Genomic DNA, 72,089 nt, shown 5'->3' with positions numbered 1-72,089 from the left:
CCACTAAATTTAATGTTTAGTGTTGATACATGCTCCAAGCTTCGGGTGGATTGCAAAAGGTGTTTCCTGCAATAAAAGATATTTTTTATAATAACGAAGGCGATGTATTTCTGAGAGACAGAGGATTCGTTTTTAAAAGAAACAATCGAAGCACATATGAGGGCTGCTTATACATAGGACCAAAGGTTCCATGCTGAGTTGGAAATGCCGGATGAGGAGCGTGGACAAAGAAGAAAGTGAAATACGCGGCTGCGGTGCTAACACGGCTGCTGCTACATCTTTAGCTGACACGACAATAACACGAGGAAGCTAAGACAGAGAATAGAAGTAGCTTGAAAAGCAAAGAAAAAAAAAGGAAATGAACTACCAATCACTGTAACGGTTTCTTCGCGAGCGCACCCTGCTTCGTAGAACAAGCAGGAACGATTTATTTCGTGAGGAATAAAAAACAAGGCGCAATACAAGTGTTCGATCACCTGTATTTTCACAGAAATGTGCATTTTGACTGCAGCAGTAGATCCAATATAGGTGGTGTCAACTCTCTGAAGCGACGTTCTCGCGATGCGGAAAAATAAATTTTATAGAACTCAATATAATCCCCAGAAATGTGTTGTCATTCTTTGCGACGTGCAACATCATCTAATGTTCATGTTTATGCACAGTAGTGCTCAGAAGTTATGATGCAGTGAATACCAAAGTACGTGCAGATGACCAGCGTCAGTCGTCGACGAAGTTGCGTCCCAAAGACGATGGCTTTGTTTACATTCTTCGAGGGAGAAATGGCAAGCACCGTTACGTAAAACTACAAGTACCAAAGATACCAAAATACGTGCATTTAGCACTTCAATTTCCATTCCATTTTTGGCGCATTCTCGTTTTGCGTCAGTGGCAAACATTGATGCAATGTCAGTGACACACACCAAGTGGCCTAAGAAGGTTGTACGCCAACTATATGGGAAATATAAGAAAACCTGTAAAAGGGCAGGCTACATTATCTGAGCTTGGAAACTATGTAAAGCCGAAACGACCTAATTGAACGTGTCCATCAGGTCCACGTGTAAGGCGGCCCGGGTACTGCCAAAAAAGGCGAGCACGGAGAGACTGGAGGCACTTGGCATTGATAAAAAATGCACAGAGACAATGGCTCAATTCGACAGAGTCAATGAGGGCCCTGCTGCAAAAAGGGGAGTACTCCCGAGAGCGCAGTACGGTAGGGAAGAAATGTTTTTGCTGTCGAGATACAAAAGAGACAAAATTCCAGTTTCACCAGTGGGAAGTAACATGAGCTGGGAAACCACCAAGCCTGACGAAAAGCGCGCTCAAACGCACCGCAAAACTTATGTCTGAAAAATCGCGACACATACTTTATGGACGCGCTTAAAGCAGCAGCGGACAAACTCACAATTGTGGCGCTCAATCAGTCCACAGTGAGGACGGCCTATCATTTGGACCCCTTTGTCTTGCACCGCAGTTGTAGCAACTAAAGCATTGGCGGCGCGAGATGGAGAGGCGAAAGAAGAATCTTCATTGGTCATGACGGACTCCCAAGCAGCACGCTGTTGGTACATGACGGCTGCCGTCCAAAACAAAATCAACAGAATACTAGGCACCGTCCTAGAATAGCTTGAATGATGGGGTGATAATCTTATTATAATCCATAGTATATGTTAGACGAGTTCTGCAACGATTCTTATTGCGATAGCAATTATTTGCCTACTGCCGGCGTTTTGAGGCTATCTATCTATCTATCTATCTATCTATCTATCTATCTATCTATCTATCTATCTCTCTCTCTCTCTCTCTCTCTCTCTATATATATATATATATATATATATATATATATATATATATATATATATATATATATATAGATAGATAGATGGCTATGTCTATCTATCCGCTTACGCTTACCAACTTACTCTCTCGTCTACCACCTAGGGTCACTAAGTATGTGCGAGTAGTCGTGCTGCCGTCGCAGTCACTTCATTGTCACTCTTGCAACTTCGTCATCAAACTGTCATCATGATGTCGTCTTAATGCATTCGTTGCTGTACCGTCGCTGTCATGCCGTCATAACCATTCCATTGTCCTCACCTAAGTTTGGCTACTCGACACTCATGCCATCTTCATCATGCTATTAACATCAGGAGTATTTTAATAGATTCGCCTTCATGCAATTGTCGTCATGCCATTGCACTCAAACCATTAGCATGTCACGGTCGTCATTGTGCCGTGGTTATGCCGTCATCGTCATTGTGTCGTCATTTTATGCGTTCGTCCTGATATCGTCGCCGTGATGTCGGCGTGGTCGTTCAGTCATCATCATTCTAACTTTGTCGTCGGTACGCGTTTGTCATTGGTCATTTTAACTTTGCCCTTGATAAGCGAGTGTGGTAAGGAAGTAGGCGAATACGGGAAGTTGACTATGTGGCATATAGCGGAAGCAGTGGAAATCTCGAAATGAGCAGCACAGAATTTAAATAAGCGTCACTTCAACAATGCGGTGCGTTGCTACACTGCTTGAGAGACAATAGACCGATTTAGCAGTGCCGTATTACGCTACGGTAAGTGCGGTATACAGTACGGTATTACCGTTCCGTATTAACCTACAGCAATAGGGTCTTTTAGCGGTGCTACGGAAAGTACGGTATACCTTACGGTAATTGCGTAATACCGTACCTGTCGAGGGCTGCGCATGCACGAACTTTACCGTACGGAATGACTTTCTGTACGGCATACTAGACGTAAGGAGTCGGTAAGGCTCTGATGGCACCATGTGTCTCGAGCCGAGCTGCACCAAGCCAAAACAGTGAGAAGCTGATGTAGGCCACAGAGTCCACGCCGTGCATGTTCAAGTCTGGCGTGCGTTTTTCACGATGATGTGACGAACGCTCGAGTTGACATTAATTTACCTGCTGCTACACAACGAAGTAGCAGCAAAACAGCCCTTCTAACCGGGAGGAAATTTCGGATGAACTGAACTAGTGGCTTTACCCTTCTGACAAGCGTTTGGTATACTCTGGCCGAATGAGAAAATAAAGAATATTAAGAAAACCAAAAAGCATCTCAAAGAAAAACTGAAAATAAAAAGTGGCATAAAAAAGCACTTCAGGCTGGTGGCGCCATCTAGTGACGCAGAGTTCACTTAGAGGGAACGCCGACTTCTTATAGCGGTAACTAACTATGTTCTACTTGTCTATGGGTGTAAAGTGCCGGCAGCGATGCAACTGACAACAAACACCCCTGTTTTTGTATGTTGCTTAGGCAAAAACACCTATGTAACAAAAATGTGTTTCACGTGTTGCACGTGTTGCAGAAAGAGGTCGCTACCGGCCTTGTGACTGGCGTCTACGCTTGCCATAACCCGGCACTTCTGTAAATAATAATGTGTGTGTGGACAAGCTAAACCTTTCTAGTATTTGCCAAAATGAATATTTCGCGCTCAGCACATAGTTATTGTATTCTGCAAGGCCCCAATGTTAGCCACTATGATCACTATCGCATTACCGTACGCATCGAGAGCCACACGCAGCTAAAACGTTTTCGGTCATCGCGGTAGGTTGGTACGGAACGGCAATACCGTACCGTATACCTCACTTACCGTACCGTAATACAGCATTGCTAAAGCTCTCTATTGACCAAAGACGTTTTAGCTCGTTGCGAACGGTAATGTGATAATTGTGATAGTGGCTAACATTGGGGCCTTGCAGAATACAGTAACTATGTGCTTAGCGCGCAATATTCATTTTGGCGAATACTACAAAGGTTTAGCTTGTCAACACGTGCATTATTCTTTACGGAAGTGCTTGGTTACGGCAAATGTAGACACCAGTCACAAGGCAAGTAGCGACCTCTTCTGACACAACACGTGAAACATTTTTGTTGCATAAGTGTTCTCAGCTCAGCAATATATAAAAATAAGAGTGTCAATAGTATCGCTGCCAGCACTTTGCACAAGCAGACACTAGACTATAGTTAGTGCAATCGAAAGTCTGCGTCCCTTCTAAGTAAACTCTGCATCACTAAAAGGCGCCACCAAATTGAAGTAGTTCCTTATGCCACTTTTTATTTTGTTTATCTTTTAGCTGATTTTCACTTTTTTAGTATCCTTTTTTCTCATTCGGCTTCAGTATATTACTAGCCTGCTAGGAGTGTACGGCCGCAAGTTGAATTCACTTAAGCCCAAGTTTACCCCCCCCCCGCTAGAAAGGCGGTCTTTCTTTACGGAAGTGCCCGGCTGCGGCAAACGTAGACACCAGCCACAAGGCCGGTAGCAACATTAGGTGACACTTTGTTCTACAACACGGGAAACCTTTTTTGTTGTTGTTGTTATTGTTGGATAGGTGTTCTTGTCTAAGCAATACAAAAAAAGGATTGTTTGTTGTAAGTTGCATCGCTGCCTACACTTTATACCAGCAGATAAGTAGAATATAGTTAGTTACTTGAATAAAAATTGCGCGTCATCTCTAAGCAAATGCTACGTCACTAGATGGCGTCTGCAACCTGTAGTGTTTTTATGCTATTTTTTATTTTCTGCTTGGCTTTTAGATGATTTTCTTTTCTTCTAACATATTTTTTCTTCCTTCAGCGAGAGTATACTAATCGCTTCTTACGAAGGGTACGGCCACAAGTTCACTTCAGTTCAGCCCAAGTTTAACTTCCGGTTGGATGGGCTGTCATATTTGTTGTGACTTCGTCGCGCGGCAGAAGGTGAATTAACGTTTACTTGGGCCACGGTCCTATCACGGCAAAAAACGCACGCTAGACGTGGCCATGCACGGCGTGGCCTTTATAGCTGACGCTAGTTTCTCCCTATTTTGACTTGGTGCGGCTGGGCTCGCAAAACACGGTGCCAGCCGTGCATTACAGACTCCTCACCGTCTAGTATGCCGTACGGGAAAACATCCCGCGCGGTATAGTGCGCGCATGCGCAGTCCTCGACCGGTACGGTATTACCACACTTGCCAAAACGCTCCAATGTCACTAACATTGACAGTCATCGTGAGATGCATTCTGGCATAATTTTCCACCTCTGTTCTACTCGTAGCATCTTGGTGGATGCTACGTCCTCTTGATAATGCAAGCTGGAATCACAAAGAGCGCAGTCCTTCGTTGCATTTGCAATGCCAGCTTACGATGAGAATGCTTCGGAAGCGTCGCCGGACGTGCTCAGCACACGGTCGACTACATACCGTATTTAGGACTGCGTACTGGTTGTGTAACCTTGGCACACCCATTATAGAAGTATTCAACAAGGATGGGCATATAAAAGTGACAGATGAAGTGTTAAAGTTTTTTGTTGGCGGAAATACGTAGCGGTAGTTACAGAATGATTCATGTTGTCTACTAGTCCAAATATCATCAGCAGCAGCAGCAGCCTGGTTACGCCCACTGCAGGGCAAAGGCCTCTCCCATACTTCGCCAACAACCACGGTCATGTACTAATTGTGGCCATGACGTCCCTGCTAACTTCTTAATCTCATCCGCCCACCTAACTTTCTGCCGCCCCCTGCTACGCTTCCCTTCCCTTGGGATCCAGTCCGTAACCCTTAATGACCATCGGTTATCTTCCCTCCTCATTACATGCCCTGCCCATGCCCATTCCTTTTCTTGATTTCAACTAAGATGTCATTAACTCGCGTTTGCTCCCTCACCCAATCTGCTCTTTTCTTATCCCTTAACGTTACACCCATCATTCTTCTTTCCATAGCTCGTTGCGTCGTCCTCAATTTGAGTAGAACCCTTTTCGTAAGCCTACAGGTTTCTGCCCCGTACGTGAGTACTGGTAAGACACAGCTATTATACACTTTTCTCTTGGGGGATAATGGCTACCTGCTGTTGATGATCTGAGAATGCCTGCCAAACGCCGCCCAGCCCATTCTTATTCTCATTATTTCCGTCTCATGATCCGGATCCGCCGTCACTACTTGCCCTAAGCAGAAGTAGATTCAGTGCCTCGCTACTTATTGTATATTGCTGTTCTCTTCCGAGACTGTTAAACACTACTTTAGTTTTCTGCAGATTAATTTTTAGACCCACTCTTCTGCTTTGCCTCTCCAGGTCAGTGAGCATGCATTGCAATTGGTCCCCTGAGTTTTTGAGCAAGGCAATATCATCAGCGAATCGCAAGTTACTGAGGTATTCTCCATTAATTTTATCCCCAATTCTTTCCAATCCAGGTCTCTGAATACCTCCTGTAAACACGCTGTGAATAGCATGGGAGAGATCGTATCTCCCTGCCTGACGCCTTTCATTATTGGGATTTTGTTGCTTTCTTTATGGAGGACTACGGTGGCTGTGGAGCCGCTATAGATATCTTTTAGTATTTTTACATACCGCTCGTCTACACCCTGGTTCCGTAATTCCTCCATGACTGCTGAGGTTTTGACAGAATCAAACGCTTTCTCGTAATCAATGAAAGCTATATATAAGGGTTGGTTATATTCCGCACATTTCTCTATCACCTGATTTATAGCGTGAATATGGCCTATTGTTGAGTAGCCTTTACGGAATCCTACCTGGTCCTTTGCTTGACAGAAGTCTAAGGTGTTCCTGATTCTATTTGCGATTACCTTAGTAAACAGTTTGTAGGCAACTGACAGTAAGCTGATCGGTCTATAATTTTTCAAGTCTTTGGCGTCCCCTTTCTTATGGATTAGGATTATGTTAGAATTCTTCCAAGATTGGGGTACGCTCGAGGTCATGAGGCATTGCGTAAACAGGGTGGCCAGATTCTCTAGAACAATCTGTCCAACATCCTTCAACAAATCTGCTGTTACCTGATCCTCCCCAGCTGCCTTCTCCCTTTGCGTATCTCCCAAGGCTTTCTTTACTTCTTCCGGCGTTACCTGTGGAATTTCGAATTCCTCTAGACTATTTTCTCTTCCATTATCATCGTGGGTGCTAATGGTACTGTATAAATCTCTATTGAACTCCTTAGCCACTTGAACTATCTTATCCATATTTGTAATGATATTGGCGGCTTTGTGTCTTAACGCATACATCTGATTCTTGCCAATTCCTAGTTTCTTCTTCACTGCTTTTAGGCTTCCTCCGTTCCTGAGTCCAAATATGAGTCTGCACATACCTAGTCACCTAAGCTAGCTGACAAATTGGGTCAATGGGTACTTGCCACTGCTAATTGTGTAAGATTGTTCAACAATCGAACGTCGCCGAAGAAATAGAAGAATTGTACAGCTCACAATTAAAAGCGTGCTACGCTATGGTTCTTCCACCAAACGTATGTGGCACTCTGTGAGCGTCAACCATACCCGTGAATCACTTCAGTGTTTATATGTTTTATATTGTGATTTGTTGTTGAAGAACAGAAGATGTGCGCTAAGTCGCACAAACATGTTGGTGAAAATTCCGTCCTATATAAGATCGCTGACACACATATTGTCACTCACAAATGACTACGTCAATGAGAAAATGAAACGCTCGTATTCGATTAGTTGTCTTTTTTGTGTGCTGCTGGTAACTAAAACCATACAATACATTGGACCCAAGTTCAGCATCTGCAATTTTTCCAAAGTATTCCCTCGTCCACCCCCCATGATTTCGAGAGTATTGTTTTTACCAGGTGTACAATTTGTGTCCAGGCATGTATTAATTGTTTCACGCACGTGCTGGCTCTGATCTCTTGGTCTTACGCTAGCTGATGATTTGGGGACGTTGACCTACCGGTATAATTGTTCAGCTGTGGGAAGCACAACGTGGAATTTGAGGTAGTTCTTGATTCATCCTATTTCCAACGTCGATGTAAGCTGACTTACCAGAAAGTGAGAGGCCAGACTGGCTGAGAAAGACTGCGATGTTGTCGACAGCTTGTTGAATCATTCTTTATTTCTGTGTGGTATGCCTTTCTCATATACAGTAGTAATTTTTGTAGTATGCCTGTGTTGTTGGCGTGGGTGGGCCAAACGAACCTCCAAGTCTCAACTGGAATTTTCTGTCTTCCAAAAATTTACGGGCGAACTTTAGGGCTCTACCACAAATTTTCTTGCTCATCGTGCCTCCTATTAGAGTATCATACGTTACTGCATTAAAAGCCTCTAAACTTTCTTTATTATTTCGTAAGCAGTATTACGCAATGACCTCTAATAAAATTTCTGCTGGTCGCCCCCCTCTCATATCTACGAGAAGGGACAACTTTTCATAAAGATTTTCTTTCTGATAAGTCCATGTTGTAGTGTGAGCATTTATGTCTTTGGACATGTATGCTTCTGTGGAACCAGCTACCTGATAAGAATGCTTCCAATGCCTGATCATGCCTATCTGTGCAGTGCTGTTCAACAATACGTAATAATGCAATGTAATGAATGAATGAATGAATTGTTTTTTCTTAAGGAAACAGAGGACCGAAGGTCACTGGTGGGGGAGGAGGGACATACTAAGGAGAGGTAGACACCTACTAAATCACGCGAACCGGCGCGCTAGCAACGCCAAAGTGAGCTAACTTTACTAGGTGATGGGGGTTTTGGAGAATGTGGTTCTGTAAAGATTCAATGTGGCAATGTAGAAAAATAGTGCTGTCGTGTCGATAATTATTGAATGTGGGACAGCGTGAACTTTGATCCTGCAAGCTGGCTTCGCATACGGAGCGACAGAAGGTACATATTAGAGGAGCACAGGCGTCAATGCCCTTCTTACGGCCAGCCAACATCTGCCATTTGTGAATTATGTCAGCGGTAATGGCTGTGTTGGCAAGTACCTGATTTATGAAAATTTCCTGGGATCGGCTGAGGGCGAGGTCCCTGAAGATCTGGGGAGGAGTGACATATTTGAGTCTTTCCCTGTTAGTGTACTTGAGGAAGCGGCGCATTCGGGCCATTTTGAAGTGACAGTTCAGCGGTAAATCTGCATAGCTGTGGCCACCAAGGTTGGGGGGCCCACGTAAGAGAGGTTGGAGACGATAAAGTAACAATTAATCTTTTCCACATTCAAAGTATCGGAATGATGCTTGTTTTGCTGTTGTGCCCTTTCCTTTCGGTTGGTGTTAGTATTGCTCGTTAGACTTTGCATATACATGCCCCCTCATGCAATGACCTTTTGGTTCAATAAAGGATGATGACGTGCAAGGCATGGCATGGCAACAACTTTATTTTAGTCCAGAGAAACTAGGGTCCGAGGGCACAAGCCCCCAGGCTAAGTCGGTGGCGCCGCCCACGTAGGCACAGGTAGGCGGAAGGCTTTCCCGATGTTGTGAGCTCTCCGGACGGCCAGGAGTTGATCTTGGAGGACTTAGCTGAATATGCGCCGACTGCAGTCCTCCTCACAGTTGAGATCCGAAGCCCTTTTGTTGGGGCACAGCCAGAACATATGATCAAATAGACACGGACTGTGTCCCCAACTTTTACATTTCGCGGGAAAATCTTGGTCAATTTTGTTAGGCACAAAAGGTGTGGGATAACAGTTAGTTTGAATCATTCTTAATGTGACTGCCTGAGCTCGGTTAAGCTTCTGATGGGGGGAGGAAAAAAACCTTCTGCCGTCTCTATAGTGTGAGGTGATCTCGTGAAAAGTAGTAAGTGGGTCTTTGTAGGAGCTGCAGTCATCCTGGAGCAGTTCCTGATCTGATGCATGGCATGTGAGATCTCGCACAGCAGAGTGAGCTTGCTCGTTAGGATTGCAGCCATTGGGGCTGACCGAGCGGCCCTGATGAGCCGGAAACCAGACTAGGTGTGAGCTATCCAGTTGGTCGTAATTATGAGTATTAATACTGTGTATAAGTAACTTGTGTGCTTCCATTGAGACGAAGTCGGCCGAGTAATTCCTAATAGCTGTACGGGAATCGGAGAAAATCGTGGAGCCTCTCCTCATTGTAATTGCAAGTGCTATGCTTGCTTCTTCGGCGGCATGAATAGAGCTCGTTCTTAGTGACGCCTCGCTTATTAATCTACCGCTCTCATCGACCACGGCAATATCGTAGCGGTTGCCCTATCCATAACTAGTTGCGTCGATAAAAAGTGCTGAGCTGTGTTGTTGGTGCAGTTTACCCACAATGCATTTGGCCCTGGCGTCCCTTCTGCCCTTGTTGTGGACAGGATAAATATTTCTAGGTATAGGGTCTACAACTAATTGTCTCCACCTCCTTGAGTATTTCGAATTTAGAGACATCTCTTCCTCGAGGCAGTATTCCGACTTCATCTAGAATTTTCATCTGGACTTCATCTAGACTTCATCTAGTCTTGCAATTTGACATCGAATGTGCCTCAATGAGCTCATCTATAGTATTATGAAGTCTTAACTTGTTGAGGAGTTCGGTACTCCTTCCGTGCGAGAGTCCCAGAGCCCTTTTGAGTCCGGAGCGTATAAGTGCGTTTAGCTTAGCCTTCTCTCCTTTCCCCCAGTTCAGGTATGATGCAATGTACGTCACATAACTGATGTAAAATGCATGATATGCTCTGATGAGATTGTCCTCCTTGAGGCCTGCATTTCGATTTGAGACCCTGCCCAGGAGCTTTAATGTACTGTTGGCCTGAGCTGTGAGATGGTTCAGGGCAAAGAGCTCTTTTTTTATCTGTGACTCGCATCGAAACGCTACTGCCACAGATGGCAGTTCAACCTCTCAGCATGTGTTAGTACCAGTGCCATAACCATAGTGCCAGGCGATCAAATTAAAGAACAATTTCGTTGTCGAGAGACTTGTGTTGTTTTAATCTGTATTTTGGTGAAAGTTGCAATATATGTGCGTCATTGCAAAAAATGCTATTTGTAGCCCTTCGTTGTAAAAACGGCATATTCGGAAAAGTCAAAATGTAGGAATTTCTTTTGAATTTCAGGGTGATATGTTCTTGCAAGTAGAATGGTACTTCATTACTTATAAAGGTGGTAATAACAGATGATTTCGTTATATGAGCTTACACCCTAATAAACGAGATCACATACTTCTAAGAAACTATTATTGGATCCATGTTAGGCAAGGACATTTCTGCTCACTTGATTAGATGTGGACGGGCAGGAAACGTTTATACTTACAACATGCAATTGTTCCTAGGAAGGGATGCAACTGGCAGACTTCAATGTACAGCTTTGATTTTTTTTATTACACCTCCATAACTACAAGCAGTTGGCCTGCTTTACGTGTTGCACGAACTTAGCATGACGGTGTAGGGCGGTGAATTCTGACTGTGTCCCTATAGCAAGTCAATAATGGTATGTAACGGTGTAATTAATTACCGTTCAAAGCAAGGGGTAATACCATGCAGTAAGGATACAAATACCACAACATATTCAAGCTTTATAGGTTTCTGCGCACGAAAAAAACATTCTCCATCAAAGAATAGATACAAGTTAACGTGTATGAAATAATAAAAAAAATTACGACGCTGTTTATTCAAGCCATGGAGTTAAATATGCTATCATAGAAAATTAATTACGATAGCCTTCATTTAATAAGCAACGGAGGTAAGGTAACCTTTCGAAATACATCGGAAATATACACATGGAAATTGACAGGAAAAGAATGCAACTAAAAGGTCGCGCGTTCTGTTCAACGTTAAAACTTCGGGTACTTTGCTGTCTGATCATTTCCCCTTGCCGAGGTTGCAATTATTTAAACTGTTCTGTACGCGCGATTTTTTTATGCTACTCAACGAAAGCAAATTGTTACGACCCCCAAAGGTCATGTGGTCTCGTGGGGATCGAGCGCCCTGGCAACTCGTAAAGGTGTGTGTACCATACGAAGTTAACCTGAAAATGCAAATCGTTCCAAAGTAGCATGTCAGCGATCGAAGAGGATTGGGAGAATGGAATCAGCGGGACAAGTTCTCCCTGCGCGTATGCACCGTATTCGGCAATCCACGTCTCCGCACATGACACTTACTGAGGGAGACGCCTTTCCCCAAAATAAGCTACCAAATAGTTCTCGGCGCAATTTCTAGGGAAAATCGCAGTCATCGCTGCGATGGTGTAACTCCGACTAACAGGTCGGTCGCAGCCGAAGAAAGGGGAGTGGCCATGGCGACGGCGATTTTCGTCGCAGGCGACGGAAATCGCCCGTCATTTGCGACAATACTTGGCATCATGTGAAACAGGTTTCAGGTGCCCGTTCCTGCGGCGAGCGTCAGCGTCGACATCACGGAGCGAAGGAGCGCGGCGGATGAAAGAGCGACCACGGAGCGCAGCGGCGGATGAAAGAAAGCGGTGATAGCGAAAAGAGCGGGAGTAGAAAAGCGGAGGAGAAGGAACGTTCAGCGGAAGCATGAGGCGGAAAGCAGAAGAGTATGGCGATAGCGTAAGAAACGTAGTGCTGCGCTAGATGCGAACTCGGGTCATGATAGCTACGAGATGGCGCCCAAATGGACGTCAGACCCCGGAGTTTTGCAAGACATGTAGCGCCACCTGCCGGTGCGAAGAGGCAGTAATTGAGTAGTGCGAAGCCCGACTACCTTGCTGAGTTGGCTATGCAGCTAGCGACTGCGAAACAACGATTTAACAAGATTTTGGTCCATATTGCGAGTATTTTGCGCATTTAACACCCAGACAGGGAGCTATGAATTTCTACGCTAGTCGGACGTGCCGCCGAACTGCCATAAAGCGCTTGCTGGCTCACTTTTCAGACTGATGGCAGAAACGAGGGCAACCGAGATAGCTCCGCCTGCTACAAAGAAACTCCGCAATTGACGCTACTTTTGTGTTGTAAATTGCCATGAACGTGAAGGACGGAATAACAACGTTCAGTTTTACCGATTTCCATCGCGATCGTATGAAGAGGAAAGGCGAGAACGCTTGAGACGGGCCGTTCAAGCTGTTGGGTAATCGGATTACTTGCATTCCCCACAAGACAGCGGCTCGCATGAGAAAGTGCGACATTTTTGTTCTTCTGTAATTGTGTTGCGTAGCCCTGACGGAGGACCGTGGTAACGAAGCGAAAACTCAAGAATTTGCAGCCGCCACATTGTTGGTAACAGAAAAAACAACGTTGCGAACCATCCTGCTTATGTGCCATCGATATCTCCAGCTTTTAACAGACATCCGCCTTCCGCTTTACTCAACAAGTAGAACAGAGAGATTTGGCAGGTCAGCTTAACCAAACATTTTGGTTCGTTTATGAATTAAAAACCCTGTTCTAGAGCATCGTTGTATCGCGAGCTCATTTCTACTTTCGGTATTTTGTATGTCCTGCGCCGATACAACAAGCACGCTTCGCAATGTGCTAAGCCTACTCGACGCGCGTTTTTCAAATGTGAGCAATGAAGTTGCTGTAGGAGCACTGTACGAGTAATTGCGAAGTAACGGACGTGTGTAAAGAAAAAAAAATGCCGCGCTTATTTACATTTATTTGTGCGCGCTTGTTGCTCGAAGCGTCTGCGAAAAGTTCAAATTAAGGTACGAGCGATGCTGTAGCTCGTGCGAGAAAGAAAGATGTAGCGCGTAGGCACTGTAGGAAGCTTCCTTCGTTATGATCGCACGCTGTTTGCTGCCTTGGAAAACGTTTTCTGTTTGCTGCCCTGGAAAAGCCTATGAAAGGATTTACTCTCTGTAAATAATTGCGAGACAAAACATTACGATAAAATACATAAATATATAGGAAATACTTGAGTCTTGTGTTCAGGACGTATTCAATATGAACCAATTTAAAATGTTTAGATTTTTATGCTGATATGCCTATAGACAAACCTGATGCTCTCTGTACATGCGAGTTACAGCACGCCGAAATAACACTTGAGACTTTATTTTATGTTGTACACGTACTTCGCCCTGCCCAGCTTCCTTTCCGAAGCGTGGGTGGGCGGAAGACGCTTTCCAGGTCCTTGCTTTTTAGGAAACCGTACATCAACACAAACGAAAGAGAAGGGTCCATTGTGACCTATGCACCTTCGCTTGCGGACAGGTCTCCTTGCTCTACTAAGTTCGGGCCATGGCTCCGATGGGGGCGCTGGTGACAGGTTTTTCCACAGCGCCACCTGGGCAGAGTCTGAGGTCTATAGCGCACGTCGTTTCTGAAGTCTGTCTGTGGCGACTGCTGTGAATCATACCCACACGTTCTCCACGCGCTGGTTCTCGTGATCTCCCAATTAGTAAGGCAGTCCCGCCGCACTTCCCTACATTTCCAACGTGCCACACGACAGATTCTCCGCGGCAGCCAACATATTGCGAAATCAAAACACATATAGATCTGCGCTCAAATTTCGCATTCGGAAGTATTGTGATTGTGGGTGGATATTTTTCCTTCCTCCACGGCGCATTCTCTTTTGAACAACAAATGCTACAAGAACTTGAAACTGACCGACTCCATGTTTGACCGTGCACTGGAAAATATGCGGTGTAGTTTCTCTAATTATTGGCTTGCTCAAAAGCATAATTCTAATGCCAGTGTCACATGGCCACTTTCGATGGCGATCAAGCCCAATTCGAATTGAACTTCTTAACTGCAATTCGCATCCTCCCGCAGCTTGCTCAAATGACCCATTCGCGACCTAGAATTTCGATCCAGATCTAGCTCGATCGAAATTTCACCGTGGGCCACCAGAGCAGTATTTTCTTCATGAATCCCGGTTATATCTCAGACATTCCATTTTTCTCTTCATCCAAAACTGCGGCCGAAAATTTCACGAGAAACGCAAAACTCCCCGCACAGAACAAACAGCACTAGAGCCGCACGCACATCGCGGCGTTTATGCTCGTTGAGCAATTTGACGCTGTAGCGCCGCTTCGCGTTACTTCTTTGCACTCGTAAACTGCTTCTTAGCTGTAGCGTTCTTAGGTGGCGCCACTATGTCGTAAACGTGTTGGGCGCTGGTTCGGCGTTAGAAACGAGAGGCGTACGAGAACGTCCTTGTAACTCGGCAATTCAAGAACTGTAGTCTTTGCTCCTACCTAATACTATTTAATAAATCGCTTTGTTGGGCTACTGGGTGCATATTGCTACAGGCGAGCGACGCTCGGAACGAAAGTCTGTCGTTGTTGTTGATCCGATTGGTCAGCCGTATCTGAGACCTGGTTTTTCGTACTCAGTGGCGCTTAACCCTTGACTTTGGTCGTCTTCTCAGACAGCGCTGGCTGTTGCTTTGCTCTGTGCGGCGTATCTCCTTTAAAATGTAAGCTACAGTCTACCTCTTTCAACGTAACGTTTTTGGTGGCTGTCCGGGTTCGACATTCTATTGCAGTACAAATGGACGAGGCGATCGACAAGTGTTCATATTGTTCGAGGCCGTCGAGAATGAGAGCCTCCAAAATTTTCTCTGCGGCTAATACTGCTGGTGTCTGACGACCGGCAATCAGACACATAATGATGTTGACAAGCATCTTAAGACGGTTTATAAGCTGGGCCTCGTCGTTGACTGAGACTGCTTTGGGCACCCTATTTACAGTGTTTTCTGCTGAAGACGGAGCCCTAGGCGGAAGTTGGATTGGACAATTTCGGAGGCGTGGTGTCAGTAGAGACAGGTTCTGATGTTTTTGTTGGTAGCGCTGGCCATGATGTTACTCAGAGGCAGAAGTTCCGCCTCCCTCTTTGCCTCAGACGCACGGTGTCTGCGCTATTCTTCTAACGTGCGGGTACATATTCAGTTGTGAATTTGCTGCTGCTACTATAGCTATGTGTCTTCTCTCCTGATGCCTTCTTTACCATTCTTTTTCAGAGCTTTTAGTTTTTCATTCAATGTGGGACAGCCTTTGCCTATTGCCAAGTGTTCACTTTCGCAGTTAGGGCCGCGAGATGTGGGACTGCCGGAAAGATGTGGGACTGTCGCAAAAGGGTCTCTCAGCAAAGCAGGAGTCTTGAGGGCCAGTACAAACAGCACTGAGTGTTGCTGATACCCAAGATGAAGCATAAAACAAGAAACACTTCAGCATCGAAAGAAACCATCAACCGAACGCTAGAACGTCGTCGTCGTTTCTCGCCTATTGCTCGCTAGTTCCACGCACCGCTTACGACAGCAAAGCGTGGCTAATAGGCTGTCTGCAGCGCATGAAACCCCCGGATATGTTATTTCACCAAGCCTGAGAGGCGGTTCGGGCCCCTTTAAAGATTCAGTAATTGAACACTATGCAAACGGCCAAATTTTATAGACATAAAAAATTGACCGATGATTACAGCAACGCCTAATGCAATATTTGGGCGCAGCTCAATACGAGTTTTCATTTCACGATATATTGGCTAGCGCGGACAGTCTATCTCGTACGGCACGTTTCAAACAAATCGAAGTGTGGCGCTGCTTTCTCGATTGTGAAGAACGCCAGAGACCGCGTGCGGGAGGCCTGTTGGCGCGACCTGCAGCAGCCGCCGCCGAGAGAACCACCAGACGAAGCGTGCTACTATGCCGCCATCTCATAGAGATCGTCACCTCAACCCGCTTTTCTTCTCACGCATTCACCATGCCCATCTCCGCTTGTCTATTCGCTTCTTTCATCCCCGCTGCGATCCCCGTTTGCTTTCATCTTTCACTGTGCTCGTTCGCTCGGTTACGCCGCCGCCGCCGCCGCAGCCATCAGCGCCGACGCCTGCCGCAGGGACGGGTGCCTAAGTGCTGCCCTCTAAAGCCATCACTGTGAGAAAACTATTCTATCTATTGTAATAGTCGGTGCATGGTATGCAGTCCGAAGACAGATTTCGATTGGCGACTGTTTCGGCTCTCCACAAACGGTGTAACACTGTTCCCAAAAGATATTTTTGAAACAGAGTCTTGTAATTTCCCGTGGTACTTTGATAAACGTAAGCATATCATCGCTGAATCGTCGGAAACAGCGGCGGAGTTGCTTATTCGAACGCATCTTCCCCAGCATTGCGGAAATCCGCAGAACAGAGCATACTGCGCCCACACCAAACTGTTGAGCAGGGGTAGTTGACTAGCCAATGTGTTGAATGGGCAGGATGTACAGTATTTGGCCGTTGCGAATGCATTTCTATGGTAATTCGCACTATTACCAGCTGTAGAACTCTGAGAGTGTCTTTTTCTTGCATGCCCCTCATTGATGGAAACCATTTATAAGTGTAACATTCGTCCTTGCGTACACTTTGTTAAAAATGAAGTACAGGTTGCGCTGTGCTGTTCGCGCTTGAGAGCCAACGACACTAGTTTGTAATAAAAGCATATGATCAGTCTCGCTACATAAAGAGAAGCCAGCATCATGACGAAGCGACGAGAATTGCTGAGATGCTCCGCCTGGATCACGCACGTTTCTACACGATGCCCGCGCTATTCAGGCGAATATATCGCGCGCTTTGCTTTCGCTCATCATGATACTAACATCATTAAACTGTGAAGCTGCAGAAGCTGGACACGGCAGTGGGTTGGTTACACGCAAGCAAACACGTACGTGCTTCAACCAGCGTAAGCGCCTCCGAGTTGTTGAACGGGCAGCTACATAGTGCTCCACATAGGCAAGCGTATCGCCTTTAGAGTGCACTGGCGAAACCTTCATTGCAGCCCTTTCACTCTGGGCAAGTGACCTTAGAAAGCCAAATAAATAATCTGATCAATGGAGTAGACATAACCCGAGAAGCGGGTGGATCCGTGCATACTGCGACAGTGTTTTCGCCCACGAGGACAATGCGTGGCCGTGGACGACATAACACTGAAATGAAGCTTTGGCATGTATACATAGATCGTGCACATTACGTATACATTTTTGCCTAGAGATATAATTCTGATTTTTGTGCTTGTACTCGACACTAAAAGAAATTTGTCCCCGAAACTCACCTCAAATGCATTCTAAGTGGAAGCAGGCAGCCAACTCGAAGCAACAAAACAAGCGTGCAGTTACGCACCGAAAAAGCGCAGCAAACATCTGCTTCTGCCAGTTTCATAGCGTTCCATATTCGCTCTTAGAACACCACTCAATTACCAAGCCTTGAATGCGGTAAATATTCAGACGCAATCCACCCAACAGCAATTTTCAATATCTCGCCTCGTGTAACTCTATGGGCGGCTTCCGAGCGAACGGCCAAACTGTGAGGGCGAGCTACGAGAAGGCCAGGAGAAGGAGAGACCTGGAGATGAGGAATGTCGCTACCTTTTAGTTTTATTCTGGGATCTTAGGACTGCGGTATTGCGCAATTAATGTCGGGAGAGACGGCGCTCCTAGCGAGAAGCATACATATCTTGGGAAAGAGGCGTCGGTGGTGGAGAGGAACAAGTATTGTTCATCTACGTCCACAGCGACGAGATCCACCAGAGCCTAGCCATAAGCAGCATCGCTGCAAAAAGGTGGCTGGATTCATTTCTATGTGGACCATCGTCGTCTCAGCAACATTAGGCGGAATGATGTCTACCCTCTACGGCGCATAGATGACGCCCTCAATTGTCTACAAGATGCTCACTTGTTTTATGTTGTTGACTTGCGAACGGGCTATTGGCAAGTCTCGATGTGTGAGTCCGATCCCTCAAAGAGAGCTTTAGGTACTCCTGACGGCATGTATGAATTTACGCTGATGCCATCCAGCCTATGCAATGTGCCCGTGACATTCCAAAGTATGATGGAAAATATTTTGCGAGACCTCAAATAGAAGATGTTTCTGTGTTATTGAGACGACGTGGTAACTTCGTACCCTAATTTCACCACTCACCTAACGCGTGTATGTAAAGTGGTCACTTGCCTTGCCACAGGCGGTCTTCAACTTAACCTGAAAAAGTGCCGCTTCGGAGCGCTCCAGCCGACCATACTTTGCTACGTCTTTCGCCAAAACGGCGCCAATCACCATCCTGGAAAGATTCGTGCTGTCGCAGAATTTCTGCGGCCGACTACTGTGAAAGAGCTCCGAAGTTTTGTTGGTCTCTGCTCTTATTTCTGTCGCTTTGTGCGAAATTCTGTCTGCATAGTAGCACCCCTGAAAAAGCACCTGGCTGCCGCTGGTTACCTCCCCGGATGGACTCTGGTATGTAACAGAGCCTTCACCACTTTGCATAGTCAGCTTACCTCACCGCCCCTTCTACTTCACTATGACTCGATTGCTCTGACCGAGGTACACACGGACGCCACCGGCATTGGCCTTGGAGCCGTACTTGCGTTGCAGAAGCCTGGCTTCCTGGTTTATCTGGTTGCTTGCGTGATTCGTGCTCCCACAAAGGCAGAAACAGGTTATCCTTTCACAGAAAACGAGTGCATGGCTATAGCTTGGGTTTTAAGCAAATTTGGCTCCTACATGTAGGGTCATGCCTTCGACGTTGTGACAGACCACCATGCGCTCTTCTGTCATGCGTTACTGAAACACCCGTTGGGGCGCCTTGGACGTTGGGCTCCTTGACTCCAAGAATTTGACATTCGCGTCATCGATCGCTCCCGGCGTCTACATTCTCACACAGATGGGCTCGCCCGATTGGCCATGCGTCCGACGAAGCGCCAACCTTATTGCAATTATATGCTCACTATTACTCCCATGCCTTCTGAACAGAGAAAAGATCCGTACATTGCGTCTCTCACTGACCTTCTCAACACTTCGTTAACGGCCCTCGAGCTCTTCGTCGCCAAGCCACTCATGTCGTGCTAGGAGACGCCCTCTTGTAGCGCCAAAACTATCAGCCATACGGTCGCAAATGGCTGTTAGTCATCCCTCACCATGTACGTTCCGACATAAGCACGTATTTCGTTGCCAGCCTGTAAAAAGCACATGCGGGCGTCCTCGATACCTACGAGCGGATCCGTGAGCGGTACTACTGGCGCGGCATGCATTCTTATGGCAGCAAATACATTTTGTCATTTTAAGCCTATCACCGACGCAAGACAGCTCCTCATACGACAGAGCCACTGTAAGCTTTACCATGGCCTGCACGTCCTTTTTACTAAGTTGGCATCGTCCACTGTGGATCCCTTCCAATCACTGCTAACTGAAATCGTTCGATAATTGTCGCAGTAGACTGTCAAAAGAGATACGCCAAAGCTGCTTCACTAGCTTCAGCTGCTGCTGGCGATGTCCTTGCATTCATCTTATGACATGTCACCTTACGACACGGAGCATCAAAAGCGCTGCTCGGCAACGGATGCCATGTCTTCATGTCTGACGTTATGAATGAAATGAGTTGCTCGCAACGCGCCGCACTTATTCACCTCACGTCTAAGATTCAAACGAATTGGTTCAACCGCTCTCTTGTGGATAAGCTCGCAATGTACATTGCGTCTGACCATCCGACGTTCTTCCTTTTGTGATGAGCGCGTATAACACCTCAACTCGGATGACCACAGGCTTCCCACCAATTTTTTTCTTCTCTGTGGACGTTGACCAACCTCCAACTTCGACACCATACTTCTGTATCACCCGTACGCGTCTGAGTTCAGCCCTCTTTTAGAAGTTGGTCGGCATGCTGAAGAGTGCCGTCAGCTGGCTCGGCCATTCACGTCGGATACTCAAAGCACCCGAATATATCTCCGCGACCACCATCAGTCTACACAGTCCTTTGCCGTGGATTCTCGCATCTGGCTTCGGCTTGCATTGCACTTCCCATGCCTTAGACCAAAGCTCGCTCCAAAATATCAGGGTCCATACCCTATCGTCCAGTGTACATTGCCTGTGAGCGATGTAGTCGAACCGGTGACGCCATCTTCAGATAAGCGCTGCCGTGGCGGCGAGAGGGTGCACATCAGCCGAATAAAGCCGTAGCACGATCCCCTCGAGGTGCCATCCCTTTAGGTATCCAGGATGGCTCATGTTCGCCACGGGTGCAATCATGGCAAAATATGCATGCACTGCTGTAGGCAATGTATCGCTTCGGTGTGAGACCCGAGCTCGTGCTGCTGATGCCAGGACCTAAGACTGTTTATAGAGAGCCCTTTACGATCTCTTTGACGAGCTTTATTAATTCCCCTTTTTCACCCCATACTCAGTGATTAAGGTTTGTTGGGTGATTGGTTTCGCAGAATGTTCCATCAAGCCACAAGCTCTAACCATTTGACCATGGACTACACAGTAACCAAGGTTGCCGGTATAACGGTTAGATACATACATACGTATAGTAATAGATAGATAGAGAGTGATAGGCCTCGGATGGTTCATCGAAGACCGTAAGAATGCTAACACTTTAAAATATTCTTGATATTTATTGTGCACTGGACGGAATCGAGCCCACGTAACATGGGTCCCTAAGGAACAGTAGCCCGACGCTTTAGAAGATAGTGACACACAATCACCGGGTATCTGCTCTTTACAATGAATGTCATTCGCGTCAACGCTTTATCGAGTTGCGCCACAAATGCACTGGGTATGTGCCGTTCTTCAATGAACCTCTCGCCAACTCGGGTCATGGAGTTTGTGCAACTGGTTTTGTGCCAAGCGACGTCACAATTCTGAGGGTCCGCACGCAGCGGCACGCATCGCTTCTCGTCTGGGAGCCTACGCGCAAACTTCTCGGCAGTGCCGCTAGATGGTGCAGCCTGTTCCAAAAGAAGCACGAAAGAGAAGCCTGGCTGTCGCCTGGCCCGTTTATAAGCGTTCGGACGCACTCGAGCGTCATCCATTTGATAGGCCACGCGCAAAGTTTGTGGCAGCGCTTTGAGATGACACTGAAGATTCTGAGGGAAGCGAGAAAGAGGAGTCCCACTGTAGTTACATATTACATAAATGGGTTTGATAGCGCTAATATATAGTGTCGCAACATTCACTGAATGCTAAACGTATAACCATTGAAAGTCTTCATGAGATCCGTTATGCCGATCTTTTTTTTAAATTTTAATAAAGGCGTTATAATTTAAATCAAGCACAGCAATTTCACTTCTCTGTGCAGCATTGTGCAAATGCTTCGAATATTCCTTGTTGTTTCTCAGATTTTAGCAAGAAATTGGGTTATCTGTGGTATCACTCTTCGACGCCACGGCACCCTACACAAGATAAAAACTCAGTCTCGTCGCTGCAGGGCTTTAATCCAACAGCACGCTAACAATACCGGACATTACCACTACTCCACAACAGCGATTACGTCTTACTATACAACTTTACAAAGTCATTTAACAAAATAATATGAAGGTATTCGTAATCGAAAATGAATCGCAAATGTACTAAAGAAGGCACTGAGCAAAGTAAATGGTACGTTGTCGTATTAGTTTATGCATTCATTGTTCCCGTGACTATTCTTACCTTGTTCAGAAGGATGCGGTCTGTCGTATGATTGATTGTGTAGGTTATTTAAAAAAATGCTGCGCATTCAAACGTTTGATCCTCTGGCCTAATCACCTCTGTTTGGAATCTGCGTCGTTCTTATTTCATGACCGTTTTCCCATTTCATTTCTACATCTTCCCGGAGAGCGTTTGGCCTGTTCCGTCGTAATTTAAAATATGTGTCAAACTTATATTGCAATCTCATCGGGCAACGTACTGTCTGTATTTTGGTGGCTAATCCTTCTTGCATATGAACTGTGCATTAGTACCGCTGCAAGCCTGATAGGCTGGTAGTACTATGTAAATAAATGTACTAAATTTCCTTGTCTGCGACCAATATTTCACAAATGACCACGTAGTTAAACAGCCTGAGGCAGCACCCTCTAAAAATTAAATCGTGTAATGTATACGTTGTCTGTGGGCACGTTACCACTAATGCTTTCCGACAATAAGGTCTTCCGTGCCACTGATAGCTTCCCTTATCGGTCATACAATGTCAGGCTTACCGCACCCTTACGACTGTCTTGTCTGCATAACTACTGCTGCTGTCATGGCTGTGTTGCCATGCCGACGTTGCCGCCATGTTGCACCGCTGGCCGGCGCATGCTCTTAGGGCAGGACATCCAACTCGTCCACGTTGGAGAAGCGCGGTGTAAATTTAGAGCCTATATGCGTTTAATGTGCTACCACGACACCAGCGAGAAATAATTCGACGCTCTGTCAGACGAGCAAACGCAGTACGCAGGAACCGTGTTGAACAGATTAATATTATGCTGCGTATCAGTTATTCTTTTTCCCAGTTTCTTTATTCCTCTAACGTAGTGTATCCAGTTGAAAAAGTACAGTTTCTTGTCAAGAAACTCAAGAGCAGTATTGTTAGGTTCCCAGCGTTGTCGAAGCCCTCTGCTACTTGACGGCCACGCAGCACTTCTTCAATAATCTTGTGCATTTGACGTAACGATTCGGAACTTCATATTGACGGCATTTTTTTCGGCATTCTCCTCCGATTTTGATGCATGATCTAGTTTTACCTGCAATGTAGAAATACTCATTTAGTTAAAATCACACTTAACTATTTAGGATACAGATGCGTGGGTGTAACTCAGAGTCTGCAAGTCACTCGTAGTGTATAAAGGCTATCACGAATTTGCCGAAAGCGGCGTGGAACTGCGGATTTTTCAAGATGTGTCAGGTAAGGCAGTGACATATCGTGTAAGCTTGCGGCACAGGAACGTTCCACAATTGTATCTTGGTTTCATTATTTGCTTAAATGAGTGACCCGTAGATGACATCAGCAAATTTCGAATGGTTTGTGTACCTCTGACGACCTTCAAAAACTGTGCGCTTAGAGCTGACTGCGGCTGCAGTTTAAAGGTAAGACAATTTCTCATACGCAGTAAGAGAGCGCCACGGTTTGATCTGCAGAAGTCTTAGGGAAGAAGTAAATGATACGAAATTGTACTAACGCTAATCGCATATTAGGCAGCATAGAATCCTCAATACCGCGCTCTTAAGCTGATAAGCAACTTTTATATACTGAAAATAAATATATGTTTATATTGTTATAGTAATGTGTTTCTATGTTGGGGGGCATGACGATTCTTAAGATAAGCAAGCATATAAAAGGAGAAAATGTGGCGCCCTTTTCTTTTTGCAGCTATGTGAGTATTCAGCGATATCTCGCCCGAAAACTCCAGCGTCCGCTTTCTCTTTTGTTCCTTATCGCCATTGTAAAATACTGAATGACCCTCTAAATCAACACCGTGTTATGACGAAAGAAGGAGCGCCGGAAAGAAGAGGGTCGCCTGGCGGGAGTAGCAGAGTATTAGTGACGCAATAATGGCGAATTAAACAGTGATCGACTGGGCGCCTGGCTCAACGGGACGCGTTTTCGTACTATTCACTTAGTGCCTTGAGCGAAGAAGAACCTGGACTTACGGACGTTGCAGCATACATTACTGTCTTCGCAGCCATGGAGTCGGAGCCGATATTTTGGCTCACAATACTCGAACTTAACGCATTCATGCCCCAGGAACTGGCACTCTTTAGACACCCAGGCAGCTGTTAAGAGAGACAAGACGTCAATTATAATATCAAACAAAAAAGGGCCGGATAATCCTGATCATTCTACTATTAGATCAGCCTAATGCATTTCTTTGTGACCTTAGCTGTCCATATTCATATTTTGGGAATCACTATATGTAGCTTTTATGGGTTACAAATTAGAACGAATAAAGATGCAACTTTTAAGCACTTCTTTAAAATCGTGTTATTGACAATCAAGTGAGAACCAACGACTTTAATAGGTTTTTACTACAATAAACATGAAATTTGACATTCTAAGATTGTACTAAAAGCGCGCAGTCTGCTGGCCAAACTTGTGTAGTCTTCCGTCGTAGATGCTGGGCAAATGAACTTACTTAGATTAGCTTTCCATTTCATTAGGCGAATACTGCGTTCAACGGTGTTTATTTTCGTTGGCCATTCTTGCAGAGGTTCGGTAGTTCACGTGTCGCATATGAGGGACAACGTTCTGTAGCGCTGGGCGTATTTAACAATAATTTACCGAGATGTTTTTGACACAGAGTAAAAAAAAAATTTCTATGCGGGATATCATAATCAAAGGCAACCATTTAATATTGGTCACTACTTTGTGGCCGGCAAATTATGCACGTAAACTTGGACGTAATCTCCAAAACCAACACGTTGCACAGTGGTGCTGTCCTGATGATTCCGTCGTTGTCATCACGTCGCGTTCATTCATTGTGGTCAATGCTTCGTTCAAATGCAGTCGTCATCCTGCCCACGTATTGACGGTGTAGACGTCACTGTATATAGGTGTCAACAATGGTCGTCAAGCAATCGTGCTCATACTGTTGTGATGCCGTCGCGGTCATTCCATATTCGTCATCGCAATGTCTTCACGCCGCCATCGTTGCACGAGCGTCATCGTTCAAGCATCTTAATGGCACTATCATCAAGCCATTGTCACGCCGCCGTCAGCATGCCTTCATCGTCATTGCACTGTTGTACAGCCACAACCATTATACAGTTGTCATTCTAATGGCTCCGTTCCTTGGTTATCATACACTCGTCGTCAAGCCGTCTGAGTCGTTCCTTTGTGATGGTGTCTTGGCCGTTCTATAATTTATAATCCTTCGTCGACTTGCACATTTTTCATCGCAATGTGGTCAAGCCTTCGTCTACCTATAGTTTTCGCCATTCCAGCGCTGTCATCTCGTTGTAATCACTCTGCCGTCGTCATACAATTATTGTCATTCTCTTGTCGGCAAGTCATCTTCGCCAGTGCGTCAACATCATAAATTCATTGTAATTGTAAGGACTGATGTGGAGGTAGTTGCCACGTCGCTAGAAGTGATTTTAGGCGCCATATAAAACACGGACAGGCGCACTGTGCGCCAGTCCGCGCCTATTTGTAGTCCATGTCATATTTTGCGCCAAAAACCATTTTTACTCATCGTCAATGGGTAGCAGTCATTCCGTCACCGTCATTCCACCGTGATTATTTATTCGTTGGCATAATGTGAATCTGCACGACCTACAGCTACAAGTTTAAGTTGAGCGAGGGTTGTCCTAGTGAATATGAGTGAGCGTGGTCTTGCATGTATAATTGCAAATGAATGCTAAACGAGAAAAGCATCAGACGTAAACAAGGCCGGTATTGTCTGGATACCTAGAAATTCTCGCTATACTTGTCTATGCGCTAGTATAGTAGCCCGAAAGCTCCCTAGGCCTACCCCATTTCACGGACGTCATAGGTGAACTTAGGTCACCGTAATAGGGTCATAGGTCACCGTAATGTTCAATAAGAAGTTCGAGGGCAATAACATCGAGCCAGCGCACGGTATGCTGTAGGTGCGAGCGAAGACTTCCGATGGTCTGCTGAGGACTCCGGCTTGTGGCGGTAGTGCCTTCTCGAGCTCAGGAGGAAGAAAGGTGGGGGGTTTCGCAGAACTATTACATCAAAATCTTGCCTTTCCATTGAGTTGGAAAATTCGACTTCGCCCGGCCATCTGCTAGCCGCCTGGTTAGCTGAGATGGTAGAGCGGCTGCACCGGAAAAGCGGTGGTGACGGGTTCGCGTCCCGGACCGGGACAAATTTTTCTTTACTAGCGAGGCTTCTTTTTTGAGGAAACCGTATGGGTTTCCTTTGTAGCAATTGCTGCGAACAGGTGCATGTTTGATTTCCCCTTTATTAGTTACTTCTTTCCACCTTGCAGGTTTCCGCTTAATTATTAGATATCACAACGTGGGTATGACGACGACTGTATGACGACGATGGCGTTCCAACGGCATAAGGACCGTGGCATGGCGACGAATGTATGAACACAGCAGCGCAAAGATAGCAGTACCATAAAACATGTATGAAGACAACGGCGCTACGACGACGGCAAGACTAGAGTCGGATGACAAAGCTGATGTAACGACGATTAGAAGGCTACGGAGCCATGACGATGACAGTCTTTCAACGGATGCATGATAGCGACTGTCTTACGACGACGGCATGAAAGAGTCGGCATTATCCTTATTGAATGACCTCCATATAATTACAATGTGAGGAAGAAGAAAGGCTGATGTCGGTCGAACGACGAAGGTATAACAGATATGAAAGGATGCTACTGAAGCGATGAAAGTTATAAAACTACTGCCTGACGAAGACAGCTCGACTACGACTCTGTGATGACGATGGCGAGATGACCACAGCATTCACAGTCGGATGACAAATGTGCTACCACTACGATGCGACGACCACAATGGCATCACATCTACTAAGAGATACCTAGCGGATCAAGCTATTATAAAAGTTGAACTGGGTCTGAGTTGAAAGTGTAATAATGACAGTATGCTGAGAGTGATACTCCGAAGCTGGAATGACGATGACTGAACGGCCACGACGGCATCACTACGGCGGTGTGACAAGGAATGCATGGCGACAGTATGGCGACGATGGCATGACGACGACGGCATGACGAGTGTCGGATGAAAAAGCTGTAATTACGAAGATGTAACGACATTGACGGCATCACGACCACGTGCTCGTACCTAGTGGTCGAACATGCTAGACAGCTCAGGCCACCGGGTTCGGGTGAAAGGCGTGACGATGACAGAATGCCGAAAGTAAGATCACGAAGAAGGAATGGTGCCGATTTAGCTACTACGACGGCGTCACGATGGCGATGTAAGAAAGAACGCGTGATGACTATATGACTGCCATCACCTGACAATGATGGCATTTTATCTAGCGGCCAAAGCAAGTAGACAACCTGGGTCAATGGTTCGGCGTGATAGATAGATAGATAGATAGATAGATAGATAGATAGATAGATAGATAGATAGATAGATAGATAGATAGATAGATAGATAGATAGATAGATAGATAGATAGATAGATAGATAGGCTCAAAATAGCTGCTGTAGGAAAAGAATGCTATTCGCATTAAAACAGAAAATTAGACCTCTAAAATACTGCAGATGAAAACGGAAGCTTTTTTCTGAAAAAAAGAAATTTTGACATAAATCATCGTAGATGACTGTCGAGTCAGCCACAGTTTTCTAGCGTAACCTGCTAGATATCTATGTGCCATCAGCAGACAGACAATGTGGCCATCTCGCTGCCAACCATAACGCCACATGATACCAACACATAGTATATCGGGCTGTCCTCACTTCACTTGAAACCGCGGAACAAATCCCACTACCTCGAGCGCGCTGATTGCAATTTCGTTACGTCAATCATGCGACCGCATTCGACAATGAAATGGGTGTGGGAGATGGGGCCCCATTGCTTTAATATATTTAAGGCTACATAAGACATCTGACATGGCGCGTTCATTCTCCGGGATCAGTGATCTATCAAAGCACACTATTAGACAACGTAGTGCCGAAATTATCTATCGACGCATACAGACAATGCCACATACGCACTGCCGTAAGTTGTAATCTAGGCTACACACAAGCCAGCAAGACCTATATTCGAGCAATTGACAATCACACAATCGTCCATATTTTCTACTCGCCAAGACAGAGATCAGCAAATAGCTCGTGGCCGCAGCCGGTAAGATACATAGGTCGCTGAGGATGTGGCGCTGTCTGCTGTGCAAAATCATCCAACTATCCATTGTGACCAAACTAGCTAAGAAAAAGTGAAAAGCCTACTCATTTAAAACTTACGTGTCAGAATCGACAATTATTGTGGACGACAAAGCTCATCTGTCTCTAACCCTGAAAGCTACGGCATGCAGGAGCAATATATCGTATATGAAGTTTCAAGTGAAATGCCGCGAAAAATTGTACATTGATTTTGCCATTGTAATCGTTGTCAAGTTGAATACAGGTCAATGTCACTCACGTGACACAGGCTGCGGAACCTTCCAAGCTCCTTCTGTTCCTGCAAGTATGTTACATGAGAAGAATTTTAGCACCATGACCTTATTTGCATTTTTCTTTCAGGTAAACAAGAAATAAAGAGTGGGGATAGAGAAGGCATCTCTGTGCAGGCCCGCCGCAATTAGCAATCTAAGCGCTACAAAGTACGTGCAAATCTTACGCGATCGATAAAAGCCTGCATGCTGTTTGTTGCCGCTATTATGAACTCGCCTTGTGGTACCAGAAAATTCCTTTCATACTGGCAGCAACATGTGTCACTTAGTCAAAGTTTCAAATGCATAAAACAACGGAAAGAGAACTAGTACAAGATGAATGAATGGCTTTTGGTGTGAATGACGCTTGTTGTTAGGTGAGTGGGTTCATAAAGCTTAAGAAAAGATGTGCTCGTCGGTGTCGATGCCCTCTCGTCCTTGTGTTTCTGTGGCACAATATCATAACATTTTGGTGCGCTAGGCCCCTCATATGTCAGGCGGTATATTTAAGACTTTCTGATATTCAAACGAGATTAGAGCTATTTCGTATCTCTAGACACCGTAGGCTCTAACTGATTACAGAACATCTGTGCTACATTGACCGCCATCAAGTACGAAAAACCATTTCATTTGGTGCACGTCGGCAGGACCCCCATGTCGGAAAGCCACATTCATCCCAAACCCGGGACATGCCGTTTACGTAAGCTTGTTGCGCTACTTTTTACAGGTGCTAGAGAGCACAGGTAATAATACGGGAATAAACGTAGTGCTAGAAAGGCGCGGTAAAGGTAATTATATAAATGACCACGCTGTGGAATAGATGTGACCATGATGTAGGCGTTCCAGTGGAAGTAAGGACGCGTGTTGTAATTTGCCATTGTCCAGTCTAAGTGAGAAAAAGATTTTGCCATGTCTAAAAAAGATGCTGCATGCAACAAAAAAAAAAGCAGGTGCGACGGGGAATTCAACGCGAGACAACAATGTGACTAACAAAGGCGAACATGCAAGGCCGCCGCAGGAGCTTGCAAAAATGCTTCTCCAGATGGGATTGCCTACTTCCTGGAAACTGTTTGGGGGTGTGGCACATCATTTTTGGTGACACCTGCGTAGTGAAGGCCGATTCTCGCACAGTTTACGTACATTCTGCTCCAACGTGTGATGCTTAACGTATTTAACGCCTTGAGCTACTTCAAAACGCCTCTTTCATTAGAATGACCAGCCCTCAGCCTCGCTAGCACTGATTTCCGTCGTTACAGCACGTTTGTTCTCCCTCAAGCTTGCCCAGAGTTCCACGTAGCGCATTTGATAAAGGGAAGGTGTGCCTGCATGATAAAAAGCTATGAACATATTCTCACCGCGGTATTCTGAAGGTGGCGCGGAAACTTGTGGAATTAGGTTGTGTAACAGCTTTCTCTATGCAATTCCGCCATGTCTTCAAGAAGGCAAAGTAGATTGTGGTCTTCACAGAAACAACCAGTATATTCAGAAAAGCTTGTGTTAGTATATTTGCCGGGGATTTGATTCTGTACTTTTTTTCTCATTCAAGAGGTGCACATACACTGTGACACATCCCCAGTTACCCAAGTTGGTGCACCGGTTGGTTTAAGACACCGTTCCCACAGCACAGCAGCCTCGATGCTGTTAAGCAGTTACGGATGCAGAAAAATGTGCTCCTAAAAGCGTGACAATTTCCCAAAGATTCCTAATCGCACTGAAAACATTACCTTTCTGGTGTCCGTGTCAAGCATGTGAGGTATGCAAGGTTTCAGCGCACTTGCTAGCCCTGCTTGCAGCGTTGATTCTTGTCGTTCTACATTAATCATTAATTTGTGTTGAAGCTTTGGTTGAGGTCGTGGAGCACAATTGCATTCCCGATTTTCACTCTTGAGACAAGCTAGATTGTGCCGAACAAGCGACCAAAGTTGGGAATTTTCTCAGTGTATAACTGCTCTAAACAACATGAAAAGGCCGAATTCTGAATGTAGAATGTGGGCCAGACATTAAAAATTGTGGGTGAAAGTAATAAATACACTAACATTAGAAACCTAAACATAAGGCTGAACAGCTGGTAAAAACCGTGCAAATGTTCACCCTTGAATGTAGAGCAATGTGTCCTCTGACATAATGCTCGTGTTTTCATTGCATCACAAATTTTTGTTTCTGCGCCTTATTCCCAAATGGCATGCTTCTATTTCTTTTTTTTAAGCGGTGACGTGCGGGGAACGCGAAACTATTTTTGCGCAACGTAGACGCCCTAGGCGGATGTACAGTGTACCAAAATGGGTGTCAAAAGTCAGTTTTATCGCAGTTACAAGACCAAAGTGATTCTAAATGTCCTTGACTGTCGAGTGTAACCTAATCATTAACGCCATGTATCTAAAAAAATGTTTAAACGCACTGAACTTGAAAAGAAGAAATCATCGCTCGCGGGTGAATAATTTACATATATAGGTGTGTTCACAAAACAGTGAACCCGGAACGATATGTTTTGGTGAAGTTTCAATTTGTGGGCATTACCTCAGCGCGCTGCACCTTGGCATTCTCACGGCGTATGACTAGCAGCGACTCAGTTTTTCTTCATGAAGTTTTATGTTATGACTTGTTTTCTTCCTTTGTTTTTTGTGTCGATATCGTAGTTGTGAAATGTATGTACCTTGTTTAGAATATGAATTTATTAGATTTCCCACTCCTGTAATAGCCTGAGAAAGGCTGACAGTATCAATGAATGAATGAATGAATGAATGAATGAATGAATGAATGAATGAATGAATGAATGAATATACGCAGAAATTGCCTTTCATGGCCGGATTGATGGGCAGATATTTTCACTTTTTCTTTTCATGTTCATGCTGTGAGTAATTTGGGGACGGATGGCATTAAATTACAATTCTTACGTGCTCGAAGGGATATGATTAGTTTAGAGAGCGTGGGTTTTTGAATTCTTTTATTTTGTTCTTCTGATACAACTTTTGTTATGGCTTACCGATTGAGGCATTGCAAGTAAAAAAAACGCGCAAATAAATTACCAAACCAATGCTCATTGCATCGAACAAAAATGGTCAACATCTATTTGAAGTGAACTTGGAACTTTCGCGTAACCAAAATGATTGAATGCTATTCTTCAAAGTTGTCAGCATTTCTGGAGTCATGGTCAAGTCATAGATGAGTAAAAGTCCTGGTTTTGGTCTGAAGATTTCACAATTTGTTGTAATAAATATTTAAACAAGTACACGCCACATGGTATCCCAGAAAAAGTGGGGTTCCTTTATGTAGTAATTTAGAAAATTCGCTTACTTTTATCAGCGTGAACACAGGAGGCAGAACAAATAAGAAATGTCATATATAGAATGCGGGGAATCTGTTTAGGTCCATGAATAGTGAAACGATGTTCGAATGCTCCAATCTACGATACGTGTACCGAGCTGAGCAAAGACATGTGGTAGAGCACATTACCATTTTGAAATCACGTCTCCATTCCCAGAATACACGGCCGTTAAGGATTCCGAATACAAGGTTCCGAAATAATAAATGCATTCACTGGTGGTAAGCTCGAAAATTGCTTCTCGAAGGAAATTATATAATGACGTCACTTACCAAATGAGGTCGTTGGTATTTCATTTGTTAATGTAGGTTGTCCCGATGCGGCGCCTCCACTTTGCTTTATTGGTGCACCTTGAGGTATTTCGTTTCCTGCAGATATGACGACTCCAAATTCTCAGTAAAGCACGTATTTTTTCGAACGTCATAAATATAAGAACAATCCAGCTAAATCTATGTCGGTTCCCATTGCACTAAAGGGCGCTAACGGCGGCTAAATATTTTGGTATATATGAAATGTTTATTCTGTGATTGAAATCGTTGCGTTTAAAAACATACCCCTTTGCGCACACACGCACACACACACACACACACACACACACACACACACACACACACACACACACACACACACACACACACACACACACACACACACACACACACACACACACACACATATATATATATATATATATATATATATATATATAAATAAATAAATATATATATATATATATATATATATATATATATATATATATATATATATATATATATATATATATCAGTGTCTGCTTAAATGGGTTGGTAGGGTAAATGGGTCACGCCGCTTTGAGCATTTCCTTAGTTTATTACTACATATGGTATTTCTTTGTCTTGCACACTGCATAAGGATGATGTTTGGCCTAACATAAGGCATCATTCTTGACGCAGAAATGTAAATATATCTTGTAATTATCAACCAATTTTTACATTTCAATGTTGTTTCAGTTTTTTAAATAAGTGCGCCTGTTCTCAGAAATCACATAAAGGAGGATAATTTCGTTTGGTGATGGTATTTCAAGTATTGCTGCCTTCAAACGGTAGGTAATAAATGTTTATTTGTGCAAAGATAATTCCAGGAAAAAATTTCATCTGACTGAATGGATGTTTAGTAATACTTTTTCCGCAAATGTGGACAGAAATGTGCTAATGGTTCACATTCATACTGTTCGCAATCCAATGCTTTACAGTCTTCAAAAGGTTCACTTTATTCTGGCGAGTGGTTTTCAGTAAAAATATATCAAAATATTTATACATGGAAAGATTTTTTTTGGAAAAACAAAATTTGAATTTTGCGCGTTCACCACAGCCGTTAAAAGCGCTATAAACTCATGCACAGTTTGAGTTCTTTCTACATCATTCCAGAAGCTTTTCATGAAGCGTATTTTCCTTCGAAATTCAGTGCTGCCTATGGTGCTACAGAACTCTGCTTTGTCAATCCTGCCCTTACCAAGACAGGCGAGAAAGTTCTCATGGAATACACAATGTTTGATGTTACTTGCACGCAGAATTGCACATTAGGCCGCATTTTGGAAACTGCCCACTACACATGGAATTTCGGCAATATGTGTACACAAAAATAAATAAAACAGGAATAAGCAGTGAAAATACTACAAATATCAGTCAAGCAGTCACGTTGAAGCAATAAAATGTAGCAGCCCACTTACAATAAATACTAGTAAACATATTAAAATATTAGTAAAAAATATTAATGTAGCAGCCCACTTACAATAAATATTAGTAAACTTATTAAAATATTAGTAAAAATATTAGTAAATAAAAAAATAAATAGTAAACTATCGCAGGAGACGAAAGATATCATCAAGAAACGCAAATGTATGAAAACCTCTGACCCTACAGCTAGAATAGAACTGGCAGAACTTTCGAAGTTAATCCACAAGCGTAAGACAGCTGACATAAGGAAGTATAATATGGATGGAATTGAACATGCTCTCAGGAACGGAGGAAGCCTAAAAGCAGTGAAGAAAAAACTAGGAATTGGCAAGAATCAGATGTATGCGTTACCAGACAAAGCCGGCAATATCATTACTAATATGGATGAGATAGTTCAAGTGGCTGAGGAGTTCTATAGAGATTTATACAGTACCAGTGGCACCCACGACGATAATGGAAGAGAGAATAGCCTAGAGGAATTCGAAATCCCGGAGGCAACGCCGGAAGAAGTAAAGAAAGCCTTGGGAGCAATGCAAAGGGGGAAGGCAGCTGGGGAGGATCAGGTAACAGCAGATTTGTTGAAGGATGGTGGGCAGATTGTTCTAGAGAAACTGGCCACCCTGTATACGCACTGCCTCATGACTTCGAACGTACCGGAATCTTGGAAAAACGCTAACATAATTCTAATCCATAAGAAAGGGGACGCCAAAGACTTGAAAAATTATAGACCTATCAGCTTACTGTCCGTTGCCTACAAAGTATTTACTAAGGTAATTGCAAATAGAATCAGGAACACCTTAGACTTCCGTCAACCAAAGGACCAGGCAGGATTCCCTAAAGGCTACTCAGCAATACACCATATTCACACTATCAATCAGGTGAACGAAAAATGTGCGGAATATAACCAACCTTTATATATAGCTTTCATTGATTACGAGAAAGCGTGTGATTCAGTCGAAGCCTCAGCAGTCATGGAGGCATTGTGGAATCAGGGTGTAGACGAGCCGTATGTAAAAATACTGAAAGATATATATAGCAGCTCCACAGCCACCGTAGTCCTCCATAAAAAAATATTTGGAGTGACAACTAACAAAAAAGTCAAAAAGTGAATGGTTTTGTCATATTAATAGTAGTAGTAGTGACGACTTTATTGGGGTCCAGAGGAGCTAAGCGGGGGCCTGCAGGTCCCTACCCAGCCGTTGGCTAGTCGCATGCCGGAACAGAGAGGCCATGCCTCTCCGCTCGTTCACGGGCCCTCTGGACAGCCAGGAGCTGGACGTCTTCTTTCGGGTCTGTGATAGCCTTCGTCCAGTCTTCTTCTCGGTTAAAATCCTGTAACACAGGGCACTGCCAGAGCATGTGATTTAATAAGCTAAATTCAGTGCCACAATCTGGACAGAGTGCGTCAATGTCCGGTTGGAGCATGTTCAATAAGCCCCTAGAGGGGTAGGACCCCGTCGGGATCATGCGGAGCGTACTAGCTTGTGGCCTGTTGAGCTTATGGTGGCGGAAAGGAAAGCTCTGCCTATTCCTTCTGTAATGAGATGTGATTTCATGAAAAGTAACTAGTGGATCACTGTGGACGAGCTCTTCCGAACTCACCGGAGACACCATCCCGTCGCGGCATACTAAACCTCGCGCACGGTCGTGGGCTACCTCATTGGGGTTCCGGTGACCCGGTAATACGTCTGGTACCATGTGAGCTGGGAACCAGACTATGTGGTGAACAATGTCAGAGGGGTGTTAGCCGTTCAGAATCCTGGCTGCTTCTTTGGCTAACAATCCCGATGCGAAGGCTCTAACGGCTGCTCGGCACTCCGTGCACACCGTAGTGCGTTTTGAGTCAAGTAATGCGAGAGCTAGAGCAGCCTGTTCCGCAACCTGAGTCATTATTTCTCATATAACATGAAAATATACAAACAAGAAAAGCTAAGCCGACCGGAGAGCACAAATAGCGTATTATGAGATAGCAGGATGCGCCGCTTTGGTGCAATTTTTAAACAGCCTAATGTGTTCGTCAACATGTGCGCCGTGTTTCTGAAGCTTTGCATAATCATATTATCCGGGAACCTAACAATGAACTTTTTGGTCGGCACCCCATAGCATTGACGCAGAGAACTTTAATTGTTGCTGAATACAGTCTAATTTTTCTTTCTACATGAAGAAAGACAATCAATGCGTTGCCACTGCTATTCACGTGCGAGATTACTGGAATAAATACATCTTATTTTGTGTGTATCGAGAAGTAAGGTACTTGACCTGGTTTCTTCTTGCAGCACGCAATTCTGACGTCATCATGAATTTGCTTGATTTTAGCAGTTTGCTTTCTAAAGCGTTAACATACTTAGCATGCTCCAAGAAAGTTACAGCGTGTAACCATCTATGCGCGTTTTTATGTATCTTTGTCTGTATGTAACCGTTCTCCCGCCTACCACGTTGCTGAGGGAGCAGATTTCAAGAAACCGTAGGATTAACCTATAGGTGGCAGTGTTTGCATATGAACTGCTATTCAGCGAGCATATTTCAATTTGGACAAGCCTCTCTAGATGCGTAACTGGGTATGTGCCGCTGTCCAACAAGAGGTGTGTGCCGGTCTCCAACGAACTTCTCTGATTCTAACTTGGGTCACAGTTCACTTCACCAGTGGGTGCGTTCCGCTCTATAATGACGAAATGAAATCTCTTAAATTTCTCGGATGCTGAGAGGGATCGAGCCTCCCACACAAGTTTTCCTCGAGGACAGCAAGTCGACGCTTTAGCAGGTTGCGGAGCGAATGCACAGGGTACGTACCACTTATCAATGAATGTCTTTCAGACTAGCACTTTAGCAATTTGCGCCATGAAGGAAATGGGAAAGTGCCCCACTGCACTGAACCTCTAGTCTACTTAGGCCGCTTTGCGTGTGCCACAGGACCTGCAGTAAGCGAGAGATCAATTCTCAGCTTGCACACTTTCATGTGTTTAGTGGCGCATGGGCCCGCTGTAGCCATAGAGCGCCGTGCAAGTGGTGTTGTGGTGCAAATGATGTGTGAGTGAAATGGACACATGTATTGCGATAAGAAGATGTTACTTGGCTGTGAACGGTCCTTAATCCTAGCCGCTGTAAAGTGCGTAAAATGCATAGGTATTAAAATAACCAACAAGAGAGTGACTTGTGCTATGACTGAAATATATATGCTATAAAATGATCTTTCAATAAAATTTACGAGTATAGAACTAGCACTACCGCTTCTCAAGGGCACTTAAACGCAAATATACGGAGGCTTTCGCAACGCAATAACTACTATCGCAGGAGCAGCCTCTGGTGGGAATGTGTGCCTGAACATTCCTCGGATAATAACAAGTATCACTACATTTAGATTATTCAGAGCTGCTTTCACATTGACAAAATGGTTCTGAGCCCAAAAACAATGCTGGATGCAGAAGGATACGGTAAGAATGCTATTTCGCAAAGTGCTTTTTTCGTTTAAGTTTCTGCTTTCCTACGTTCCACAGGGACGTGGGAGACAGTCAGCCTTTTACCACATCTTCCACATAGTGGAACGTCGCCGCCAGTGAGGAGGTAATTGTGTGTGCCGAATGTGTGCCCTACACGCCGTCCACAAATCAAGACATCAGTTTGTCTTGATTTTAATGTGGGTGGTGCAATGCCTAGCTATAGCGTTATCACAAGCGTTGCAAACAGCACCTTAGTTTTCTACGAATCAAGGCCTTTACGTCTATAGCGGGTACGGCTATGGAAGTAGTAGAAGCTCTTGTTGCTGTGGATGTGGCGGCTTCGTCTGCGACTACACTGCGCTTTATTGCTTTTTGCCGTGGCGCCCAGCGTATTGTTACATGCTGATCAGATGTAAGACAATGAAGCGGGCTAGTTGGTGAACGTTCATGGTTATATTGCGCTCAGTTTTACACAGATGATATTAGGTGAAGGACAGGACGTCCACAGACATAGCGCACTACCCCGGGCGCTTTCGCCGCCGGGGGTAGTGCTACGGAACAGTACTGGCGATGACGAAAAGGTGAGCGGCGTGAAGACGACGAGGACGATTGGAGGCTAGCGCGGGCTGTTGCCTCTTGGCCAAGTGCGGAAAATTCCCTTGTAGATATACTTGTATATTGCTTTTCGTCTGCGTCTTTCTACGTAACAATATAGCCGCAATGTAGACTAGCATTTATCGAACGCCATAAATGCTACCGACATACTCAACGACCTCGCGCCCAGCTCCTGACAATTACTTGTATTCAAGAGTTGTGCGACTGCCAAGGACATCCTAAACGAATGTTACATAACACATTATGGGATTTTACGTGCCAAAACTACGATCTCATTATGAGGCACGCCGTAGTGGGTAATTCGGGAATAATTTAGACCACTTGGGGTTCTTTAACATGCGCCCAACCCTAAGTACACGGGTGTTTTCGCATTTCTAGCCCATCGAAATATGGCTGCCGCGGCTGGGATTAGATTCCGAGACCTCGTGATCAGCAGCCAAACCCCATAAAAACTAAGCAACAACGGAGGGGAAGGATTGTTGGCAGTACAAGGAAAGCGACAGTCGGCATGTGAGACAATTTGTTCCCATCCTCATTGCACGAGAATCGGTACCAGCCTTCGAAGAATGACACCGTAGAATGCACTGTATTTAATGTGATGGAGTCCGCATCCAATATTTAAGACCCGCATCACCCTGTAACACACGACCAGGCATCTCGCTTATAAGTACAGTCGCCTGAGAGTTGTGGGACGCTGGTGTCGGCCGCTGGACCTACTTGACCTCTTTTCGACGCTTGCCGCCATTCTCTCCTTATTTTTCACTATCGGGTTTCACCTGAACTGCTTCAACAGCCAATTTATTTTGCCGAAATTCGGCCACCCTGTCAACGTAATGGTCTCTTATTCTTAGTTCATCTTCTATATTTAAGCTAATGCGGTCCTGAGATTTCCAGCGGTTTCACCTTTCCCAAAATGTCCGCATTTTTGTCGGCCTCTGTTAGTATTTTGGAGGAGGTTTAATAGACGTTGAAACCATTGCATGGCCCCCTGACCACGCTGCTCAAAAAGTAATTTTATTTCCCTGAGTTGTTGTGGAAGGTTCTGCCTTCTTGCCGTTCATCATCCTCCGGGTTTCCCTGTCCCTTTTATCCCATTTTGACGGCTATGATCCCACGGAAGTTGGCAACGATAGAATTTCCATGGCATTAAAGCCGTTTAAATCAATTCCACCGCGGAGACGACAGCCGCTTTTGCTCACTGTGAATGCAAATATTGCAATTATGACCGCCATTCTTAAGCATATAAATTGATAGTCTAAATAATTATGCGGATCTCACGTATGTCCGAATTGATGTAAACGAAGCTTTATGTGTTCTTTGTTGTCATTGTCGTACGTAATCTCCACAGAGTAGTCAGGCACCCTCTAATAAAGTGTTGTCAATGTTTACCTGAACACGACCGCCATTGTGTTTAATAAATGTAACTTCCAACTCATTTCTAAGAAATAAACGCTGAATGAAAGCTGACGTCATCCTGAACAAGATTATCAGGTGCCGTAGCGCTCGATCTTATGATGTCCCTATTGGCAAGGTTACTTTCGTGTGTGATTTTTTTTTGGGGGGGGGGGGGCGAGATTTGCTCCTGGGACCGTAGAAACGTTCTTCGGACGTCCCTAATGTGCTCGTTTTTATTCTCAAGCACCCAAAGAAAACAGTCATCTCTGCAACTGAAGATGTCCTGGTGGCAGGCCACGATGGCGTGTCGCGCAATTATGACCACGCTGATTCATTTGGGTTGAAATATACTATTTTATGCGTCATACTTCGCCACATTCATTTTTTAAACTATGCCAGAGCTTGAAAGGCCGGCCAACTCACTACGTCTCTTTCCTTTGTTTACTTAAGCAAAGTGTGCATCTATCGCTGTGGTTGCCAAATATGCCCCGCGGTATGCCATTACTCAAGCCTTTCTGGCTACCTGAGCGACTGAAGTCGCAGGCTTTCTTCAACCGGCGTCGACATTCAATATGGCTATCCTCAAGTACCTTTCGCGGACTTGGCTCACCGCCTTCTCTCCAGTGTCATCTCTTACACTACTTGCTCCTGCTAGACACACCACAAACACGCAACGAACTTAATGAAGTATCAATTACACGCTAGCTTACATGCTGTCGATGTACCTTTCCGCTGAGCACTGGGATTGGAGCGTCGTCCTGTCTATGGGGACATTATCGGTCTACAGCCTCGCTCAACAACACTGCTCGTTACTGATCACTTTTTTTTCGTCGACAGCAGCATACTGTTTTTCCTCTGAATATGCTTTCGGCGTTAGGTGTGACCTCGCACGCCTACTTATTCTGTTACGTTAAAAAAATTATGGGGTTTTACGTTCCAAAACCACTTTCTAATTATGAGGCACGCCGTACTCGTGGACTCCGGAAATTTCGACAACCTGGGGTTCCTTAAGGTGCACCTAGATCTAAGTACACGGGTGCTTTCGCATTTCGCCCCCATCGAAATGCGGCTGCCGCGGCCGGGATTCGATCCCGCGACCTTGTGCTCAGCAGCCCATCACCATAGCCACTGAGCAACCACGGCGGGTATTCTGTTAAGTTGACGGCGATCGTTGTCGTCAGCCGGCCGACTCATGCTGAGCTACGTCCTCACCAGAGAGCACAGAAAGTTGTTTAAAAAAAACCACCGGGATTCTAGCCCGTGTATTCCCAGCATCCTCCAGTTGGGAGTTGGGCGCGCTAACCGTTACGTTACTACCTCCCTCCACAATCTTCTGTTTGTCTGCCTTCCCACTTCTCGTTTTCGTCTCAAACACAGGCAGAACGGACGCAAAAACAATAAAAAATAAGGATTGCTTGAGCCGCCAGCTCACGCATGACCTTAACTTTGGCTGGTTACTCTCAGTGTAGCGCATGTGCTTGCGGCTAAGTGCAGATCGTGGGTCGCCATAGCTTTATTGTAAATTTGCTTTCGCCGACTCTTTTCGGATAAAACTGAAACGCCGGACAAAAATGAGGCCTACCATTGTGTTTTTTCCTGTTTTCTTAGTTGATACCAAAAACACTCATTCGCACAAACAGTGATTTTTTTAAGAAATGGCATCAGGATGGTGTATTTCGAGGCCATGTCGCTGCCAATACAGGCCAGCACCCCGTATCGACGAAAGAACATCACAGTGCCGATGCATGCGGCAGGTTACTGAATGATGAAAATAGGAAACACGACTGTTTTTTTCAGTTCACGCAACTTAGTAGGCACAGAACATCAGGCGCCCACCACCATGACATTTTTTTGACAACAGCGACACGCAACGGCGGACTGATATACTTCTTAAAGCGATTTAATTTTATTTTTCCTCGCAGAACCGCAAGCACAGGCAGCGCTGGGCCATATACCGCGGCCACGTACTCTAGCCGCCCTCCTTTTCCTCTAGCAATATGGCCGCCGGCGGCTTCACGCGCTCCCGTAGGCGGCGAATTGGACTGTCACTGCAGAAGTTTAAATATGTAACCTCTTTGCATAGAAATGACAGCATGAGTACTAATATATTATTGGCTTGGATATCTTTGACACGAGGCCCAAGACGGCACCCTGTCTTCTGACACGTTCTTATGTCTGCATTCGCGTCTCTGTCTTGAAGGGACGCACACCGTAACATGCTGCAATGGTGCTTGTGTTGAGCGTATGTAAGGCGAGAAACGCTGCTCTAAAATGTCTGTTCTCTAACTTGATCAGCAAACCCATGTTTATAGTATTCCCGCAACAGCAAGAGTCCCGAGTATGGCAAGCGTAACCGCAAGCGTCAAGTTATAGTCGTAACTTGAAGCGACAGCGTAGTTGTAATCAACCGACCCTGCCAGTAAGGAAAGCCAGTAAGTAATTGCCAAGATTGGTTTTCAGTAAACGTTTGTTACCAAGAACGGCGGGTGCTTATACTACCGCAAAGGACGGATGCTAGGCGGTGACTCCAAGCATTTACTCGCCACATCACACATCTACACTGGAATTCAACTGGTGTCACCAACTCTCGCTTACATTCTCTCTACCCTAAACTGCGACTTCACCTGCCACCCGGGCTCCAGCTTTTCCTCTCTTTGTGCCTCGTTTCTTTCCCAATGTGCCGAGACGTGCTTTCACTTATGCTTGCTGCTCCTTTTTCTTAATAAATGAAGGCAGTAATTCATTCATTCTTACGTTGCTGCAGAAAATAAATAGCGTCCGAGAAAGGAGACTACGCTCCCTGGGCGGGAACCGACCTGGCACCCTGCAGGAGTGGCTCGACCCACCATCGCACATCGGGCTCAGGGACTCAGTCCAGCTTTGGAGTGCTTTTTTGGACTTCTTCAGGGACAAGGAAGGGCCTGGCCGCCTCTTTGCAGAGCCGACTTTGGGACCACTCCACCTCGAGGAAGAAGAGAACACTGGTCCCCCTCCCCTATAGAACGCCCCTTTTCTGCCGCAAGGCTTGGCCTATTCAACGCAGAAATAAAGACGTATTCAAAAAATATCTTCATCTCCATAACTAACCTGTCTCTCACTTGGACTCTCCCATCGCAAAACAATGTTACTCTGTTGCAAATTGCTGGGGGTTACATATACAATTTTCTAGGAATGGCCAGCAGCGTGGCATGCAATTTTGGGTGGGTGTCGAGACAGTATATAAAGCGCCATCTCTGCCACATCCACACTTAGCGCTCTGCTCCGTGAGCTACTGTATAGCCTCTAGCGCACAGTACAAAATGAAAGAAACCTATCTGGGCTGGTCGGGGGCAGCTCATTTCGGATTCGTGATGCGTCGATTTAAAATATGTATTTCTTATCTAAGCCTAAATGACAGCGATATAGGCGATGTGAGTTACGGTAGCTCGTTGGTTTCGACTAACGACGCTCTTCATGCAACACTTTCGTCTTACGCCTGTTTTCGAACGGGAATGAAAGACAGGACGGTAACACGCCTTCCTGAAATGAAACATTCGGAATAACTCTTTGTTTGACGGTTGGAAATATGTTAAGGGCCCCCGATATGAACCACCTGTAAGTCGGTATGAGCTTGCAAACGTTGTCAAGCGGATAGGCTTTTAACTATCCCAAGGATACCATTATTGAAATTCCTTAACATGAGGTTAAAGCTGACCAATGAGCATTTAAATTTTCTGTGTTATGAAGTCAGTTTCCCAGTATTCACTCAATTAAGATAGAGAACGTCTCCACTCTCACCCATTGTAGTGCTGTGAAGAGCAAAACACTTCCAAAAGAGGGAGTCACGAATATAACATATTATAAAAGGTGAGCTTGCGCTGGAAAACACTCAAAGCACAACGATGGCTGCGCGCATTGTAATGCTTCCTTTATATCTGATATACGGGTCAAGACATCGATTCATCAGATTGGAATGCCCGTACATTGCAGCGCAATCTCAGGTCCTCAAATGTGATCGACAATGTGCGCCTGCATTGGCTTCACGCGCGCAATCTGATGAGATAACGCTCTTTCGCTATTGAATCCGTGACAACACACTGAATATTAGAAACACATGCATGTGCGTCTTGATCTAACCTACAACTTTGGAACAGTGGTTAGACGCTAGAAAAAGCTCCCCCCCCCCCTAGAAAGAAAGAATAGATTACAGTTGCTTTTAATATTAGCTGAAATATAGTGCTCGTGGTAAAAAGAGCCCCCAAGCGGCGCCAACATGCAGAAAATTCAAGAGCTAAACGCTTTCCAATTACTGGTATTTATCAAACCAGCATTTTGTGGTTCAATGTAGCCCTGTATTCCAGGGGCCAGTTCCACCCCGGGTACTGGTCAGAGCTCGTATTTCCTGTCAGCATTATTTGTCACAAAATCACAGCATTTTTTTAGATCTGAACATTAGAGAGCCAAAATAGATGCAGCGAAACCGTCATCATATTACTTCAGTACTTTTTGTTTTAACGTACATGTCCGCACTGATCCATATGTTACTAATACACTGGAAATGTTTCCAATGCTTTCCCCTAGGCAGCCGTTTTTATTCCTGAAGACGGCACGAAACCGAGCCTGATGCCACCAGCGCTCAGAAATCTAAACAGGAGCGTGGACAAAGTTCTCGCACACCCTGTGTGATGTACAGTAGCGCTGAGAATAGTCCATTGTAAAGGCATAAGTGCATGGTTGGGCACATGTGCTTAAGAGGAAGCTTTAGCTTGGATGCTCCTATCTAAATACATGTAAAAGTAGAATTCCTTTTTCTCGGCAACCACTGCGCCAAATTTGACGAGGTCTATTGCATTTAAAGGAAGACTTATTTTCTAGTGACTGGTGGTTTCAAATTTTAATTTGATTGATGTCAACAATTGTTTATTAAAAATTGGCAAAGTCTAGAATTTTCAGACATCGAGGCTGTCAATTTACAACTCCGTAACTCAGCAATGAAACATACCACAATTCTCTGAATTGCATCAAATAGTATATCTAAAGCGGAGAAAATTGATATGTTACACATGAATCTAAAAAAATTCAGTAATATGGAAATACAGCTCTTGCAGAACCCTCATACATAACGTAACAAATTCACGTAGGGTATAAATTGACCTAGAAAACTTGTCCGCTTTGAATTATCTAATTGATGCTGTTTACAGAAGCGCGATATCTGTACTTGATGCAGAGCTATTAACTTATAAACTTCGTGCGTCTATTATTTGCGAAATTTTGAATTTCTAAGGATTCTTTCCACAATATTCAGACCCTAAATCGAAATTCCGCTTCCAGCCGTCGCTAGAATTGAACTTACTCTCTCAAATGCAACAAATTGCATTATAATTGGTCCAAGGGTAATCTCAGAAAAACGTTTTTGCGTTTTTCATGTATATGAATAGGCCGCGCCGAAGTTGGGCCCGAGCTAAAGCTTCCTCTTGAATTCATAAAGTTGATTTGCGCCAAGATAACCTGTCCATACTTTCATACTTATAAGAAGCCTACCGCACCACCAATATGCCGGCTGCTTCTAACTGCACTAAACAAAACTATTAACCCAATACAAGCAATGGTGACATTTTATCATACGCGTGTTCTGACTAGTACCCTTTGGATGCGGAGTAAGTTGAGAAATTGTGTGCTTAATTAACAAAGCAACGTCAACTAACTCTTCACTAATTGGTCTAACTTTGCTAAAGGAAATGAGCAGCTTGGAGCCCGTCCTCGAGATTATGCAGCCACGCGAAGAAATTTTGATTAAACATACTTCTGTCAGAGGCATGACGCAGAAAAGGAACATATGTGAAGTCGCAGAACAGCACTTCAAGACGGGACACAAAGGAGGAACCACACACAATCTGCGATAACAACTTGAAGCGCTGTTCTTTCTGTGATAATGAAGCAACTAGCCCGTCAGCCAAAACTTGCAAACCTATAAAGTCAACCTGACCGCACCTGGCCTTTTGTGATACTGTCATCAATAGTATGGCCCCGTGAGCATGTTCTTTGTGGCCGGCCTGTCCGCTTTCTATTTTTATTCACGCGGTTGCTTCGAAGACAAGCAGTTTAAATTCTTATTGTCAATATAGCAGCGAACGTGTGCCGCCGAAAGCTTGCTTAGTCGCAGAAGCGATGCATGACGCAATGATGGTGCAGATATTGCGCGTCGCTGGCATCAAAACAATGCGCTGCCGCCGAGGATCGAAAGGAAGATAACAAAAGTGAACAGCTTGGTAGCTGCTCACGGAGCCGTGCCGATGGTGACGGTGCCATCGTGACGAAGTCTGGGGCAGCGGTATTGACAGCTGAGGCATTTATTTTCTTCATTTCCTTTTTTTATATAGCGAAGCCGTTAAGAGGAAGTTCTAACTCGGGCCCAACTCCGGCGCGGCCTATTCAAATAGATCTAAAACGCCAAAATGCTTTTCTCAGATAACTCCTGGACCGATTTTACTGAAGTTTGCTGAATTCTAGAGAGAAAGGTAAATTCTCGTGACTTTTGGAAGTTTCTTTGCATTTAGTGCCTGAATGTTGCTAGAAGAATTTTAGAGATCCGAAAGCGCAATAAAGATAAAAGCGCGAAGTTTACAAATTAATAGCTGCACAACAAGAATAGATATCACAGTTCTGTATACGGCATTCATTAGATCGTTCAAAGCTGAAATGTCGATTTATATCTTGCGGGAATTCATTACGTTGTGTACAAGGGTTCTGCAAAAACTGTATTTCCGTATTTATAATTTTCTTCTGAGATTCATGTGTAATATAATAATTTTGTCCGTTTAGATGTGCTGTAAGATGCAATGCACAGAATTGTGATATCATTTTTCATTGCCGGAAGACTGAGTTGTAAACTTGGTTTCGTTTTCCGAAAACTTGCTATTTTTGACAATTTTCAATAAACGAATGATTACCTAAATCAAAAATTCGAAACCAACAGTCCCTAGATTTTACGTTTTTCTTGAAAGTGCAACAAACCTTGCCAAATTTGCTGCAGTGGTTGCCGAGAAAAACGAATTCTCCTTTTACATATATTTAAATCAAATCACCCGAGGTAAAGCTTCCTCTTAAGGGCTACTTTCTCCACTATCGTGTCCGCGTGTAGAACAAGATCCCGAAGATAGTGCAATGCCGACCCGACGCGTGGCGGCGGTGAAGCAGGCGTTAAGCTCTCCCCATGCGTGGGCCGATCCCGAAGACAGTGCAAAATCGACCCGACCCGTGGCGGCGGTGAAGCAGGCGTTAAGCTCTCCCCATACGTGAGCCGATTCGAAAGATAGTGCAATGGCGGGCCCACCGGCGGCGGAGGTGCAGTTCGCCATTAAGGGGCCCACATACGCAGCTCTGGTGGTCGTCCTTCTTCACAGAGTGGAAGGGCACTGAGATTTTTTTCTTATCCGCGTTTCTCCTGCATGCGTCTGCGATGAAAACAAGAAGCAGGCATACATGGAAAATCTAAGGTGGCGGCAGCAGGTGGTAGCGCAGAAGCTAGCATGCCCAGCCCCTGCACGTACTTATATCTGCATTCACATGGGTTCATGGTAGTGATAGCGACCAAAGCTCCTCCTTTTCGGCGCGCTCTAGCGATTGTGAAACTAAGGATGTGGTTAGCATGTCCAGCCACTGAATGCAAATTGCAGCAGTTACGAGTGATGGAATACAGCTGGGGCTGATTGTGAAGAACGCTTCCTTTCTCGGTCCGCTCTCGCGATGGTGAAGCAAAAGATGAGGAGGAAGCCTGACGTACCCAACGTTGAAGAATACCATAACATAATAGATGGACGACCTGCGGAAAGGGCAAGGCACGCCAAGTTTTTAGCACCTCACTTCTCCTACAGTAAAGCGCTCCAATGGCTAGTATGCCCTCATGGGTATGGTCGACCGAACTGCTTCTCACTGCTAACACTGGATTGATACTAAGAAAAAGCTGCGCTCGCAGACACCTCGCGACACTGAAATTAGCAAAACAATATCAGTTTATAAAAGTGCCCGTGCAAATTATCTGGTGTGCTTGTGTGTGTGGAGGGCATAAAGGTCCTCGCAATGAAACGGTAGTATCGACGTTTTTGCTGCGGTTGCACACAAACAAAATTCGTTGAAGTGATCGGACAGCGATCTTGCAGGCGAGAAGACCAACCCGCAAATTAGAAATGTATCTGGTTTCCATCTTCCAATTTACTTTGCGCTTAGCGCACCAACTGTAATATTTTTTCTTTCTATGCTCTTATGAAGAGGAAAATTCCACATTACTACAACATCAACAACAGTACACAAAATAGACTGGCTTTGAAGCTGTGACCACGCACCGTGCTTTTGTACACTTAGCCCATGTAGTATTGGGTCAACACGTTTGAGCAAAATCATTACGTTTTTGGTCAAAGCACTGTGACAGGCTGGAAGAAATCGTTGTCAAGACCGGTCGAAACAATACCATCTGAAATCTTATTTACTTATATTTTTTTGAAGAATCACTATAACCGTTTATACATTTGCTTCGTATGAGTTATATACTAGCTTGCCTCGTCAATCTCAAAAAATGTATTCTCTTTGCGGGAGAGAGCCTTAATGAAAAAGGACTCAACATAACAGTAAAACATCCAGCAAGGTTCCTATCCAGATGATTGGCAAAATTGTGCACTGAGAGCGTGTCGACAAGCGCGCGATTGAAAGTTGAATTATGATCGTTGTAAACTTGTGTTGCGTCTAGCACGAGCGAGTAGTGTTAGCGATAACATCGGTGTGAAAATGGTGAGCTCGGTCTGCGATGAGTTCTAGTGGATCTCCACATTGAACGCCGCAGTCGTCACGATGAGAGCACTCCTGTGACATTATTAGCCCAGTGGGCTGGGAAGGCTCGAGTGGTAGCTCACCTTCAGGGGTATTGACTAACAATTCTTATTATACGTGCTTTGCGATCATGAGAAGGATGCAGAAACACCACTGGTGTTGCCTAACTATTCGTAAACAGGCTACCAAATTTCAATAAGCCCACCTCCAAACATTAATTAGGCCCACCCCCAAATTGCAAGTCGGCCACGCCCGATTTTCATTTCGCCCAGCCTTAAACTTCAACTTGGCCTAATCCTAAATTTCAATTGGAGCACCCCTAATCTCGAAGTTCGTCCACCCACGAATTTCAATAAATCGCCCCCAAATTTCGAGTTGGCGCACCGCACAATTTAGGTTGGCCCACCCCCATATTGCCCCCAAATTCAGATTGGCGACCCCGAGATTGCCGCCACATTTAGGTAGGACCAACCCCATGTCACAGCCAAACACAGATTCAAATCCACAAACCACCAAATTTAGATTGGCCCACTCCAATACCACCTACAAATCTAGGTTGGCCCGCCCCCATATAAGCCCCATACTAACGCTGGCCCACCCCTCGATCACCTCAAATTGAGGATGGCCTACCGCAAATCACCGCCCCCCCCCCTCAATTAAGTTTAGTCCACCCATATATCACCCCCCAATTCAGCTTGGCCCAGCCGCAGATTACCCCCATGGTTAGGTTAGCCCGTCCCCAAGTCACCCCCAAATTTAAGTTGGCCCACTACCATATTATCCCCAAATCCAAGTTGACTCACGCCCATATCAGCCCCAAACTTAGGCTGGCGCACCCCTCTATCACCTCATATTTAGGATGGCCCACCGCAAATCACTCCCAAATTTTGGTTAGCCCAACCCCATATCACCCTCGACTCAGCTTGTCCCAGCCCCATATCACCCCCATGGTTAGGGTGGCCCACCACCCATACCACCGCTAAATTTAGGCTCTCCCATCCCCATATCATCCCAAATCCAGGCTGGCCCACCCCCCATATTTCCTCAAACTTAGGCTTATCTACCCCTATATCACCTCAAATTTAGGTTGGGCCACTCCCATATCAGCCTCAAATTCAACTTGGCTCACTACTATTTCACCCCCAATTTAGGTTGGGCCACTTCCATATCACCACCAAATTCAGCTTGGCCCATCCCTATATCACGCCCAAATTTATGCTGACGCCACTTCCAATTTCAAGTTGGCCACCCCAACCCTTTTTATTAAGTCCTATGTATTTATATGGGAAATGCGTCAAGTTTTTTGGAGTTACAGACACGATTTTGCACGATTTTGCAACCAAATTGCTGGGGCACTCGCTAAAGAATGCTGCGCATTTAAAGCAAACGCACCGAACGAGGGACGCCATATGTTGATCCTAAATGCTGACGGCTAGCCAAGCTAGCTTCTGTGTAGAGCTACTGGGGCAGACACAGCACGGGACATTTACTCAAATGGTTTTTTTTTACGGCCACACCTACGGATTCATACCACTTGGCTGTAGGGAACACATTAATAGTAGCTAGTAATCCAGACGCTGCACATGTTCTCATAGTTGGTGCATTTCTTATTTGGATGAATCTTTAGAAATAATTAACGTTCTGGCAGAGACTCAGCCTAACAGACCCTTTGTTTCACACGAATGTTGCATAGGAATGGCACTGGTCACCGGGTGGTATTGTGGCCAAGGTGGACCTGATTCGCTCAGAGTGTGTGTCATTAAGGACAGCAGAAAACGGACCTTACAGAAGAACGCAATAAGAATAGCCATTTTGTTATACCAGGTTCCACGCTACAAAGCACGAAATTTTTTTTTGCATAACACAAAACCATGCGCAAGCTTCTAGTTATGATGTAAAATCAATAGAATCTTCATAAAAACAATCACTTAACCAATGAGCACGACACTGCTACGTTTTAGGAAGCAAAAATACAAAAAGTGATATTTCAAGAGCACCACTGGAAAACCAGAACCGAAAGCAAATCTTGAGTTTTGTGTTTCTGCCATCTGGTAGGAGACTATAAAGCTAAGTGCTATGCAGCTTTAAATGAAACTGCGCTGCTCAAAACAAGAGCCGAAAGCAAATCTTGGGTTTTGTGTTTCTGCCATCTAGTGAGAGACTACAAAAGTAGGTCCTGTGTGGCTTTAAAAAAATGTTCGGAGCGGGAATCGAACCGCGGCCGCCGTGACGCGGGGCTGTAGGTGAACACAATTCTACCACTCGGCCAGGGCTTCCAAGAGTTCGGCAAACGGTAGGCTCATGGTTTTAAAGATACAACGTGAATTTTCACGAGAGTGTTACAAAAATCTCTTTTGGGAACAGTGTTACGCCATGTGTGGAGAGTCGAGATAGTCTTCAATCGAAAGCTGAATCTCCGGAATACATACACTGCATTGGGTATTACGATAGACGCCGTAGTTTTATCACAGGCATCGTTGGTGCCTCGAAAATCGAGTACAAATTTTCGTCGTTTCCATAGGCTTCCATTACTAAATCTTTAACCGCTGTGGGAACAAAATTCTTACGTGCCATAGCGTGATCACTGCATTTGGCTCGTGCGGATTGTTTTCCAGAACAGGTCTGTCACCTGCCTTTTTCAATAATCGACCTGGAGCTTTTGGTATTAGCGAAAAACCCGCTTGTTCCATTGAAAACGCGCTAGTTTCGTACCGGGCCCGCTTGGGGCGCTTGTTGGTACGTGTCCATAAAAGCTGAATGTAGACAGGGATTTGTGGCTCTTCCATCGAGATAGAGGCGGAAGAAAGAGGAATCTGAAATCTCTAATGTAGTATCAAAGTTTTTTCTGGGCGTAATGCTGAAACGGTTATAGACCCCTATTTCTATGCATGTAATGATACCCCGAGACATAAAAGGTGTTCCTGGTCGGTCAGTGGGAAATCCTTAAAAGATACACTGATAACCGGCGACTGGGCTGCACATATTTAAATTATCGCAATAAGGATCCCTTGAAATAATTTGTGAGGTAGTACAACAATTCTTGAAAGCTTGATGCTGGGCTGTCCCTTAATCACTGTTGTTACTGCTGGTATCATCACTATTTCTGTGCACGTAACAGTGCATTTGAAAATGATGCATGCTCGCCGTGTGGCAGCCGGAAACTGTGTCGCTGCTCCACATAGCGCCAACAAGTTGCATTCTTCGTTAACACTTCGCAAGAACGTGAGTTTTCTCGCCGAAATATCACCCCTATTAAAAGCAACCTTTGATTTATGTGACCTCCTGGTGCCATCACGTTCCATGGCATGCTTATTTTTAGGGGTGGTTACATATTCTTTGGATAATCGAGAACAATTTTTTTAAGCGCAAGCGTCCGTGTCTCGTCTTCCTCTGTGAAATAGGCGAGATAAAAGTAGACCGCCAAAAAAGGAGAGTGAAGCGATAAACGAAGGAGGAGGACACCTGGAGCTGGAGAGGGGGAGTGCATGCTGGGAAAGGTAAGAAGGAGTGCGCAGCGGAAGGGTGAGGACAAAGGAGGTGGGGCGTCGCGGAGGCGTATGGCAGGCGGAGGAACGCTGGGTTCACCTCGTCTGCCACTTGCTACGGACTCTATGGGCTATGAATGTACCGGGTTTTTTGGGCGGTCGACAGCCTGATTGCTGAACGGGAAGGATGGAGCAGCAACGCAAGTGGCAGGAGGCCGTGCACGAGTCGACCAACCCCGAAGTTCTCGGCAGGCGCCAGGCAAGAGCTCAAGAAGACCAGCGAAAGATGCGGACTAGGCTTGCCCAACAGACTCCCGAAGAACCTGCTAAACGGCTTGCTACAATGCTGGTGTGTCAGGCAAGACGGCATAGGATAGAATCTCCGGAGCAGCATCCATACGCCATATATTTCCATATATTTTTTTTTCTTTCTTGGGAAATTATTTAATACAGCGTTAATCCGGTAACAGTACGTATTAGGAATTTCACATATGGTGCAATAACGGTCCGCCTGCGTTCAGAATTATCTTACACATGTGAATTTACACCACATTAACTACGTACCTAATATTCAGCTAATTCAACTGCTTTCACCTATTCATTGAAGTAAGGGTGTGAGGCAGCAGAGGAAATTGTGTCGCAAACAATAAGAACACTGTTCATCTTCCACATAATGTAATATAGCCCTCCCGTGTATAATCTAACTCGAAATTCATCAGCTAAATTTTATTTATATAATACTCCTAGAGCGACAAGCTTACCATGTTGGGACACTCCTATTCCAGGTATTGGTGAAGTTGCTGTAGGAGTTTCTCCTGGAGGTGGGGGTATTTGTGCGGCAGGTACTGTAGACATGAAGCGTTGAAACCTAATTAGGACTGTTCGCACATGTTTTTTTTTATTCATGAACTGATAAAACTTGGATTTTGATAAAGTGATCATAGCACTACCTCTTTTGCAAGGGAACCGATGCGCTCATAAAGTTATGCAAAAACCATCGACAGGGATTGTCGATGCAGACAATGCTTGAATGATTGAACCAGTGAGCGAACAAACGAATAAAAGAACGAGCAACCAAACGAACGAACAAGCTGTCGAGAGACTTTGTAAGTGAAAAGAAGAACTCCAGTTTGGCCTAGTTGGTGTTTACTTCCTATCATACTGACCACAAATAAAGGCGGGGACAGCGGAAGAGAATACATGCACAACACGGGCGGTAAGTGAGCTAGTGAGCGATTGAACAAGTGTTTTGCATGTCGACTCCAACCACCCACTATGGATACATCGTTCAGTTCCCGGCTTCTTTTGTTGCACATTCCTCAACAAAAATTTCTAGTCAAATTCCTAATGATATTGCCTTCGCAATATGGTTACGAAAAGGTAAGTCTATGAAACTAACTATATTGCCAGGGAAAAAAATTCATATTAGTCTACTAAAAAATAAAGAAGGTAGCTGTACGTATAAATCTTGATTTTACAAAATAATCAATTGTGTGCACAATGAGATTTTTGCCATGATTTACCAAAATATCTCGTGCGTGCAAGGGAAAATGACATGTTGTTTTCGAAGCTACATTACAGGCGCCCAATTTATAACTTAAACTTTAACGAAAACACTTCAGGTGTCGGAAAAAGTAGCATAGTGGGCCTGATTTTATTCATCGTTTAAAGGAGATATATTTTCTCCCTTTGAATTGCAATCAATGGATAAGTTACCCTTATGACACCACAATCCTATTAACAGGTAAGGTTGCATTCGTTGCAAATAATTCAAGGCAACAAAAAAATGGTCTGAAGATAACGATATGAGGATTTCTTCGAAGAAAACTCAACCTCTCCTTTTTTGTACTAAACGTATTACTTTGTTTTCAAAACTAAAGGTAAGGTGATCAAGAGGTAAGTATAGTAACTAATATTAAAAGTAACTTTATAGAAAAAGCCTGATTTGGTCCCAGGATACTGAATACGCTTTGAAGAACCAAGTTGCGCCTTGAAAAAGAGAACCACAGGCACTTGGTTCTTCAAAGCAATGCACCAACTAGCCCAGAACGAATTTCTAAAATACAGAATACGCTTGCGGCACAGTGGCTAAATATCAGAACAGTTCCCGCCGGCATATTTTACCAAATTGGATAAGTGCCTATATAACATTATTGTTTTAATGTGTGTGGTAGTACTGACTTTTTGTATGCTGAAGTACATCTCCGAAAAATAATTCGTCTTCATTGTACCTTTGGAAAGTATATGTATAGCGAAGCTATTGCCAACCTTAGACAAGTACCCCATCCCAACTGATGCTAGACGACGTTAGGTAAGCACAACCACCACAAACAACGTACGTCACACGCGCGCGCATGTGTGCGTAAGCGCAGCATACGTCCTCATTCTTCTAGGCCCTCCGCCAAGCACAAGTGGCTTATTGAATGGTTCAATATTTCAAAGCAAATTGCGTCCGAAAGTTCGTAAATGGTGACTTAAGCACAAGCTTCAGACATCGTAGCTTCGAATTGTGGTTCAAACATAAAAGAAAACTTAGTTAGATTGCTCGGAAGCTCAAAGCTGAAGCCCTGTCCCAAGTGCCGTTTGATGTATGCCTGAGTGGCTCAGGCCGCTAGTTGGCGGTACTCTTTCATTCGCAAGCGCAAGTGGCCAGCTCTCGAAATAGGCGGTGCGTGTCTGAAGCCATGAAACAAGCGACGGAGGGAGATGCGGGGTCTCCGTGCTGGCTTTTGTTTGTTTACAGTTTTCGTCTGTACATTCAGTTAGCCCTGTCGGCAACGACAACGGAGAAATTTGAGGATAAAAGATCGCCTAGCGTATTTTTTACTCTTTAAACCAATACTTTGAACACAGTATTACACGCATACGCATTAAATTGCGCTGCTGAATTGTTTGGTATTAATGGATAACGAAACAGATATTCAAGAATCCATTGAGCATTCAATGGGAGGTGGTTATTCCCGCCACTACATTACACTCTGGTATGGGGGGTGGGGGGTGTTCCCCCTTAGCACCGTGTCTTACGCTTACACGAAAGCCGACCGGTACTTCGAGGGCCACTTCCTCAATCAACGCGTTCGGAACCCGGAGCAATGTTCGGCATTGCCTCTGACCGTAGAAGCTGCGACCAAAGATGCAGCAGCTCAATAACAGCGTCTCAAAGCGGTAGCTGTCACGACGGATGAATGCGAGGACGCTCCCATTACCATCATGCAACCGTGCGCAGGCAGGCCACGTACCAGAAGCCTGCCTTTCATGCCACTGCAAATATACAATATGAGGTTATTGTATACCATTATTTCTCTGACTATAAAAATAGCTCCCGTTGAAACCATATACCCTTTCTGTGTAGCTCGTACATGCCTATCAGCTAGGATTACATGCAATAGCGCAGTATAAAATTGTTTATGCTGACGTGGGACCAGTTTGTTTACAATACGTGTTTTAACGATCTATGCGTGGTACGTTTATGTTATACCGACCACGATCGACGGTCAGATTTCTTCCGCAATGCAAATATATAAAGCAGCTTCAATTACATTGGTCTAAATCTAAAAGTGATATCCATGTGCGCCCTCTGTATGCAATTTCTAGTACAAAAGTTTTGTTTCTCGTAACCCTGCCGTTATTTCTCGTTTTGTTTCGTTCAGGAATGTTCGTGCACCCACTTGTCTTTGTCACGTGTGCGCTCCCTCTGTGTTCTTCGGCGTTTTATAGCCACACGGCTATACAGTTAATCTACCCTGTGAGATCATGTATAGTTGTCAGCGTCTAGGAATTTAAGTAAACTTCATTCCCTGTCATTCTCTTGCCCTAGCTTTTATCGCAGGGTGTCTCAAGCCGTTTTGACTGCGTTCTCTTCTGTAACAGCTTGGAAAAAACGGTGAGGGCCCTCCTCTTTTTTATGCGTATTCTAATCAAAGAATGAGTGATTGCCACTGTTTTCATCTTCTTTTCAACTTTAGTAGGCGGATAGTCGCATATACGTGCTCTGCTTTTGTTCTCATGCTGCATTTTCGGTTATTGTATGTGCTTATTACCAAAAGCACTTTTGATATTATGTGCAAAGCGCACTATGTTTTCTATTCATGCCATTTTTGCAAGCGCAGCAATTGCTGTCGGCCTGCTTGACCATATTGTTTTGCACTTGCACTGTAGTAGTTTCAATGCGGTGAAACTGTAGAAAGGGGCAATGCGCTTTGTAAAAGTGTTTCTGTGCAGCTTTTGCCCGACTATCGCTTTCTCCTTTGCAGATCAAAGGACGACTGGTTTAGTTCGATCTTACGTTCTTCTCGGAAAGTACCTATTTACTTGTGCTCACCGCACACATGTCCTTTAGCAGCTATATTTTTCCACAACTTTCAGCTCTTCAGTAAACCAGTTATTGAGCAAGTAGAAGATTGTTCATAATGAATGAATGTGTGGCGTTTATTGGCGCAAGGGCCAGGTATAGCCAAAGAGCGCCAAGCGAGTAGATTGTTCATAAGTAAATATATCGAAGTAAATATGCGTAGTCTAAATATATGCTTCAACGTTTGGCTGTTCGTTATTCGATGAAATAGTTGGCACTTACTATTCCTATTCGGTTTGTTCGCAAAACTTGATGCTCGCCCGAATTCAGTTTATATTTAATCTGTACGTCCTTACTCATCTATGCGATAATGCTAATGTTAAATAACAGAAGATGATACGATCACGGACCATGGTCTCGAAGACGAAGGCAATCTATGATGCTTGTTGAAGGAACGATGATAAAGGAATGTGTACACAGATATTGACAAGCGCGCATACATACTGTTACGAAGACAACGCCCGATGCACGAATGTATGCATTGTATACATAGGGAAAGTTAGTAGTAATTGCGCAAGCAGGTACAAATGTCACAGCTCCAAGAGACAGTCTAACACTTCGTTTTCGTCTCTCTCTTGCACGCAGGATACTGTCCAAATGCAGCTTAACCCCCTGGGGCTTCAGCGACGTCCCAGCGCTTCTTAGAACGATAGCGAACAAGATGAACAGTATGACTTTAAAGGAGCCACGTGGACGACGTCACTTCCTAGTTGGAACCAGCACCGCGTGTCTTCAGCAGGGGCGAATTTATATTTTAAGTGACCTAATCTTCGCAATACAGGGGAGGGCCCGATATAGCTCGACAGCAGTTTCTTGGACAGGCCGACATGGAGACAGAAGAACGAGAATTGCGAGATAAAATTGGTGGTTCCGGTTGCTACTGTAGTAGCGCATCTTTCGTGATGCCTTAGCCGCTGTAGGTCGATCATAGGCAAACTGGCGAGCTTAAAGAGCCCGACGAACGGCGCCATGGGCGCATTCCGTGGTATAACTTGTTGTTTTCGTTGTCCTAAGCGACTGTGGCATATACCCACATTGTGGGATTTTTCACGAACTGGTGTTTAATTACGTGTATGAAAACAAGGGAGTTGACAATTTAAACGTTGGAGCTGAAAAAGTGAACGTTTTGTGCGCGGAAAAATAAAAATCAGAATAAAACTGTGTATAAAGATATCTAATAGATAAGAAATAAAAGCTATGATGGGGAGGGAGAACAACCCCACTAACATGGTAATCGATTGGTTTCGATTTGGTAATTTTGGATTGCGAAGCAAACATTTCTGTGACTGAACCCAATAATGGAGGCCCCAAGGATAGGATCGCCGGCACTGATAAATTTAGGCCAATTTTTCGAAGCGGGGTTTCGAGTAGTCGTTTTCTTATAATGGAGAAACGCCTGCGAGACAAGAAATGGTCTACTGTCTCCGCTTGGCAACAGAATGAGCATCACTTCTACTTGCTACCATTTCCTCTTCGTCTCTCTCTTGCGTCACAGTCCTACCCAAATGCACCGTAACAATATATGGGTTCCTTTAGTTCGACCAGGTGTTTTAAAGATTGCCTGCCATATTGTTGTAGTACCTGTATAAGTAAACATATGAAAGAGACAACTACCCTGGCACATATTCCCAATACTCATATTACCATATACTCATATATTACCTAGTTATATAAACACTGATTACATTTATAGTTCGCTACATCTCCGCAGATGTTGGAAATGAGAAATAAAAGCCAAGCAGTAGTAACGTGATGCCTGCTTACAAGAAATCTTAAAAAGTGCACCACTTCAGAAATAATCGGCACTCAAAGGCAGTACTAAATACATTGCCATTGTATTTATATATTTTGGAACAAAGTAATAAACGTGCATATTGCAGTTCACGATAATGCGATAGCTGATGCAGTTTAGAAAAATTTGCAGACGGATATATTGAAAGTGGTTCAATTCCAGCTTAGCAGGCATGATTTCATTGCTCGCATGTTCCAAATTTTTAATCAACACATGTGCCTTGAATTAATGATTTAACAATATTTGATGAACGTATATATAGAACTATCTCGCAAGTGCCAATTTTGCGTACAAATATTATCCGCACTTGAAATAATAACGCTGTACCAACCAATATGCTACATAAGATATTGCTAGTAAGAAGAGTTCTTTGAAATATATAGTGACACACAAGCACACACACACACACACACACACACACACACACACACACACACACACACACACACACACATATATATATATATATATACTTGGGTCCGAGTCTTAGAACCTTGTCGTTAAAGTTCCACAAAACAGTCTGTAAAAAAACATGTATGTGCTTACCAGGCGGAGATGTTGCGCTTTGTCCAACGACTGCATTTGCTGCAAGTATTTGACGATAAATATAGACATGCGAAAAAGACAGGACACAATATCTTCAAGAAACCCGTAAATGTTGGGTCGTGTAAACTAAGATATCGATCTTTTGGAGAACCGAAGTGAAAATAATGAAATCACACATTATTCCTCCAGACAAAATTCAAAGTGTTTCACGTAACTTGAGCCAAACATTAAATATATAGAACGTCCCGTAGCTGCACCAAAGCAAGGTAAGGTAGTCCGCCGTCTCTTGGGTTTACACATATTTTCGCACTCGGGCTCAATAGATAACTAGTCTTAATTATTAATCAACTTTTCAATTATTATAGTTAGAGCAAAAGTGCTCATGAGAAAATTGTAGAGCGACAAAAAAAAAAGGAAACTGCCTGTACAGCTGTCGGCTGCCCATTACGTGCTACTTAAAAGTGTTTTTCCGAGCTTCAAAGAAGCCCGCGAATACGCGCAAATTTGCCGCGCGATCGGCCGCTTGAGGTGCATTGCATGTATTGGCTGGCGCGGACAATCTCTCTCATGTGGCACGTTGCAAAGGAAGCCACGTGTGGCGCGACCGCCTCGCCAATCGGGAGATCGCGAGAGGTGGCGCGTAGGCCACGCGTGGGCGCGATCACAGCAGTCGCCACAGAGAGGCTGCCGCTCATGCAGCGCTTTGTTTCCATACAGATGATGCACGCTACTCGGGCACCATCTCTCAGCCATCGTCGACGCGAAGCCCGTCTGGCCGCGGTACTACGTATTCCTTCTCACGCTTTCCCCCTATCCTCCTTCGCTTCTTTCCTTATCGTTACGCCACAACTTCCTCCTCCACTTTGCTGTTCACGCTCTCTTCGCTATCGCTGTCTTTCATCTCCTACTGCTCTCCGCTTTCCCTTTCATCCTGCGCTGTGCTCGTTCGCCAGGTTGAGAGACAAAGCCGACGCTCGGCGTAGGAACGCGCACATAAGAGCTGCGCTCTAAAAAAATTACCGAAGGAAACAATGGGTTTCGCAAAAAATTATTCACACGAAGCCCCGTCTGAAGACTCAGAAGCGTTCGGATGCGAGCTAGTTGGTACGGATCATTTATATTTAAAACAGCGCCAAAAACACGGACAAGGCAGGACACATGACGAGCGCTGTCTGCCAACAACACCTTTGCTGAAGCCTGCGCAAATATATACAATTCGCAAGGAGCATCATCATCATCAGCCTGGCTACGCCCACTGCAGGGCAAAGGCCTCTCTCATACTTCTCCAACAGCCCCGGTCATGTACTAAGTGCGGCCATGTCGTCCCTGCAAACTTCTTAATCTGATCCGCCCATCTAACTTTCTGACGCCCCCTGCAACGCTTCCCTTCCCTTGGAACCCAGCCCATTACCCTTAATGACCATCGGTTATCTTCCCTCCTCATTACATGTCCTGCCAATGCCCCCCCCCCCATTTGTTTTTCTTGATTTCAACTAAGATGTCATTAACTCGCGTTTGTTCCCTCACCCAATCTGCTCTTTTCTTATCCCTTAACGTTACACCCATCATTCTGCTTTCCATAGTTCATTGCGTCGTCCTCAATTTAAGTAGAACACTTTTCGTAAGCCTCCAGGTTTCTGCCCCGTAGGTGAGTACTGGTAAGACACAGCTATTATACACTTTTCTCTTGAGGGATAATGGCAAGCTGCTGTTCATGATTGGAGAATGCCTGCCAAACGCACCCTAGCCCATTCTTATTCTTCTGATTATTTCAGTTTCATGATCCGGATCCGCCGTCACTACCTGCCCTAAGTAGATGTATTCCCTTACCACTTCCAGTGTCTCGCTACCTATTGTAAGTTGCTGTTCTCTTCCGAGACTGTTAACCATTACTTAAGTTTTCTGCAGGTTAATTTTAGACCCACTCTTCTGCTTTGCCTCTCCAGGTCAGTGAGCACGCATTGCGATTTGTCCCCTGAGTTATTAAGCAAAGCAATATCATCAGCGAATCGCAAATTACTGAGGTATTCTCCATTAACTTTTATCCACAATTCTTCCCAGTCCCGGATTCTGAATACGCCCTGTAAACACGCTGCGAATAGCATTGGAGAGATCGTATCTCCCTGTCTGATGCCTTTCTTTATATGGATTTTGTTGCTTTCTTTGTGGAGGACTATGGTGGCTGTGGAGCCGCTATAGATATCTTCCAGTATTTTGAGATATGGCTCATCTACACACTGATTCCGTAATGCCTCCATGACTGCTGAGGTTTCGACTGAATCACATGCTTTCTCGTAATCAATGAAAGCTATATATAAGGGTTGGTTATATTCCGCACATTTCTCTACCACCTGATTGACAGTGTGAATATGGTCTATTGTTGAATAGCCTTTACGGAATCCTTCCTGGTCCTCTGGTTGACAGAAGTCTAAGGTGTTCCGGATTCTATTTGCGATTACCTTAGTAAATTGTTTGTAGGCAACTGACAGTAAGCTGAGCGGTCTTTGGCGTCCCCTTTCTTATGAATTAGGATTATGTTAGCGTTCTTCCAAGATTCCGGTACGCTCGAGGTCATGAGGCATTGCGTATACAGGGTGGCCAGTTTCTCTAGAACAATCTGCCCACCATCCTTCAACAAATCTGCCGTTACCTGATCTACCCCAGCTCACTTCCCCCTTTGCAAAGCTCCCAAGGCTTTCTTTACTTCTTCCGGCGTTACCGGTGGGATTTCGAATTCCTCTAGACTATTCTCTTTTCCATTATCGTTGTGGGTGCCACTGGTACTGTACAAATCTCTGTAGAACTCCCCAGCCACTTGAACTATCTCCTCCATATTAGTAATGATGTTGCCGGTTTTGTCTCTTAACGCATACATCTGATTCTTGCCAATTCCTAGTTTCTTCTTCACTGCTTTTAGGCTTCCTCCGTTCTATCCATATTACACTCGCTTATGTCAGCTGTCTTACGCTTGTTGATTAAGTTCGAAAGTTCGGCTACTTCTATTCTACCTGCAGAGTTAGAGGCTTTTATAGATTGACGTTTCTTTATCAGATCTTTCGTCTCCTGCGATAGCTTACTGGTATCCTGTCTAACGGAGTTTTTCCCTCTTACCGCTAACTCATTGATCTGCTTCTAATGTACCAGTTTCTTTCGTTCTCTCCTCAGGTCTAGGCTAATTCGAGTTCGTACTATCCTATGGTCGCTGCGGCGCACCTTGCTGAGCACGTCCACATCATGTATGATGACCGGTTTAGCGCAGAGTATGAAGTCTATTTCATGTCTAGTCTCGCCGTTCAGGCTCCTCCACGTTCACTTTCGGCTATCTCGCTTGCAGAAGAAGGTATTAATTATCCGCATATTATTCTGTTCCGCAAACTCTACTAATAACGCTCCTCTGCCATTCCTGGTGCCTATGCCATATTCGCCCACTGCCTTGTCTCCAGTCTGCTTCTTGCGTACCTTGGCATTGAAGTCGCTCATCAGTATAGTATATTTTGTTTTCACTCTACCCATCGCCTATTCCACGTCTTCATAGAAGCTTTCGACTTCCTAGTCATCATGACTGGATGTAGGGGCGTAGACCTGTACAACTTTCATATTGTACCTCTTATTAAGTTTCACAGCAAGACCTGCCCCCCTTTCGTTAATGCTATAGAATTCCTGTATGTTACCAGCTATATTCTTAATAATCAGGAATCCGACTCCTAGTTCTCGTCTCTCCGCTAAGCCCCGGTAGCACAAGACGTGCCCGCTCTTTAGCACTGTATATGCTTCTTTTGGCCTCCTAACTTCATTGAGCCCTATTATATCCCATTTACTGCCCTCTAGTTCCCCAAATAGCACTGCTAGAGTCGTCTCACTAGATAACGTTCTAGCGTTAAACGTTGCCAGGTTCATATTCCAATGGTGACCTGTCATTGCAGGAGTTGACCGGAAATGACTCGCCTTCCCTTTCTTCATTCACTCCCTTTACGCCCGTTGAGAATTGTATATATTTGCGCAGGCTTCAATAAAGGTGTTGCTGGCAGTCAGTGCTCGTCTGTGCCCTCCGTTGTCCGTATTTTTTGGCGCTGCTTTAAATATGAATGAGGCGTCCGAAGTGCATGCGTGTGAATCATAATAAAAGTAGAGGAAGGGAGAAAAATCACGACGTCACGATGCTCTCTGTGATCCATTCAAAGTTGAATTGGCTGGTGCAAGAGAACCATATATGAACGAGTCGCTAACGAGTTTCATTAAAACAACACCGCAGGAATTTTGGCGCTATCTGTCCGCTCAAAAAGCTAGCAATCTTTATTTAACAAGAGTTAATTGCACTGTCACCGGTTGTTGCCAATGTTTCCAATTGTCTGTAAGTTTAAGAATTATATTGAATCAGTGTTTACGAATGATGATAACGCTTTGTCGCATTACAGATTTTTCTTGGCTCTTTTCAACCTACTTCTAAATCTAGATGATAATGAATCAGCCGGCTACGACGAAATCCGGAATCCTTTTTAAAAAGATATATATTTAGTGGTGCTCTTAATGCGGTAAGGTTATAGCGATGTATAAGGAGGGTGCTAAAGATAAAGTAAATAAGTGCAGAACTGTAGTTATTCACTTTATTTATTTTATTTATTTATAGCATTTATAGCAGCTAACTTTCTTCCAGTCAATAGACACCTTTTACAAGTCAGTAGGCTATTAGGAGTCCCACTCGGCATCTCTGTTTAGAAAAGCATTCGCGATTTCACCCAAGCTGGCTGATTCTTTATGATCTAGATTTACAAGTAGATTGAAAGTAGGACCTGTATATTTAAAAAAGTACACAATGTAAAACGATAGAGCATTTACTAACTAAACGCTTTACTGAATTTTTTGGAGAGCGCAAACTAATTGGCAGTCTCCAACATGGTTTCAGACAATGTTTTTCAACCGCAAGTGTTCTTACTAGAGTAATATGTTAAAGTAAGCAATGCTAGACACTAGAAGGCAAGTGGATATTGTTTTCTTGATTTTAGAAACGCATTAGACAAAGTTACAGACCCCAAATTTTTATATAAACTGAACCTGAGTTTGCCAAACGATATGCGCATAAACTGGATGGCAGCTCATTTGTCACAGAGAAAGCAGGTTGTTTTCTACAGCGACGCCACAAGTACGAGACGAGCAGTCGGCTCAGGAGTTCCCCAGGGCTCCATCAAAGAGCTACGCTCTTCTCACTTTGTACTAATGACAAATGTAATGGTTTCTCGCCTGATGTTTTATTAGGGCTTACGCAGAAGAAACAGTTATTTACTTAATGGTAGAACTTATATGTGATCAGAAAAAAAAGCATAATAATCGTTTGGACAAAATAGGTGGAAGGAACGGCAAATGAAACTGAATCCTAGCGAATTAGCTTTATGAGAATTACACGAAAAAGCATGACCCTGTTATCTCAAGATGACACTCATAACAAACCTCTCAAACAAGTGTCCGAATACAAATACGCTGCTGTCAGCATGATGAACACCTTAAACTGGACTCGGTGCGTTCACTTTGGTTGTGATACGCCAAAAAAATTACATATGCTGCACCGAAAACAGCGCGGTAAAGTACTTTTCCGCGCGTACGTGTTGGAGACTACTCCCCACGTTTGGCTTTTGTAATATGTCTTATAAATGAACTATTGAGCCATGCCAAGTGAACTACTCTTTTGTAAAAAAGGTGTTTAAATTGGAAGCGTTTACGCAGATGTCGCCTATTCCCGCATTGAGACCTTGAAGCGAAGAGTTCTGTGTGGGCAAGATAACTTAAACACAAGGTAATCATCGCTGAAGAATCGAGTTGTTCTCTTTTAATGTAAATGCAAGAATTCCTCTTTCACTCAAGACACGGCGCACTCAACGTAGAAGAGAAAGTGATCATTAAAATGAACTGGAGTGGAGATGCGTTTAGCCTTTTTCCGTGATGACACCTGAAATTCTGCCAAGCACTTAGTATTGCAGACGCCTCAAATCTCATATTGAATATAATGCACGAATTCAATATCTGTTTGTGATATGTGAAAATTGTGTTCTAAATGACAATAATTAGGGGTCGCCTGGCTAGTCTTCCAGATTCTAGCGCTGGTGCACAGGATGTTGGACAAAACTATTGCACTATCATACTAAATATTTTTGAATGAAGGTGAGGGTGTGGGTTTATTTCTGATTTTACTACACAAACAGGAGCAGGAGCAAAAAGCTACAAAAGCCTGACAAAATATTTTCATCGAAATAAGATGTTATAAAATAGATGTATCCCACCCTGTTGGCAAATAGCTTCAAACAGACTTCGCGAATTGAGCATGACGAAGGCGATTAGTATCCCGTACATCGAGAGAGCAAAAAAATCACACGCTAGAACTTCCCGTTGCGCACGCGGACACATGCCCTTTGAATATTTTCTTGACTTAGGGTTGTTCTTCACGAGAAACTCAATGATACGCCTCAGGCGGCCCATTGCGAAAATATGTCAGTTTAGCTAGGAATTTGGGCGCAACTGCAGCCGTCGCTAAGGAAACCGAATTTGTCACAAACAAGTTAAGTACATTGTGATATATTGCCGGCATGTCTGTGCGACTCATTGTGTGGCCAACCGAATAACCAAATATTCTGACATATTGCCTTATACTCTAATATTTTCGAAAGATGGCAGGGTAGAAGTGAACATTATTGGCCACAAAAGGGCTCGGCAGACATTTTGGAAGCACAAACAGTTTCGAAAAGTTTCGTCGTTTCTTTAGTTGACAAGCCGTGTAATATTACTGAGATGAATGGCTGTAATGGATTGTTCTTCTTCTTTGACTGCATTGAAGCACGTCCGTACTTGCTCATCACGTAAAGTACAAAGTAAAGCACAGAGCAGTTTGTTGCACCTGCAATACGGCTACTGTTGTCTAAATCAAGACTACAAATAAAGCTTTCCGTATATATCTACTACCTCTGCCTTATCAATGAGCCCAACATCCTCGCCTAATTATAGAACTTTCTTAATTTATTCCTTTGATGGCTGAAATGCCACGTCATCATGTCATGGTGCTACATATGAGCTCCGATTTATGAAACAAACCCATCCTCCCTCGCTATAACCACATTTTTCTTGCCGTTAAATTACGATGTACATATATTTTTACATTGTATTGGAAAGAAGTATAGTCCATACAGAGCGCCAGTGCGATTACTAATAAATGTTTTTGGAACTTCTGAATAACATCGTGCCTAAAGTATACTAACTCATTCTGTCCTTGTTAAGTTATTTCTTCGTTTAGTCAGTCCCTTTTCTTGCTCTATCTGCGTGCATGTTCAAATAAGACCGCAGAAAGGAAAATATTTGCGTCCTACGTTATAGCCCTTCGCATTTGTGCGTATTTTAATGTTGTTAAGGACATAACCATGAGGGAACAAAATTCAAATTACGTTTTGCATTGCTTTCTATTGAAAACACAGTGGCACCACCTTATGCAATTATGAAACTTGAACAAAGCGTAAATTTCGGCAAAATGTTTCAGGTAAGTATGTGCATACCCGTTTCTCTTAAATATAAGGCAATATTTCAAGCATACAAACACACCAACTGGTACTCTGAAGCTACCATGTTACAGTGCAATCGTCAAAAAAAACTGCAGAGAACAAATTACACTGACGTGAAGGGATACAGTGACGCCACCATATCTCACAGGCGTCTCTAACCTGGCATATCCAGACGAGGTTTTTGGAAGACGGACTCTTACTTACGAAAAACGCTTGATGCAAGGTATGCGAGAGACAAGAGAATTGATTTCATGATAAGTGGTATACTATGTTTGCTTAACTGAGTTTAGACAAAGGCGATGGTGTATGTCATTATCGAGCACTAATACTTTGCTGGTTATCAATAGGGTACACCTTGCCGCAAAACAGATGGGGAAGAGAGTGGCATTCGAAACTACGTAGCAGCGTACTTAAGTGGCTCTGGTTTCACAGCTATGTAAACGAAGCTGCTGGAAGCTTTGCACAAACATGAAACAATACTCTAATCTGTCATGTTAGAAAACAGTTCCTGGTTGATCAGCAGCTGTTTCCGTGCACTTTCTTCGAAAATAAGCGCCTGACAATGCAACAGGAAGTCCAGCTGCAAGCTTTCCTTCGAAAATATCCACTTTCGAATCCTCGCGTACCCTCTAGGACACCTGATTTGCTTTCGCCAAAATATGCGTCCCATTATTCAAAAGTTCAGGAAGCTTTCCAGGGACAAAGCCAACTTCGTGTGACGGCTTCGCAGAAACATCAATTTCTTCGTTGCAGCTGCGCACGCCAGTATTATGAAAACGTGATTCGCACAGTTTTTACCTAACACTTGGTTGTTACATTGAAATCGTTTATTTTATTGGAAAGCTGGCTTGTATGTAACCTATTTGCCTGTTATGATATGTACGCTTTCCTCTCAACACTCCTTTTCAGGCCAGTTGTTTCATCGAGAAAGTTATTTTTGCTTGAGTAGTCTTTTGAGGGCAGATGAACTCACGTATCTTCACTAGAATGCCACACTATAGTATGGTATAGCTTACAGCACTGGTCAAGCTGTTTGTCTTTTATTTTAAGCACTACCGATGACAGTGGCGTGTGGAACGTTATGGTGGCGGATGAGAAGGCATGGAAGTCTTGCTACGCTAGTTGCAGTACTAAGCACGTAGCTAGTTACTGGGGCAAGTATGAAGATTTAGAAGTTAAATGTATGTGAAACAAAGGTAATCAAAGGTGCTTGTTTGCAATACGAAAAATACACCTTTTTCAAGTGCCTAGGTTATTGTGATGACGATGACTATAATCATATTATTAGGCGCAAAAATAGGTTTTGTTCATTTTCATAGAATACGAGAAGGGGCTAGCCACAATGGCTTGCAGATCCGCGCTCGGCAGCTAATGTTGTCGCGGTTTCAGAAATGTACTTATTAGTCTTTTTTTTCTATGTGCTACAGTGCTGAGAAATTCGTACTTTTGTTCTCCTTCGCGAACAAAGAGCATACTCTGTCGCAGTAGGCACTACCACGTAAAAAAGGTCAAAATTTCCTCTGGAAGGCTAACCATTCAATGCGATAACAAAGTGTTGGATCTAAAGACGCAAGCTTTTATTTTATCTGCCTTCAACATTGCAGCAAAAATTCGCTTACTTAACTAACAAGCGCGTTGTCTCGCCTGCACAGGCAAAGATAAACAGTTCACACTCGATGACCCCGATCATTTGCTGTCACAATCCTTGCATGAAAGAGATTGCCTGCCGCTGGTAGCGGACCCTTAGTGCTGCTTCTGACTTCACCACATCTTCGAAATTCATTTATGTGACCTCCAACGGTTGGCGCGCAGGCAGACAGTGCGCATGAGACACCACGTAGTGCGGCGAGGTACTACGTGGTGTTTGCGTTTGCCGCCGTGTTTGCTCCCGCCGCGGATTACTTCCTATACATAGCAAGCGGGTCGCGTATCTTCTACGCCGTGCGGACAGGCGTACGCAACCACGACAGTGTTTGAGGATACGCGCTCTAGGAAGGCGCTGCTCCTCAAGACAACATCCTTCTCGGCTTACCATCGCACACTTCTTTTTTTACTCAGCGGACACGGAAAGTGATCCTATTGCACTAGGATATTATACGGAACATGACGGTGACAACGACAATAATTCTGCTAAAATTTTCATATAATCGATGCGCATTAAGAAGTATATTGCTTACCGAAGTGAATTGAAATTTTTCGACACACCTCGGCGAATTGAACCTAAATTAGTTGTCATGTGCACGGCTACCTTCTCTCATTGTGAGTACTCACTTCTTCTGCAATGACATGACTGAACCGTCTGACACAAGGCGTGAACAAAGGACCCTTTCCATGTGCAAAGACGTGACAATGTACCACCGAGAATGGACCGTCAACAGAAATTAAAATGTTGACAGACACCGCCTTACCACACCAGATTTCCCGCATGATTACATGAAAAGGCAAGGAATAAAAGGTCCTTAGCTCGTTTCAAAGCATAAAATGCTCACCCAACTACATACAGAAAGCGTAATCATGTCGCTATTACATAAGAAGGAAACTGGATATGCTTGTTAGCTTAAGGCGCGCGTATTGCGGAGGTTGTGTTTTTGGCTCCTACTAGCGACACGTTATCGTTTCGTCCATTTTCATTTTTCTCTTTCACGTATCATTTGCTATATTAAAATTTCAAACATAGTTAATATCCTGGGTGCTTTCCTTGGCTTCATTGCCTGTTGTGAACATATATTGATGATTAACAAAACCGAGGCCCTCGGCTTCCCTTAATCTCTCGTTGACATAGATTGTTACGATGGTGTGCGTTTGTTTAAAGATCAAGTGATGAAAAGGGTTGCTGCACTAACACTGAGCCGCTCCAAACATGAGCGCACTTCAACGTCCTCTTCTTCCGTCTTTGCAGTCAGCCTAGTGTAACTTTCCCCCATTGCCAGACGAAGCCCGCACGGCTAGTAAGTGTTACGTGCACTAAGAATCATGGGATATCAGCCCTTCAGGTGGGCGACGTAAACAAGCTGCGTCTTCTTAGAATGGTTGCCATGAGACAAGAGACCAGCAATCGATTAGGTCATATCCCTTAGGTGATCGGTAATGACGAAGTGCCCGTTGTAACGAACGAGAAACTACTGGCAGAGACAGCGCTTGCGTAGTGTTGTCCAAAGTCATAATACGTCCCCTTTCTCGTAAGACGCATTCTTACGCCATGAATCGTAAATAAGCTTAGATCGCTCCTGGGACGCCAACGTACGGATCTGAGATAAGCGACGTCCTTCCTCAGCGCGGCAAAGAGCCTGGGTGATAGAAGAGTCCACATTAATAAAACGCAGAATGGTGTCAAGGAAGGTGCGGCGGGGTCTAACATAAAGAAAGAAGGGGCTGCAGCCGGTGGTTTCATGCATCGTGATGTTGCAGGCGTATGAAATATGTTGCTGGAATTGACGAAAATCGAAGGCATACCCGCCGTGGTTGCTTAGTGGCTCTGGTGTTGGGCTGCTAAGCACGAGGTCACGGTATCCAAATCCGACCAAGATGGCTCCATTTCGATGAGGGCAAATGCAAAAACACCAGTGTACTTAGATTTAGGTGCACGTTAAAGAACACCAGGTGGTCGAAATTTCCGGAGTCCTACACTACGGCGTGCCTCATAATGAGAATTTTGTTTTGGCACGTAAAGCGCCATAATTTTCTTTATTAGAAGGCATGTCAGTCAAGGATCTGTTGGACTGCTCGACAAGATCATTTATCTGCAGATGACGTGAGGTCACGTGGCGCGGTCGGCAAGGAAATAAGCACAGCTCTTTAATTTTTACGTCGGCCGTGAGTTGGGGACCACGATGCGTCACAATAATTCGAGGGGCTCCATACGCAGTATAACAGAATACAGGAGGAATCCCAAAATATCGATAGCCGCGACCATGGGCATCCCTGCGGTTTCAGCATAACTTGTCATAGTCGATGCAGACCATAATCTAACGGCGGTCGTTTGTTCAGCGCGGGAATAAGCTGAGAAGATGCACTTCCACCATTTCGAAAGGGGGTGATAGTGGTGCCACAGGGTGAAGGAGTCTCGCCGGAGTAGTGTTAGAGCGCTTCAATTTTTTGTATTTTTCACAGCTGTTCACCTATTTTTTACATTCCGTCGCATAATAGGCGAGTATAGGGTATCAATGCGATGACATTTTCTGGTGAAATCCATGTGCTTAGCGTTCGCGTCATCGTGTTTAGCGCGGAGAATGCGAGTTCTCAAATTGACAGGGACCACGAAGAGGAGGCTCACACCATCAGCCCCGTATTTTTTGTAGAGCAGTCCATCTTGGATAGTGTGGTATAATGTCGCCCTCTGAGAAAGCTCGTGTGAACTGTTCAAACATGTTGGGGTCTAGTTTGGCTATATGGCACATCCCTTTTGGTCACGTGTTTGGGTTCGACCAATCAGGTCATGACGCCTGGCCGGGAAGTCTTCGTGGATTAAACGTCCGCTTGTCGGTCCTGTCTTTCAGTGGTTGGCACAAGAGCGGACGTCTCTCCGCCTCCCTCTTTCTTGTCGGCGTTGCCGGCGCTCCCTCGCGCTTTCTGCACGCCGGGTCCCCACCACCTGCCGTTACCGACACAACAGATGGCAAAGCAATTGTATACCTGCAGGCTGAGCAGGTAAGCCAAAGAGGACATCCAAGCTGGGGTAGTCGAACTGCTGTTGGCGGAAGGTGGCCAGGTAGCAAAAATGAGTGTCTTCGATGGCAGCCATAAAGTCTTCGAAATTATCTGCGTTACATGCAGATTCCGGTAGAGGAAGCCTCGAAAAACTGTGGGCGTCCACATAATGGCGGCCCCTCTTATGAAGGGCTCCATATTTAAATTGCCGCAAACGTACCGCATATTGAGCAAAACGGCAAGACAGGTCGCGGAGACGATCCAACAAGCATAGTGAATGGTGATCAGTAATGATAGCAAAGCGGCACCCGTAGATATATGTACACAACTTATGGACGACAAATATGACAGCTACCCACTCTTGGTCCGTCACGATATAAATCTCTTCGAACTTTCTGAATGAAAGGCTGGCATGTAGGCAGCGACATGCTCGGCGTCACCAAAATTCTAGACGAAGATTGCGCCGAGGCTGGTTCCAGTCGCGTTCATGTCGAATTCTGTTGTGACAGAGGGGTCAAAATGACAAATTTTGTTTCCGGAAGGGAGCAGGAACTTCAGTTGAGGTAACGAGTAAACGCAATCTCTATCCAGGTGAAGGGCTTATCCTTGCGCAGCAATGAAATTAGAGGCTGGGCAGTATCGACAAATTTGGGCACTAAACTAGGGAAGTAGGAGCTGGCTCAATAAATTTCTCAGCTCACGTTGCCATTCCGGTTGCTTGAAGTCACTAACTGCAGCAGCCTTTTTTGGTCTGGTTGCACACCACGCTTGCCCACGAGATGTATCAGTGCCTCTAGTTGGCTAAAGTGACATTTCTTTGAGCTGAGGGTGAGGGAACCTTGGGAAACGCGCGTCAAAGCAGCATCCAGTCGGTGACTATGCTCTGCAAAGACCGTCCAAAAATAACTTCGTCGTCAAGGTAACGTGAACAAATCTTCCATTTCAGGCCGCGCAGTACTGCGTCCATGAGCCTCTGAAATGTCGCAAGCACGTTGTCACGCCTCATTTCAATGAAGCCATCTGTTGCAGCGTTGCTGCCGCCGTGTCGGGGCAAACGGCACTGAAGAACACAACACACAATCGGCCAAGCCAAACCAAGGACCCTGCCGAAACCAAGAAGACCTCGCGTTTATTGTAATGAATCAATGTGCTGTAGTTTAGCGGTGCAAGGGGCCGGTATGGCCAAAAAGGGCTTATGCCAGTGTTCGTGACTTACAGTGATGAGTTCTATGAAGTGGATGTGACGTGTCTGTAAGGCGGCCTAAAAATAGTGGCTGCAACGTGCCTAAAATCTGCGTGTAATATTATTCTGGCGAGGAATAATGGCGTGTATTAAGATTATTAAAATTCACACTGAAAAAATCATACGATATAAAAATATGTCAAGTGTAAAAATTGGCTCGAGCGCTACTGCCTCACGTGAGCCCTTCAAACACGAGGGCGATGTATGCATGTGCTATAGATATCTACTTTCACATCTGCATCCTGTGAATAAAGGATGCGCTGCAAATTTATTGGGCTAATAACATGTAAGCCATCTTCCAGGAAACCTAGGAATGTATTGGTATACGAAAACGGTTCTGGGCCGAGAAACTATGTCCTGTCATTATGCTTGGGAGAAATGTCTGTTTCTCTCCGATTCAGCTTCCCGGCAGTCCAGGAGGACGTGGAGGACGGTGAGCCTCTCCCCACATCTACCACAGGTTGGAGGTTTATTTCCAGTAACTAGAGAAAACGGGTACCAAATGTGTGTCCTATTCGAAACAACCAAATAGCACAACTGCTCGGCGTGATTTTGTTGCAGCTGGTGATAAGCCTAGCTGTCGCTTTATTACGTGCAGCATATTACTTGTTCGCGCTTCCAACAAGCGCTGCCAGTGACTTTATAGTTTTTTTCTAAGAAATGTCTCAGATCTGTGACAGGGACAGCAGCGGTATGATTAATGGGTTGCAATGCAACTGACATGGTCATTTGGCGCGCCAGAACATTACCATCGATGTCCCTAAGGCCAGGCACCCAGCATATATTGAC

The 72,089-nt window shown here is 44.6% G+C and overlaps 1 protein-coding gene across 1 annotated transcript; it reads right to left on the bottom strand.

The window, feature by feature from the left end:
- Window positions 1–22,841: 22,841 nt before the first annotated feature.
- On the bottom strand, window positions 22,842–65,819 carry LOC142578008 (uncharacterized). The gene is made up of 7 exons (XM_075687437.1): window positions 65,615–65,819; window positions 57,873–57,911; window positions 51,945–52,028; window positions 32,007–32,102; window positions 28,403–28,441; window positions 23,972–24,094; window positions 22,842–23,064 (listed from the first exon to the last, which is right to left on the bottom strand). Exons 1-7 carry the CDS (start codon window positions 65,661–65,663, stop codon window positions 22,940–22,942), a joined length of 555 nt encoding a protein of 184 aa, XP_075543552.1. The 5' UTR covers window positions 65,664–65,819; the 3' UTR covers window positions 22,842–22,939.
- Between the last annotated feature and the right edge of the window lie 6,270 nt (window positions 65,820–72,089).

The sequence above is a fragment of the Dermacentor variabilis genome, chromosome 4 (genome assembly GCF_050947875.1).
Source record: "Dermacentor variabilis isolate Ectoservices chromosome 4, ASM5094787v1, whole genome shotgun sequence".
Lineage (NCBI taxonomy): Eukaryota > Metazoa > Arthropoda > Arachnida > Ixodida > Ixodidae > Dermacentor > Dermacentor variabilis.
This window is presented reverse-complemented; position numbering and strand designations above follow the sequence as displayed.

Excerpts from the sequence above, each read along its gene's own strand:
- LOC142578008 (XM_075687437.1), bottom strand. The coding sequence starts at position 65,663 with ATGAAATCAATTCTCTTGTCTCTCGCATACCTTGCATCAAGCGTTTTT. Across the intron at positions 32,103-51,944 it reads AATAGGAGTGTCCCAACATG|GAAACGAAATACCTCAAGGT; the intron begins GTAAGCTTGTCG and ends TCATATCTGCAG. Across the intron at positions 28,442-32,006 it reads AATACCAACGACCTCATTTG|GAACAGAAGGAGCTTGGAAG; the intron begins GTAAGTGACGTC and ends ACATACTTGCAG.